General features: G+C 47.8%; 3 protein-coding genes across 5 annotated transcripts; 1 reads left to right on the forward strand and 2 right to left on the reverse strand.

The window, feature by feature from the left end:
• Positions 1–15661: 15661 nt before the first annotated feature.
• Positions 15662–41450, forward strand: LOC106596806 (GTP-binding protein Rheb). Its single transcript, XM_014188073.3, has 8 exons — positions 15662–15969; positions 16992–17063; positions 20901–20968; positions 21639–21721; positions 28135–28191; positions 37658–37705; positions 37849–37930; positions 41165–41450. The coding sequence occupies exons 1-8, from the start codon at positions 15918–15920 to the stop codon at positions 41255–41257; spliced, it is 555 nt and encodes a 184-aa protein (XP_014043548.1). The 5' UTR covers positions 15662–15917; the 3' UTR covers positions 41258–41450.
• LOC145877527 (uncharacterized) lies at positions 26183–33228 on the reverse strand. 3 transcript variants are annotated; one of them, XM_082973225.1, is made up of 2 exons: positions 33033–33228; positions 26183–32974 (listed from the first exon to the last, which is right to left on the reverse strand). In XM_082973225.1, the coding sequence occupies exon 2, from the start codon at positions 28157–28159 to the stop codon at positions 26867–26869; it is 1293 nt and encodes a 430-aa protein (XP_082829351.1). In that variant the 5' UTR covers positions 28160–32974; positions 33033–33228; the 3' UTR covers positions 26183–26866. The 3 variants fall into 3 exon arrangements, with proteins under 3 accessions (XP_082829351.1, XP_082829352.1, XP_082829353.1); XM_082973226.1 differs by having other exon boundaries at positions 26183–32107; positions 32169–33228; XM_082973227.1 differs by having other exon boundaries at positions 26183–30811; positions 30905–33228.
• Positions 41451–46298: 4848 nt separating the features above from the next.
• Positions 46299–48858, reverse strand: ly97.3 (lymphocyte antigen 97, tandem duplicate 3). The gene is made up of 4 exons (XM_014188065.3): positions 48746–48858; positions 47931–47999; positions 47409–47531; positions 46299–46605 (listed from the first exon to the last, which is right to left on the reverse strand). The coding sequence occupies exons 2-4, from the start codon at positions 47977–47979 to the stop codon at positions 46499–46501; spliced, it is 279 nt and encodes a 92-aa protein (XP_014043540.1). The 5' UTR covers positions 47980–47999; positions 48746–48858; the 3' UTR covers positions 46299–46498.
• Between the last annotated feature and the right edge of the window lie 21486 nt (positions 48859–70344).

A 70344-nucleotide genomic window follows, 5' to 3' on the forward strand; every position in this document is an offset into this window, starting at 1 on the left:
TGTGTGTGGGGGGGGGGTAGAGTCCAGTGTGGGTGGGTAGAGTCCAGTGTGTGTGGGTGGAGTCCAGTGTGTGCGTGTGGGTAGAGTCCATTGTGTGCGTGTGGGTAGAGTCCAGTGTGTGCGGGTGGTTAGAGTCCAGTGTGTGTGGTGGTTAGAGTCCAGTGTGTGTGGGTGGTTAGAGTCCAGTGTGGGTAGAGTCCAGTGTGTGGGTGGGGGGTAGAGTCCAGTGTGTGTGGGTGGGTAGAGTCCAGTGTGTGTGGGTGGGTAGAGTCCAGTGTGTGTGGGTGGGTAGAGTCCGGTGTGTGTGGGTGGGTAGAGTTCGGTGTGTGTGGGTGGGTAGAGTCCGGTGTGTGTGGGTGGGTAGAGTCCGGTGTGTGTGTGTGGGTGGGTAGAGTCCAGTGTGTGTGTGTGGGTGGGTAGAGTCCAGTGTGTGTGTGTGGGTGGGTAGAGTCCAGTGTGTGTGTGTGGGTGGGTAGAGTCCAGTGTGTGTGTGTGGGTAGTGTCCAGTGTGTGGGTGGGTAGAGTCCAGTGTGTGGGTGGGTAGAGTCCAGTGTGTGGGTGGGTAGAGTCCAGTGTGTGTGGGTGGGTAGAGTCCAGTGTGTGTGGGGGGGTAGAGTCCGGTGTGTGTGGGGGGGGGTAGAGTCCAGTGTGTGTGGGTGGGTAGAGTCCAGTGTGTGTGTGTGGGTGGGTAGAGTCCAGTGTGTGTGTGTGGGTGGGTAGAGTCCAGTGTGTGTGGGTGGGTAGAGTCCGGTGTGTGTGTGTGGGTAGAGTCCGGTGTGTGTGGTTGGGTAGAGTCCAGTGTGTTTGGGTGGGTAGAGTCCAGTGTGTGTGGGGGGGTAGAGTCCAGTGTGTGTGGGTGGGTAGAGTCCAGTGTGTGTGGGTGGGTAGAGTCCGGTGTGTGGGTGGTTACAGTCCAGTGTGTTTGGGTGGGTAGAGTCCGGTGTGTGTGGGTGGGTAGAGTTCGGTGTGTGTGGGTGGGTAGAGTTCGGTGTGTGTGGGTGGGTAGAGTCCGGTGTGTGTGGGTGGGTAGAGTCCGGTGTGTGTGGGTGGGTAGAGTCCGGTGTGTGTGGTTGGGTAGAGTCCAGTGTGTTTGGGTGGGTAGAGTCCAGTGTGTGGGTGGTTAGAGTCCAGTGTGTGTGGGTGGGTAGAGTCCAGTGTGTGTGGGTGGGTAGAGTCCAGTGTGTGTGGGTGGGTAGAGTCCAGTGCGTGGGTGGTTAGAGTCCAGTGCGTGGGTGGTTAGAGTCCAGTGCGTGGGTGGAGTCCAGTGTGTGCGTGTGGGTAGAGTCCATTGTGTGCGTGTGGGTAGAGTCCAGTGTGTGTGTGGGTGGGTAGAGTCCAGTGTGTGTGTGGGTGGGTAGAGTCCAGTGTGTGTGTGTGGGGGTAGAGTCCAGTGTGTGTGGGGGGGTAGAGTCCAGTGTGTGTGTGGGGGGGTAGAGTCCAGTGTGTGGGTGGTTAGAGTCCAGTGTGTTTGGGTGGGTAGAGTCCAGTGTGTGTGGGTGGGTAGAGTCCAGTGTGTGTGGGTGGGTAGAGTCCAGTGTGTGTGGGTGGGTAGAGTCCAGTGTGTATGGGTGGGTAGAGTCCAGTGTGTGTGGGTAGAATCCAGTGTGTGTGGGTAGAGTCCAGTGTGTGTGGCTAGAGTCCAGTGTGTGTGGGTAGAGTCGGTGTGTGTGGGTAGAGTCCAGTGTGTGTGGGTGGGTAGAGTCCAGTACAAGGGAGTTAGTGAAACGGGTCAAAGCATGTAGTCCAGGTAGCCATTTGATTAACTATTCAGCAGTCTTGTTCAGCAGAGATATAGCTTGGGGGGTAGAAGCTGTTCAGGGTCCTGTTGGTTCCAGACTTGGTGCATCAGTACCCCTTGTCGTGCGGTAGCAGAGAGAACAGTCTATGACTAGGGTGGCTGGAGTCTTTTACAATTTTTTGGGCCGTTCCTCTGACAACGCCTGGTATAGAGGTCCTGGATGGCAGGGAGGTCGGCGTCAGTGATGTACTGGGCTGTACTCACCACCCTCTGTAGCGCCTTGCGGTCGGGTGCCTTGCAGTTGCCGTACCAGGTGGTGATACAGCCAGTCAAGATGCTCTCAATGGCGCAGCTGTAGAACTTTTTGAGGATCTGAGGACCCATTTCATAACTTTTCAGCCTCCTGAGGTGGAAGTGGCGCTATCGTGCCCTCTTCACAACAGTGTGGGTTTGTGTGGACTATGTTAATTCCTTAGTGATGTGGACACCGAGGAACTTGAATCTCTCGACCCGCTCAGCCCCATACAGCCCCATTGATGTGGATGTAGTCCACGATCAGCTCCTTTGTCTTGCTTTTGTTTTCCCTGCATTAAAATCGCCGGCCACAAGAAACGCTACCTCTGGATGTGCATTTTCTTGTTTTCTTATGGCCTTATACAGCTCGTTGATTGTGGTCTTATTGACAGCATCAGTTTGTTGTGTTAAATAGACAGCTATGAAAAAAGATAGATTAAATAGTATGGTCTGCAGATTATCATGAGGTATTCTCAGGCCAGCAAAAACTCCAGACTTCCTTAACAATAGATATCGTGCACCAGCTGTTTTTACCAAAGAGACACACCCCTCCTCCCTTCGTCTTACCTGAGCGCTGCCGTCCGGTCTCGACGATGCAGAGAATACCCAGCAAGATGTATATTAACCATGTCCTCGTTCAGACACTTTGGATAAGTAGTAACCCATAGTGATAAAATACAAAAGCTTGTGAAATGTTACATAGTACAGGGAAACTACACTAGTTTTATCTTAATCAAGGACTGTATTGTATGAAAAATTAGTTATTGTAACATTTTCATCATTTAAAGTTTTCCTGGATGTTTTATATAACTTTGATACTCCTGTAGCCTTCATACCATTCCAACTGTTTCATTTTTCTCAGAGAGCAAATGAAAAAGAGATCTAACAATCTCTCTGCCAATAGTCTATAAATTCATGATGAGGTTGATGCTATGTTATTCATCCGATGCCTACAATTGCACAGTGCTTGTGGCCTGCAGTCGCCTCTCAGCCCTTGACAAACCTGGACACCACCCAGAAACTGGCTCAATGTGTGGATCTGTTTCGGAAGTTTCGAAAGTTAAATTTAGTCACACATTCTGAATGGTTTAGTTAAGGATTAAGGTTTGGGATAGGGTTAGCACTGGGATTGAACACACAACCCTTGGAGCTCGGAACATCTTCGGCCCATCCGCCGATCCCCCGTTTACAAGCCTACTGGATGGTAATGGCGCTCACCGTTGCCCCTAGTGGACGTTTTTTATGTAATCTCCTGACGTCCTGATCTTGAGCGACAAGGCTCTGTTGTTAACCAATTGGTGTGACAACGATCATAGGAGTTGGCAAGACGGCACAAACAGATCGGGGACCTGCGGAGCTCATAGAGACTGGAGACCCGGCCGTGGAGACTGGTGACCCGGGCCGTGGAGACTGGTGACCCGGGCCGTTGAGACTGGAGACCCGGCCGTGGAGACTGGAGACCCGGCCGTGGAGACTGGTGACCCGGCCGTGGAGACTGGAGACCCGGGCCGTGGAGACTGGAGACCCGGACGTGGAGACTGGAGACCCGGCCGTGGAGACTGGTGACCCGGCCGTGGAGACTGGAGACCCGGCCGTGGAGACTGGAGACCCGGCCGTGGAGACTGGAGACCCGGGCCGTGGAGAATGGAGACCCGGGCCGTGGAGACTGGAGACCCGGGCCGTGGAGACTGGTGACCCGGGCCGTTGAGACTGGAGACCCGGCCGTGGAGACTGGAGACCCGGCCGTGGAGACTGGTGACCCGGCCGTGGAGACTGGAGACCCGGGCCGTGGAGACTGGAGACCCGGACGTGGAGACTGGAGACCCGGCCGTGGAGACTGGTGACCCGGCCGTGGAGACTGGAGACCCGGCCGTGGAGACTGGAGACCCGGCCGTGGAGACTGGAGACCCGGGCCGTGGAGAATGGAGACCCGGGCCGTGGAGACTGGAGACCCGGGCCGTGGAGACTGGTGACCCGGGCCGTGGAGACTGGAGACCCGGCCGTGGAGACTGGAGACCCGGCCGTGGAGACTAGAGATCCAGGCCGTGGAGAATGGAGACCCGGGCCGTGGAGACTGGAGACCCGGCCGTGGATAAAAGGTGCTATACAAAATGCATTCCATCCAGTGAGTGAGTTAGATACATTAAGTATGCATTTCGTTTGAGGTTTGTGAGTGGGTCCAGGTGCCTGTTGGGGCACAGGACCAGCTGGACGATGTGAGTGACTTGCACAGATACACACAGAGCTAATACACACACATACACACGCATGCACGCACACAACAACACACACAGCGCTGGCACACTGGCTGGCGTGCTAACAGAACCAGAGGCGCTTGCTTTCACAGTGAGCTGAAAGAGACTGGCATCGATGCCAACAACCTCCCAGCCTTCCTCCCAGGCTCATCTCCAGCTGCAGGTCTGCTCGCTGAGCTACCATTGCGTCCCAAAAGCTGCCACACTATTCTCTATATAGTGCACTTCTTTTGACCAGTGTCAATAGGGCACTGGTCAAAGGAAGTGTACTATGTAGGGAATAGGGTGCTATTTGAGATGCATTGCTGACTTCATAGCTGAAGGAAATTAATATAATAATAATAATAATAATAATAATAATAAAAAATACTCATTGTGAATATACTTGAAATACAAGCGAAAGAAAGAAATGACACATTCTCACGTCGTTGATTACACATTGAACGTAGTCTTTCCTATCTACAGTGGATTCGGAAAGTATTCAGACCCCTTGAATTTTTTTCCACATTTTGTTACGTTACAGCCTTTTTCTAAAATGAATTAAATAGTTTTTACCCCTTCAACAATCTGCACACAATACCCCATATTGACAAAGCAAAAACAGGTTTAGACATTTTTTCTAATTTATACAAAATAAAAAATAAAAAAGGATGTATACATTTACATAAGTATTCAGACCCTTTACTCAGTACTTTGTTGAAGCATCTTTGGCAGCGATTACAGCCTCAAGTCCTCTTGGGTATGACGCTACAAGCTTGGCACACCTGTATTTGGGGAGTGTCTCCCATTCTTCTCTGCAGATCCTCTCAAGCTCTGTCAGGTTGGATGGGGAGCGTTGCTGCACAGCTATTTTCAGGTCTCTCCAGAGATGTTCGATTGGGTTCAAGTCCGGGCTCTGGCTGGGCCAATCAAGGACATTCAGAGACTTGTCCCGAAGCCACTCCTTGGTTTTCTTAGCTGTGTGCTTTGGGTCGTTGTCCTGTTGGAAGGTGAACCTTCGCCCCCAGTCTGAGATCCTGAGCACTCTGGAGCAGGTTTTCATCAAGGATCTCTCTGTACTTTGCTTCATTCATTAAGCTTGTAGTTAAGTGCTTTTGCGTGTGTGTGTGTGTGTGTCTGTGTGTCTGTGTGTGTGTCTGTGTGTGTCTGTGTGTGTGTGTGTCTCTGTGTGTGTGTGTGTCTGTGTGTGTGTGTGTGTGTGTGTGTGTGGTGTGTCTGTGTCTGTGTGTGTGTGTGTGTGTGTGTGTGTGGTGTGTCTCACCAGTTATTCCTGTGATTCTGGCATCCAACCCAACAGAGCATAACAACCAGGCTGTCTCCGTCTGAGCTGTCATGGTGACTGAAGGTTCACTCCGTGATATTTACAGCCATTTTGGTTCATTTAATTGAACGATATTGATTCTCCCATCACCAGCTAACCACCGATATACCCATTGATTCTCTGTAGTGCCCGGCTAGTGAGTTAACCCCCCCTTCTCTCACCGCTGTCAGCAGTTCCCCACCATAGCCTGTCTGTCTCTAGACTTAACCCACTAATTATGGTCTGAGTTATTCTGAAGTGTTCCTGCGCACGCGCGTGTGTGTGTGTGTATGTGTATGTGTATGTGTGTGTTATCTTCACAGATAATCCATCTTCTAGGCTGCATGGGGTTTTAGGACAGAATATTTGATTTAGATGAAAGTTAATTAGATGTTCTCGATAAGAGATACATATGGATAGTTCATACAACTATGGTGGTCATCAGATGGTAGAGCATGGCGCTAGGAATTCCAGGACAGTGGGTTAGATTCCCGGGACCGCTCATATGTGAAATATATGCACGCGTGATTGTAAGTCGCTTTGGATAAAAGCATTTGCTAAATATTATGGCGGAATGTAGCCTCGAAGGTTACAGCGTTGGGCCAGTAACCGAAAGGTCGCTGGTTCGAATACGCGAGCCGACAAGGTGAAACATCTGTCAATGTGTCCTTGAACCACGGGGGGCCAGCAAAAAAAAATGATTTATAGTGCCGTTAAAGGTTCAATGAAAAATAAAATATAAATTATACTGGAGTTTGCTGAGATGATTGTTGGTGTTAGGGCGACCTCTACTGGTCAGAAAGGATTACTGGTTATTTGTGCACATAACCTGACAGTGAAATCAGTGAATGTAGGCTAAAGTGAGACAAAGCCATCAAATATAACTGGGAGCTATTTTGAATGTCTGACATGATTTTTTATTTTTTTTTACAAAGTAAATGACCTGATTTGTAATAACATCAGTTAAGAAGGAGCATTCAATCGTTTCCAAATAGACATTGGACCATTATAGACATGTTATTCCGTTTGTCCCCATTTGAGAACCCTTTTTAGTTCCAGGTTGAACCCTTTTTAGTTCCAGGTTGAACCCTTTTTAGTTCCAGGTTGAACCCTTTTTAGTTCCAGGTTGAACCCTTTTTAGTTCCAGGTTGAACCCTTTTTAGTTCCAGGTTGAACCCTTTTTTGTTCCAGGTTGAACCCTTTTTAGTTCCAGGTTGAACCCTTTTTAGTTCCAGGTAGAACCCTTTTTAGTTCCAGGTAGAACCCTTTTTTGTTCCAGGTAGAACCCTTTTTAGTTCCAGGTAGAACCCTTTTTAGTTCCAGGTAGAACCCTTTTTAGTTCCAGGTAGAACCCTTTGGTGGTAAAAGAGATTCTACTTATAATATTTTAGTGATGAAAGGGTTAACATGTAGAACCTTTTGTTAATGAACCAAAAATAGTTATTTTTTAGAAGGTTCTCCTATGGGGACAAATGAAGAACCCTTTATGGTTCCAGATACACTCACAGTGAGGCTTGACCTGTTGGTCTTTATTATGATTGAGTGATCATGTAATCCGAGATGCCATTGCCTGCCTTTGTGACCTAGAGCAAGGCACTTATCCCTCCACAACAAGTATTCCACAGGCGCCCATTGTGGCAGCCCCCGACTCCAACCTCTATATGTATGTACCAGGCCCCTGCTTCAAGCTCTATGTAACAGGCCCCTGCTCCAACCTCTATATGTACCAGGCCCCTGCTCCAACCTCTATGTACCAGGCCCCCGACTCCAACCTCTATATGTATGTAACAGGCCCCTGCTCCAACCTCTATGTACCAGGCCCCCGACTCCAACCTCTATATGTATGTAACAGGCCCCTGCTCCAACCTCTGTATGTAACAGGCCCCTGCTCCAACCTCTGTATGTAACAGGCCCCTGCTCCAACCTCTGTATGTAACAGGCCCCTGCTTCAACCTCTATGTAACAGGCCCCTGCTCCAACCTCTGTATGTAACAGGCCCCTGCTCCAACCTCTGTATGTAACAGGCCCCCGACTCCAACCTCTATGTAACAGGCCCCTGCTCCAACCTCTATGTAACAGGCCCCTGCTCCGACCTCTATGTAACAGGCCCCCTGCTCCAACCTCTGTGTAACAGGCCCCTGCTCCAACCTCTGTGTAACAGGCCCCCGACTCCAACCTCTATGTAACAGGCCCCTGCTCCAACCTCTATGTAACAGGCCCCTGCTCCGACCTCTATGTAACAGGCCCCCTGCTCCAACCTCTGTGTAACAGGCCCCCTGCTCCAACCTCTATGTAACAGGCCCCTGCATCTCAATGCTTGAGCCGTCACTACAGACACAACCTTGATTCAAACCAGGGTATCACAACCCGGGCGTGATTGGGAGTCCCATAGGGCGGCGCACAATTGGCCCAGCGGTCGTCCGTATTTGGCCGGTGTAGACTGTCATTGTAAATAACGATTTGTTCTTAACTGACTTGTCAAGTTAAAGGTTTAAAAACAAAACAAGAAATGTAGTTCAAGAAATAGTTAAGAAAATATTTACTTAAATAAACTAAAGTAAAAAAAATAAACAAAATAACAAGAAAATGTACATAACAATAACGAGGCTATATACAGGGGGTACCAGTACCAAGTCAATGTGTGGGGGAACAGGTTAGTCGAGGTAATTTGTAAAGTGCATAGATAATAAACAATGGGTAGCAGCAGTGATAAAAACCAAAGGGGTGTGTCAATGTAAGTCAATTTGATTAGATATTCAGGAGTATTATGGCTTGGGGGGTAGAAGCTGTTCAGGTGTGTGTGTGGGTGGGTAGAGTCCAGTGTGTGGGTGGGTAGAGTCCAGTGTGTGGGTGGGTAGAGTCCAGTGTGTGGGTGGGTAGAGTCCAGTGTGTGGGGGGGTAGAGTCCAGTGTGTGTGTGTGTGTGGGTAGAGTCCAGTGTGTGTGGGTGGGTAGAGTCCAGACAGTGTGTGTGGGTGGGTAGAGTCCAGACAGTGTGTGTGGGTAGAGTCCAGTGTGTGTGGGTAGAGTCCAGTGTGTGTGGGTAGAGTCCAGTGTGTGTGTGTAGGTAGAGTCCAGTGTGTGTGGGTGGGTAGAGTCCAGTGTGTGTGGGTAGAGTCGGTGTGTGTGGGTAGAGTCCAGTGTGTGTGGGTGGGTAGAGTCCAGTACAAGGGAGTTAGTGAAATGGGTCAAAGCATGTAGTCCAGGTAGCCATTTGATTAACTATTCAGCAGTCTTGTTCAGCAGAGATATAGCTTGGGGGGTAGAAGCTGTTCAGGGTCCTGTTGGTTCCAGACTTGGTCCACTGGTACCGCTTGTCGTGTGGTAGCAGAGAGAACAGTCTATGGCTTGGGTGGCTGGAGTCTCTGGCAATTTTTAAGGCCTTCCTCTGACACCACCTGGTGTAGAGGTCCTGGATGGCAGGAAGCTTGGCTCCAGTAATGTACTGGGCCGTTCGCATTACTCTCTGTAGCGCCTTGTGGTCGGAGGCCACCACTGTTGTGTCTGGGCTTCTAAACAGCTTCTAACCCCGAAGCCATAAGACTCCTGAACAGCTAATCAAATGGCTACCCGGACTATTTGCATTGCCCCCCACCCCCATTTTTACACTGCTGCTACTCTCTGTTTATTATCTATGCATAGTCACTTTAATAACTCTACCTACATGTACATATTACCTCAATTACCTTGACTAACCGGTGCCCCTGCACATTGACTCTGTACTGGTACCCCCTGTATATAGTCTCGCTATTGTTATTTTATTGTTGCTCTATAATTATTTGTTGTTTGTCTATTTTCTTTTTTAATTGTAATTAATTTTTTTACTTCAGTTAATTTAGTAAATATTTTCTTAACCAACAATGCAGTTAAGAGAAAATAAGTGTTAAAAGCTTGTAAGTATTTTCACTGTAAGGTCTACTACACCTGTTGTATTCAGGCAAGTGACAAATTTGATTTGAATGAATGTTATTTTCATATCTGTGGGCTATTCTTCTATTCCATTCTAATGACATCAATCTTCTCTAGGGAAGTGTATGTCATTACAGTAATAGCAAAGGGGTCAGCGACCTTTTCATGTGAAGTGCCAATTTACTTTACCATTTCTATCAATCTGTTTGCCTGTTATGAACTTCATATGTGAAACTGTTTCATTTTCAACTTTAATAACGTCTTCGTAGCGTAAAATCATTGTCATGTGGTAAGTTGAAATTCTATCGAAATCAAAACGAAAATGAATATAATGCCAGAGCGCCATCATTGATACACCATGATCCACTGGAAGCTAAAGGACTTAGCGCAGAATGCAGAGATAGGACTATATACCAATGCAAGTTACTTTGCCAACTAGGTTAACATAGTGTAATGACCGACGCTGGAGATGAGAAGCAGGTACCGGGGAGTCAACATTTAATCCTTCCCTGTGGCTCAGTTGGTAGAGCATGGTGTTTGCAACGCCAGCATGGTGTGTGCAACGCCAGGGTTGTGGGTTCAATTCCCACGGGGGGCCAGTACAAAAACAAAAAAAATGCATGAAATGAAATGTATGCATTCACTACTGTAAGTTGCTCTGGATAACAGTGTCTGCTAAATGACTAAAATGTAATCAGGAACAGACAGGTAACAGAGCAGGAACAATGTTTGCACACAGGTAAACAATGACAAATGACAATGAATGCTGGGAACAGAGTGGTGTACCAGACAGATATAGGGGAGGTAATGACAGAGGTGATTGAGTCTAGGTGAGTTCAACAATTGCTGATGTGTGTGATGAGGGAAGCAGGTGTGCGTAATGCTGGGGGAGCCTGATGCCTTTGAGCGCCAGGGAGCAGGTGAGACACACAGATAGAAAATCTCCAGGAAAAAATGGAAATCCTTATAAATCACATTACAGTGTTAATGTTCTTTCAAACACGTTCATCTCTCTGCTCTGCCTGTCGGCAACAAACTTGAAACATTGTATCAAATATAAACTTTTTTATTTCACTAGGCAAGTCAGTTAAGAACAAATTCTTATTTACGATGACGGGCTAGGAACAGTGGGGTTAACTGCCTTGTTCAGCGGCAGAACGACAGATTTTCACTTTGTCAGCTCGGGGATTTGATCTAGCAACCTTTTGGTTACTGGCCCGATGCTTTAACCACTAGGCTAACTTGGTCCAGCACAAAGCTTAGGTTGCACTTGCAAAATTGTGTCAAGTTTAATGTACTTCACTAGGGTTGTGTCATCTGTAGTATTGTACAGTGATGACGTCTTTGAGGTATTAAAAGCGTCTCAGAGTCAAGGGACACTGCACCAACACTTGGAACAGCTTCCTGCTATCCTACAGCAACACGCCTTACTCAACCACCAAGGCTTCCCCCTGCATCGCTACTCATGAAAAGAAAGCTACGCACAAACTTCGATCTACTCAAACCGCCGAATGCAAAAGAGACAGTGCGACGTCAACAGTAGAGGTCAAGTCAAACGTTAACTGAGAGAGAAGGACAGAGCTTTCGATCGTGGAGAAACTGTCTTAGCAAGGAGCTACCCTTCAAAAGGAACGAAGTGTGTTCCTGCTACAGTTATTAATCAGACTGGTCCTGTGTCCTACACTGTCCGGACCGCAGAGAACGTCATCTGGAGAAGGCACACCACAGGAGGATGGTGGCACCTTCATTTGGAAGGATGGGCTCGTGGTAATAGCTGGAGCGGAACAGGGGGAAATGGTATCAAATATATCAAACATATATGGTTTCCATGTGTTTGATGCCGTTCCATTCGCTCCGTTCCAGCCGTTATTATGAGCCGTTCAGCAGCCTCCCCTCAGCAGCCTCCCCTCAGCAGCCTCCCCTCAGCAGCCTCCCCTCAGCAGCCTCCCCTCAGCAGCCTCCCCTCAGCAGCCTCCCCTCAGCAGCCTCCCCTTAGCAGCCTCCCCTCAGCAGCCTCCCCTCAGCAGCCTCCTCTCATATAGAATCCTACATTATCCTCTGTACTGTAATAACTGATATACACTGCTCAAAAAAATAAAGGGAACACTAAAATAACACATCCTAGATCTGAATGAATGAAATCATCTTATTAAATACTTTTTCCTTTACATAGTTGAATGTGCTGACAACAAAATCACACACAAATAATCAATGGAAATCCAATTTATCAACCCATGGAGGTCTGGATTTGGAGTCACACTCAAAATTAAAGTGGAAAACCACACTACAGGCTCATCCAACTTTGATGTAATGTCCTTAAAACAAGTCAAAATGAGGCTCAGTAGTGTGTGTGGCCTCCATGTGCCTGTATGACCTCTCTAAAATGCCTGGGCATGCTCCTGATGAGGTGGCAGATGGTCTCCTGAGGGATCTCCTCCCAGACCTGGACTAAAGCATCCGCCAACTCCTGGACAGTCTGTGGTGCAACGTGGCGTTGGTGGATGGAGCGAGACATGATGTCCCAGATGTGCTCAATTGGATTCAGGTCTGGGGAACGGGCGGGCCAGTCCATAGCATCAATGCCTTCCTCTTGCAGGAACTGCTGACACACTCCAGCCACATGATGTCTAGCATTGTCTTGCATTAGGAGGAACCCAGGGCCAACCACACCAGCATATGGTCTCACAAGGGGTCTGAGGATCTCATCTCGGTACCTAATGGCAGTCAGGCTACCTCTGGCGAGCACATGGAGGGCTGTGCGGCCCCCCAAAGAAATGCCACCCCACACCATGACTGACCCACCGCCAAACCGATCATGCTGGAGGATGTTGCAGGCAGCAGAACGTTCTCCACGGCGTCTCCAGACTCTGTCACGTCTGTCACATGTGCTCAGTGTGAACCTATTTCATCTGTGAAGAGCACAGGGCACCAGTGGTGAATTTGCCAATCTTGGTGTTCTCTGGCAAATGCCAAACGTCCTGCATGGTGTTGGGCTGTAAGCACAACCACCACCTGTGGACGTCGGGCCCTCATACCACCCTCATGGAGTCTGTTTCTGACCGTTTGAGCAGACACATGCACATTTGTGGCCTGCTGGAGGTCATTTTGCAGGACTCTGGCAGTGCTCCTCCTGCTCCTCCTTACACAAAGGCGGAGGTAGCGGTCCTGCTGCTGGGTTGTTGCCCTCCTACGGCCTCCTCCACGTCTCCTGATGTACTGGCCTGTCTCCTGGTAGCGCCTCCATGCTCTGGACACTACGCTGACAGACACAGCAAACCTTCTTGCCACAGCTCGCATTGATGTGCATCCTGGATGAGCTGCACTACCTGAGCCACTTGTGTGGGTTGTAGACTCCGTCTCATGCTACCACTAGAGTGAAAGCACCGCCAGCATTCAAAAGTGACCAAAACATCAGCCAGGAAGCATAAGAACAGAGAAGTGGTCTGTGGTCACCACCTGCCGAACCACTCCTTTATTGGGGGTGTCTTGCTAATTGCCTATAATTTCCACCTGTTGTCTATTCCATTTGGACAACAGCATGTGAAATGTATTGTCTATCAGTGTTGCTTCCTAAGTGGACAGTTTGATTTCACAGAAGAGTGATTGACTTGGAGTTACATTGTGTTGTTTAAGTGTTCCCTTTATTTTTTTGAGCAGTGTATATCAAACATATATGGTTTCCATGTGTTTGATGCCGTTCCATTCGCTCCGTTCCAGCCATTATTATGATCCGTTCAGCAGCCTCCCCTCAGCAGCCTCCCCTCAGCAGCCTCCCCTCAGCAGCCTCCCCTCAGCAGCCTCCCCTTAGCAGCCTCCCCTCAGCAGCCGCCACTGAGGCACACAGATCAGTTACTGTTGAATAAAGCAACACCGACAGAACCACCAATCGTTAGTGGTCCAATACTGTTACTGGGAGATATCCTGAACCACCAGTCGTTAGCGGTCCAGAACTGTTCCTGGAAGACATGCTGAACCACCAGTCGTTAGAGACATTTTGTTGTTGAGAGTCAGGTTGACCGCCGCTACCCTACGACAGATAGGCGGAAACCTAGACGTTTAGACATGCAGACAGACTCTACCGACAGTTCATGTAGAAGGGGGGGAGTCGTCACGTATGGTTAGACCATTTGCAACTATTTATGGTAGTTGTATGCACAGAGCATCATGGGTAATGTGTGCTGATGAGCACGTTCATATAAATGGTTGAACTGATTCCTGTCTCCCGTCTCATCATTATTGAATTGTTATAAAGGTGTGATTATGACATAACAAATGGAGTCCATGTTTCAGGTTAGAAAAAGCATGGTGACATTCCTGAAATTACTAGCACAAAGCATTGTGGGTATTTATGTTTACTTGACCAGATGGGGGGAGGGCGTTCTAGCAAGTTGGGGGCCATAAAGGTTCTGATTTAGAATATGTGGACAACTACAAATACCTAGGTGTCTGGTTAGACTGTAAACTCTCCTTCCAGACTCACATTAAGCATCTCCAATCCAAAGTTAAATCTAGAATTGGCTTCCTATTTCGCAACAAGGTATATCTCACTTGTCACCCCCAAAGCCAATTCCTCCTTCGGCCGCCTCTCCTTCCAGTTCTCTGCTGCCAATGACTGGAACGAACTACAAAAATCTCTGAAACTGGAAACACTTATCTCCCTCACTAGCTTTAAGCACCAGCTGTCAGAGCAGCTCACAGATCACTGCACCTGTACATAGCCCATCTATAATTTAGCCCAAACAACTACCGCTTCCCCTACTGTATTTATTTATTTATTTATTTTGCTCCTTTGCACCCCATTATTTCTATTTCCTACTCCCTGCAAATCTACCATTCCAGTGTTTTACTTGCTATATTGTATTTACTTTGCCACCATGGCCTATTTATTGCCTTTACCTCCCTTATCTCACCTCATTTGCTCACATTGTATATAGACTTATTTTTCTACTGTATCATTGACTGTATGTTTGTTTTACTCCAGTGCCTGTGTTGTTGTATGTGTCGAACTGCTTTGCTTTATCTTGGCCAGTTGTAAATGAGAACTTGTTCTCAGCTGGCCTACCTGGTTAAATAAAGGTGAAATAAATAAATACATCTAAATCTAATTGCCATATAGGTACACATCTGACAGCTTTCATAGTGTGACTGTATGTGTCTATGCATCTCCCAGAATAAAGATCTCTCATCTAAGAGAGATGAGTTGTCATGTGTTGCTGCCTTGCTGTGTTGTTGTCTTTAGGTCTCTCTTTATGTAGTGTAGTGTTGTCCCTCTTGTTGTGATGTGTGTTTTGTCCTTTTTATATTGTATTTATTTATTTATTTTAATCCCAGGCTCCCGTCCCCGCAGGAGGCCTTTTGTCTTTTGGTAGGCTGTCATTGTAAATACGAATTTGTTCTTAACTGACTTGACTAGTTAAATAAAAATAAAAATAAGGGATGCTCTCAATATAGCCCATCAGTAACAATTACAGTAATTGGTACGGTTCAGTGGTATTCCCCAAAAAATACTTTATATGAATAAACCATGATCAGTCTGTGTGTTATATACTGTATGACATCTAAATACAACTGAAATAGCAACACAGTGTAAAACCGCAATCCCCCTAAAATGCATTTAATTATTACAGTTGAAATAGTCCTGATATTTCCCAGTCTCTTGTCAAGTCACATCATGAAACCAAACAGGTGGCGTTTCCAAGCATGACTTAATCATTCTAACAGCTTTAATAATAATAATGTAAAACTACCAATTCATTCTGTACAACGAAAGTCTCATCCCCAGTATATATATATATATATATATATATATATATATATATATATATATATATATATACACAAAACACAGCAGTCCTCTCAATCAGACTACCGCAATCTGACTACTATCAATCATTCCAACGAGTCAGGGCGCTTTGATACACCTCGGGGCCCCGCACACTTTAAAGTGATGACGTCTTTGAATAACGAATTAACGCACTGTTATTAGGCACCATTATGAATGGCACGACCTCCGACCCGCCAACACGACCCGTTTGGTCTACGGCACTTACACGAGCCAATGGATGACAAGGGACAACGTCTCAGCTTAGACTGACAGCTGTCTGATCCAATCATTGGTTAGTGTGAGACATAAAGCCCGCCTTTATTCTGTACACAACCAATCAGCATCAAGCATCAGGCATAATTCATGAGATAGCGAAGGGGAGTGACGCAGTTATTATAGATGCCCAACGTCTCTATTAAATCTACAGGAATTCAAATGTCTAATCTGTAGACATATGTTTTATCCCTCTTTGAGAATAAATAGTGATTTAAAATAAAAACAGAGGATTTGTTGAACGGCTCGTGATATTCTAATGCCGTTGATGTTGGAGGTTGCTGCTATCCACCTCGAGGACTAGATGCGGTAGCCAGCACGAGATATGCCGCAGCCCAAATCACGAAAAATCGCCATCCTCGGGTACAGATCCGTAGGTGAGTCTTCATTTTTACCGTCGACCGTACAGAACGACACAATACGCGTGTTTAATAAGGTGCCCGCTGTAAGGCAGAGGCCGCGCGTGTATCGGAATAGGCTCTCCTTATAATGGAGTTAAATTATACAAGACACTGGAACAAATGAGCGCGCTCCACAAGGCGAAACAGTGGACTAAAAGTCCAATTTGATATTGACTATTTATTTGCATATTACACTATCGATTATAAACGTGTTGGTCTTCAGTAATATTGCTCAATTCAAGACAGAGAGAGAGAGCGCTCTGTCTTCTGAAAATGTGCTACCGCGTGTTCAACTGGCATAGAGGCTACTGTACAAGTGTACAGGCCAACTACTGTATAGGCTATGCTACTGATGATAAGAGATGATGATGATGATGATGAGAGGTCACATGACTGCCTGTTTATTAATTACACACCTCTGCCTGTTGGTTGCTGTACAGGACAGAATAGTAGCCTACTCATCACATTTCTCTGTGTGTGTGAGATAGAGAGGGGGAGGGGGAGAGACAGAGAGGGAGAGAGGGAGAGATAGAGAGGGAGAGAGAGAGAGAGAGATAGGAGAGAGAGGGAGAGACAGAGAGAGAGAGAGACAGAGAGAGAGAGGAGAGAGGGAGAGAGAGAGGGGGAGAGAGAGGGAGAGAGAGAGAGAGCAGAGAGGGGGAGAGAGACGAGAGAGAGAGAGGAGAGAGGGGAGAGAGAGAGGGGGAGAGAGAGAGAGACAGAGAGGGGGAGAGAGACAGAGAGAGAGAGAGAGAGAGAGAGACAGAGAGAGAGAGAGAGAGAGGGAGAGAGAGAGGGGAGAGAGAGAGAGAGACAGAGAGGGGGAGAGAGACAGAGAGGAGAGAGGGAGAGAGAGAGAGGGAGAGAGGCGAGAGAGAGAGAGAGACGGAGAGAGAGAGGAGAGAGAGAGAGAGAGAGAGGGGGAGAGACAGAGAGAGAGAGAACAGTGTTTTTCCCCTCAACTGATAAATGACATCCTTCATGTTTTTGTTCTGCAGGAAAGTCCTCACTAACAATTCAGTTTGTGGAAGGCCAGTTTGTTGACTCCTATGACCCAACAATAGAAAACAGTAAGTATCAGAAACACATGAAGTCATAACTTGGAGGTGTGAAACTGGTGTAATTTCATAGTAGTAGCACAGAGTCATTTGCATATTAATGTATTCAAATATAATGCTTTAGAGCGTGTAGGTTTTCATCTTGTTCCCAGTGTTTCAGCTCGATCTGGTACAACATGCGGCACGCTACACACACACACACACACACACACACACACACACACCACACACACACACACACACACACACACACACACCACACATAGACACAGACACAGACACAGAGTTTCCCTGTCTCTATCATAGCTTTCTTAACCAGTGGTCATCTCAGGTGTGACTGATCTAGGGACTGATCTAAGGTCTGATCTAAGGTCTGATCTAAGGACTGATCTAAGGACTGATCTAGGGACTGATCTAAGGTCTGATCTAAGGACTGATCTAAGGACTGATCTAAGGACTGATCTAAGGTCTGATCTAAGGACTGATCTAAGGACTGATCTAAGGACTGATCTAAGGACTGATCTAAGGTCTGATCTAAGGTCTGATCTAAGGACTGATCTAAGGACTGATCTAGGGACTGATCTAAGGACTGATCTAGGGACTAATCTAGGGACTGGTCTAAGGACTGATCTAAGGACTGATCTAAGGACTGATCTAAGGACTGATCTAAGGACTGATCTAGGGACTGATCTAAGGACTGATCTAAGGACTGATCTAAGGACTGATCTAGGGACTGATCTAAGGACTGATCTAAGGACTGATCTAAGGACTGATCTAAGGACTGATCTAAGGACTGATCTAGGGACTGATCTAAGGACTGATCTAAGGACTGATCTAAGGACTGATCTAAGGTTTTATCTGAGGACTGATCTAAGGACTGATCTAAGGACTGGTCTAAGGACTGATCTAGGGACTGATCTAAGGACTGATCTAGGGACTAATCTAGGGACTGGTCTAAGGACTGATCTAAGGACTGATCTAAGGTTTTATCTGAGGACTGATCTAAGGACTGATCTAAGGACTGGTCTAAGGACTGATCTAGGGACTGGTCTAAGGACTGATCTAGGGACTAATCTAGGGACTGGTCTAAGGACTGATCTAAGGACTGATCTAAGGACTGATCTAAGGTTTTATCTGAGGACTGATCTAAGGTCTGAGCTGAGTCTTTCTGGGTAAGTCTCTAAGAGCTTTTGCACACATGGATTGTACAATATTTGAACATTATTCTTTTTTAAATTCTTCAAGCTCTGTCAAGTTGGTTGTTGATCATTGCTAGACAGCTATTTTCAAGTCTTGCCATAGATTTTCAAGCCGATTTAAGTCAAAACTGTAACAAGGTCACTCAGGAACATTCAATGCCGTCTTGGTAAGCAAGTGTATATTCTGTCAGTGTATATTTGGCCTTGTATTTTAGGTTATTGTCCTGCTGAAAGGTGAGTTTGTCTCCCAGTGTCTGGTGGAAAGCTGACTGAACCAGGTCTTCCTCTAGGATTTTGCCTGTGCTTAGCTCTACTCAGTTTCTTTTAATCCTAAAAACTCCCCCAGTCCTTGCCACTGAAAAACATCCCCACAGCATGATGCTGCCTGCCACCACCACCATGCTTCACCATAGGGATGGTGCCAGGTTTCCTCCAGACATGACGCTTGGCATTCAGGCCAAAGAGTTCAATCTTAGTTTCATCAGACCTGAGAAACTTGTTTCTCATGGTCTGAGAGTCCTTTAGGTGCCTTTCGACAAACTCCAAGCGGCATGTCATGTGACTTTTACTGAGGAGGGGCTTCTGTCTGGACACTCTACCATAAAGGCCTGATTGGTGGAGTGCTGCAGGGATAGTTGTCCTTCTGGAAGGTTCTCCCATCTCCACAGAGGAACTCTGGAGCTCTGTCAGAGTGACCATCGGGTTCTTGGTCACCTCCCTGACCAAGGCCCTTCTCACCCGATTGCTCAATTTAGCCGGGCGGCCAGCTCTAGGAAGAGTCTTGGTGGTTCCAAACTTCTTCCATTTAAGAATGATGGAGGCCACTGTGTTCTTGGGGACCTTCAATGCTACATAAATGTTTGGTACCCTTCCCCAGATCTGTGCCTTGACACAATCCTGTCTCGGAGCTTTATGGTCAATTCCTTCAACCTCATGGCTTGTTTTTTTCTCTGGCATGCAGTGTCAACTGTGGGACCTTATATAGACAGGTTTGTGCCTTTCCAAATCATGTCCAATCAATTGAATTTACCACAAGTGGACCTGTAGAAACATCTCAAGGACGATCAATGGAAACAGGATGCACCTGAGCTCAATTTCGAGTCTCATCACAAAGGGTCTGAATACTTATGTAAATATATATCAATAAAAAAATATTTGTAAACATTTCTTTTAAACCTGTTTTCACTTTGTCATTATGGGGCATTGTGTGTAGATTGATACGGGAAAACATGAATTTCATCCATTTTAGAATAAGGCTGTAATGTAACAAAATGTGGAAAAAGGGAAAGGGGTCTGAATACTTTCTGAATGCTCTGTACATCTCCACATCTATACGTCTTTACGCAGCCATAGAAACATATGTGTTTCAGTGGGAACATCTGAAATGATGAGTATTCTGTAGCAGTAGCAGTAGTTGTAGTAGTAGCAGTAGTAGTAGTAGTAGTAGCAGTAGTAGTAGTAGTAGCAGTAGTTGTAGTAGTAGCAGTAGTAGTAGTAGTAGCAGTAGTTGTAGTAGTAGCAGTAGTAGTAGTAGCAGTAGTAGTAGTAGTAGTAGTAGTAGTAGTAACAGTAGTAGTAGCAGTAGTAGTAGCAGTAGTAGTAGTAGTAGTAGTAGTAGTAACAGTAGCAGTAGCAGTAGTTGTAGTAGTAGTAACAGTAGCAGTAGTTGTAGCAGTAGCAGTAGTAGTAGTAGTAGCAGTAGTAGTAGTAGTAGTAGTAGTAACAGTAGCAGTAGTTGTAGTAGTAGGGTCTCTGGGTAGGATAGCTCAGAGCGTCTGATACAGTGACACATTTCTCGACAGGATCAAGAGTTATAATCTATATAGACAATCTTTATGCTTATGGTAATCCTCTGTTAGTTATAATCTATATAGACAATCTTTATGCTAATGCTAATCCTCTGTTGGTTATCTATATAGACAACCTTTATGCTAATGCTAATCCTCTGTTAGTTATAATCTATATAGACAATCTTTAGGCTAATGCTAATCCTCTGTTAGTTATAATCTATATAGACAATCTTTATGCTAATGCTAATCCTCTGTTAGTTATAATCTATATAGACAATCTTTATGCTAATGCTAATCCTCTGTTAGTTATAATCTATATAGACAATCTTTATGCTAATCCTCTGTTGGTTATCTATATAGGCAACCTTTATGCTAATGCTAATCCTCTGTTAGTTAAAATCTATATTGACAATCTTTAGGCTAATGCTAATCCTCTGTTAGTTATAGTCTATATAGACAATCTTTATGCTAATGCTAATCCTCTGTTGGTTATCTATATAGACAACCTTTATGCTAATGCTAATCCTCTGTTAGTTATAATCTATATAGACAATCTTTATGCTAATGCTAATCCTCTGTCATTTATAATCTATATAGACAATCTTTATGCTAATGCTAATCCTCTGTTAGATATAATCTATATAGACAATCTTTATGCTAATGATACTCCTCTGTTGGTTATCTATATAGACAATCTTTATGCTAATGCTAATCCTCTGTTAGGTATAATCTATATAGACAACCTTTATGCTAATGCTAATCATCTGTTAGTTATAATCTTATAAACACTCTTTATGCTAATGTGAATCCTCTGTTAGATGTCAGTTCGGTTTACCTCATGTCTTCTCTCTTTGCTGCAGCATTCACCAAGATGATCACGATAAACGGACAAGAATACCACCTGCAGTTGGTAGACACAGCGGGACAGGTAGGAGTCTTACACCACTGAAACATCTTACAGACCTTGAATATAATATGTCCTTTAACTCATGGTTAGGGACCTGGCCCTACTCATTATGATATTAGGATTTTAGAACACAGGCTACGTTCCATATCCACACTAGAATGCTTCATACCTCTACGTAGAATGCTTGCTCAGTACATTTCTTTACTCTAAGGCTTAGAGGCTAAACGGTATACTAGTTTGGACATTTATGGTAACTGAGCCGCCATGTTACAGTATGCAGGCTAAGCACTTATTTCACCCAGTCTCTCTGTCTCCCTCTACCACCTCTCTCTCTCTCTCTCTCACGCCTCTCTCGCTCTTCCCCCCTCTCTTTCTCTCCCTTTCTTTCGCTCTCTATTTTCTCTCCCTTCCCCCCATCTGTCTCTCGCTCTTCCCCCCTCTCTTTCTCTCCCTTTCTTTCGCTCTCTATTTTCTCTCCCTTCCCCCCATCTGTCTCTCGCTCTTCCCCGTCTCTTTCTCTCCCTTTCTTTCGCTCTCTATTTTCTCTCCCTTCCCCCCCCCATCTGTCTCTCTCCCTCACCCCCTATCTCTCTCTCTTTCTCCCTCTTTACCTTTCTTTCACTCTACTCTCTCCCCATCTCTCTCTCTCTCCCCATCTCTCTCTGTCTCTCTCTGTCTCTGTCTGTTCCAGGATGAGTACTCTATCTTTCCTCAGACCTATTCCATAGACATCAATGGATACATCCTGGTCTACTCTGTCACATCTAATAAAAGGTTAGTCAGATATTGACTCAACATCTTTTAAAGGTGTAGATTGTGCAGTGTGGTTTGCTACAAGGGTACTCAACCACTGGGAGTGCAGGATTTTACTCCAAGCTGATTCAGGTGTATTATAGGGCTGGATGAGCAGCTGAATCAGGTGTATTAGAGTAGGGCTGGATGAGCAGCTGAATCAGGTGTATTATAGGACTGGATGAGCAGCTGAATCAGGTGTATTATAGGGCTGGATGAGCAGCTGAATCAGGTGTATTATAGGGCTGGATGAGCAGCTGAATCAGGTGTATTAGAGTAGGACTGAATGTATAACAGGATGTAAAACAGGATGTATAACAGGATGTATAACAGGATGTGAAACAGGATGTATATCAGGATGTATATCAGGATGTATAACAGGATGTATAACAGGATGTATAACAGGATGTATAACAGGATGTATATCAGGATGTATAACAGGATGTATAACAGGATGTATAACAGGATGTATATCAGGATGTAAAACAGGATGTAAAACAGGATGTAAAACAGGATGTATAACAGGATGTATAACAGGATGTATAACAGGATGTATATCAGGATGTATAACAGGATGTATAACAGGATGTATAACAGGATGTATAACAGGATGTAAAACAGGATGTATAACAGGATGTATAACAGGATGTAAAACAGGATGTATAGCAGGATGTGAAACAGGATGTATAACAGGATGTATAACAGGATGTAAAACAGGATGTAAAACAGGATGTATAACAGGATGTATAACAGGATGTATAACAGGATGTATATCAGGATGTATAACAGGATGTATAACAGGATGTATATCAGGATGTATAACAGGATGTATAACAGGATGTATAACAGGATGTATATCAGGATGTATAACAGGATGTATAACAGGATGTATATCAGGATGTATAACAGGATGTATATCAGGATGTATAACAGGATGTATAACAGGATGTATATCAGGATGTATAGCAGGATGTATAACAGGATGTATATCAGGATGTATATCAGGATGTATATCAGGATGTATAACAGGATGTATAACAGGATGTATATCAGGATGTATATCAGGATGTATATCAGGATGTATAACAGGATGTATAACAGGATGTATATCAGGATGTATAGCAGGATGTATAACAGGATGTATAACAGGATGTATATCAGGATGTATAACAGGATGTATAACAGGATGTATAACAGGATGTATAACAGGATGTATAACAGGATGTAAAACAGGATGTATAACAGGATGTATATCAGGATGTATAGCAGGATGTATAACAGGATGTATAACAGGATGTATAACAGGATGTATAACAGGATGTATAACAGGATGTATAACAGGATGTATAACAGGATGTATGACAGGATGTAAGACAGGATGTATGACAGGATGTATAACAGGATGTATAACAGGATGTATATCAGGATGTATAACAGGATGTATAACAGGATGTAAAACAGGATGTATAACAGGATGTATAACAGGATGTATAACAGGATGTAAAACAGGATGTATAGCAGGATGTGAAACAGGATGTATAACAGGATGTATAACAGGATGTAAAACAGGATGTATAACAGGATGTAAAACAGGATGTATAACAGGATGTATAACAGGATGTATAACAGGATGTATAACAGGATGTATAACAGGATGTATATCAGGATGTATGACAGGATGTATATCAGGATGTATGACAGGATGTATGACAGGATGTAAGACAGGATGTATATCAGGATGTATGACAGGATGTATATCAGGATGTATGACAGGATGTATGACAGGATGTATGACAGGATGTAAGACAGGATGTATGACAGGATGTATAACAGGATGTATAACAGGATGTATATCAGGATGTATAACAGGATGTATAACAGGATGTAAAACAGGATGTATAACAGGATGTATAACAGGATGTATAACAGGATGTATAACAGGATGTATATCAGGATGTATAACAGGATGTATATCAGGATGTATAACAGGATGTAAAACAGGATGTATAACAGGATGTATAACAGGATGTATAACAGGATGTATAACAGGATGTATAACAGGATGTAAAACAGGATGTATAACAGGATGTATAACAGGATGTATATCAGGATGTATAACAGGATGTATAACAGGATGTATAACAGGATGTATAACAGGATGTATAACAGGATGTATAACAGGATGTATAGCAGGATGTATAGCAGGATGTATAGCAGGATGTATAGCAGGATGTATACAGGATGTATGGCAGTATTTGTGACAGAATGTATGACAACTTCTCGGCATCTGACCGTAAGGCGCTACAGAGGGCAGTGCGTACGGCCCAGTACATCACTGGGGCCAAGCTTCCTACCATCCAGGACTGCTGAACAATGAATCAAATGGCCACCCTGCTATTTACATTGACACCCCCATTTGTTTTATACACTGCTGCTACTCTGTTTATTATCTATGAATAGTCACTTCACCCCTACCTACATGTACAAATTACCTCAACTAACCTGTACCCCGCACACTGACTCAGTACCAGTACCCCTGTATATAGCCTCCACATTGACTCTGTACTGGTACCCCCTGTATATAGCCTCCACATTGACTCTGTACCGGTACCCCCTGTATATAGCCTCCACATTGACTCTGTACTGGTACCCCCTGTATATAGCCTCCACATTGACTCTGTACCGGTACCCCCTGTATATAGTCTCCACACTGACTCGGTACAGGTACCCCCTGTATATAGCCTCCACATTGACTCGGTACCGGTACCCCCTGTATATAGCCTCCACATTGACTCTGTACCGGTACCCCCTGTATATAGCCTCCACATTGACTCGGTACCGGTACCCCCTGTATATTGCCTCCACATTGACTCGGTACCGGTACCCCCTGTATATAGCCTCCACATTGACTCTGTACCGGTACCCCCTGTATATAGCCTCCACATTGACTCTATACCGGTACCCCCTGTATATAGCCTCCACATTGACTCTGTACCGGTACCCCCTGTATATAGCCTCCACATTGACTCTGTACCGGTACCCCCTGTATATAGCCTCCACATTGACTCTGTACCGGTACCCCCTGTATATAGCCTCCACATTGACTCTGTACCGGTACCCCCTGTATATAGCCTCCACATTGACTCTGTACCGGTACCCCCTGTATATAGCCTCCACATTGACTCTGTACCGGTACCCCCTGTATATAGCCTCCACATTGACTCTGTACCGGTACCCCCTGTATATAGCCTCCACATTGACTCTGTACCGGTACCCCCTGTATATAGCCTCCACATTGACTCTGTACCGGTACCCCCTGTATATAGCCTCCACATTGACTCTGTACCGGTACCCCCTGTATATAGCCTCCACATTGACTCTGTACCGGTACCCCCTGTATATAGCCTCCACATTGACTCTGTACCGGTACCCCCTGTATATAGCCTCCACATTGACTCTGTACCGGTACCCCCTGTATATAGCCTCCACATTGACTCTGTACCGGTACCCCCTGTATATAGCCTCCACATTGACTCTGTACCGGTACCCCCTGTATATAGCCTCCACATTGACTCTGTACCGGTACCCCCTGTATATAGCCTCCACATTGACTCTGTACCGGTACCCCCTGTATATAGCCTCCACATTGACTCTGTACCGGTACCCCCTGTATATAGCCTCCACATTGACTCTGTACCGGTACCCCCTGTATATAGCCTCCACATTGACTCTGTACCGGTACCCCCTGTATATAGCCTCCACATTGACTCTGTACCGGTACCCCCTGTATATAGCCTCCACATTGACTCTGTACCGGTACCCCCTGTATATAGCCTCCACATTGACTCTGTACCGGTACCCCCTGTATATAGCCTCCACATTGACTCTGTACCGGTACCCCCTGTATATAGCCTCCACATTGACTCTGTACCGGTACCCCCTGTATATAGCCTCCACATTGACTCTGTACCGGTACCCCCTGTATATAGCCTCCACATTGACTCTGTACCGGTACCCCCTGTATATAGCCTCCACATTGACTCTGTACCGGTACCCCCTGTATATAGCCTCCACATTGACTCTGTACCGGTACCCCCTGTATATAGCCTCCACATTGACTCTGTACCGGTACCCCCTGTATATAGCCTCCACATTGACTCTGTACCGGTACCCCCTGTATATAGCCTCCACATTGACTCTGTACCGGTACCCCCTGTATATAGCCTCCACATTGACTCTGTACCGGTACCCCCTGTATATAGCCTACACATTGACTCTGTACCGGTACCCCCTGTATATAGCCTACACATTGACTCTGTACCGGTACCCACTGTATATAGCCTCCACATTGACTCTGTACCGGTACCCCCTGTATATAGCCTCCACATTGACTCTGTACCGGTACCCCCTGTATATAGCCTCCACATTGACTCTGTACCGGTACCCCCTGTATATAGCCTCCACATTGACTCTGTACCGGTACCCCCTGTATATAGCCTCCACATTGACTCTGTACCGGTACCCCCTGTATATAACCTCCACATTGACTCTGTACCGGTACCCCCTGTATATAGCCTCCACATTGACTCTGTACCGGTACCCCCTGTATATAGCCTCCACATTGACTCTGTACCGGTACCCCCTGTATATAGCCTCCACATTGACTCTGTACCGGTATCCCCTGTATATAGCCTCCACATTGACTCTGTACCGGTACCCCCTGTATATAGCCTCCACATTGACTCTGTACCGGTACCCCCTGTATATAGCCTCCACATTGACTCTATACTCCCTGTATATAGCCTCCACATTGACTCTATACTCCCTGTATATAGCCTCCACATTGACTCTGTACCGGTACCCCCTGTATATAGCCTCCACACTGACTCGGTACAGGTACCCCCTGTATATAGCCTCCACATTGACTCGGTATCGGTACCCCTGTATATAGCCTCCACATTGACTCTGTACTCCCTGTATATAGCCTCGTTATTGTTATGTTATTGTGTTACTTTTTGATTATTTTTTACTTTAGTTTATTTGGTAAATATTTTCTTAACTCTTCTTGAACTGCACTGTTGGTTAAGGGCTTGTAAGTAAGCATTATGTATGACAGTATGTAGTACATTATGTATGACAGTATATATATAGTACAGTATGTATGACAGTATGTAGTACAGTATGTAGTACAGTATATAGTACAGTATGTAAGACAGTATGTATGACAGTATGTAGTACATTATCTATGACAGTATATCGTACATTATGTATGACAGTATGTAGTACAGTATGTAGTACATTATCTATGACAGTATATAGTACATTATGTATGACAGTATGTAGTACATTATGTATGACAGTATATAGTACATTATGTATGACAGTATGTAGTACATTATGTATGACAGTATATAGTACAGTATGTAGGACATTATCTATGACAGTATATAGTACATTATGTATGACAGTATGTAGTACAGTATGTAGTACATTATCTATGACAGTATATAGTACATTATCTATGACAGTATGTAGTACATTATGTATGACAGTATATAGTACAGTATGTAGGACATTATCTATGACAATATATAGTACATTAAGTAGTACATTATCTATGACAGTATATAGTACAGTGTGTAGGACATTATCTATGACAGTATATATTACAGTGTGTAGTGCATTATCTATGACAGTATATAGTACAGTATGTAGTACATTATCTATGACAGTATATAGTACATTATGTATGACAGTATGTAGTACATTATGTATGACAGTATATAGTTCATTATGTAGGACATTATCTATGACAGTATGTAGTACATTATCTATGACAGTATGTAGTACATTATCTATGACAGTATATAGTACATTATGTATGACAGTATGTAGTACAGTATGTATGACCGTATGTAGTACATTATGTATGACAGTATATAGTACATTATGTATGACAGTATGTAGTACATTATGTATGACAGTATATAGTACATTATGTATGACAGTATGTAGTACATTATGTATGACAGTATATAGTACATTATGTAGGACATTATCTATGACAGTATGTAGTACATTATGTATGACAGTATATAGTACAGTATGTAGGACAATATGTATGACAGTATATAGTACAGTATGTAGTACATTATCTATGACAGTATATAGTACAGTATATAGTATTTTATGTATGACAGTATATAGTAAATTATGTATGACAGCATGTAGTACAGTATGTAGTACATTATCTATGACAGTATATAGTACATTATGTATGACAGCATGTAGTACATTATGTATGACAGTGTGTAGGACATTATCATGACAGTATATAGTACAGTATGTAGTACAGTATGTTAGTATGTCATCTGCTGTTTTTCTCTCTTCTCCAGTTTTGAAGTAGTTCAGGTTATCCATGAAAAACTTCTGGATATGGTGGGGAAAGCTCAGTGAGTATCTACTGTAACCTGACGTGTATATATATATATATATATATATATATATATATATATATGTTTTCAATGTAACCTGACTGTATATTAACCCTCCTCTACTGTAACCTGACTGTATATTAACCCTCCTCTACTGTAACCTGACTGTATATTAACCCTCCTCTACTGTAACCTGACTGTATATTAACCCTCCTCTACTGTAACCTGACTGTATATTAACCCTCTACTGTAACCTGACTGTATATTAACCCCTCTACTGTAACCTGACTGTATATTAACCCTCTACTGTAACCTGACTGTATATTAACCCTCCTCTACTGTAACCTGACTGTATATTAACCCTCCTCTACTGTAACCTGACTGTATATTAACCCTCTACTGTAACCTGACTGTATATTAACCCTCCTCTACTGTAACCTGACTGTATATTAACCCTCCTCTACTGTAACCTGACTGTATATTAACCCTCTACTGTAACCTGACTGTATATTAACCCTCCTCTACTGTAACCTGACTGTATATTAACCCTCTACTGTAACCTGACTGTATATTAACCCTCCTCTACTGTAACCTGACTGTATATTAACCCTCTACTGTAACCTGACTGTATATTAACCCTCCTCTACTGTAACCTGACTGTATATTAACCCTCCTCTACTGTAACCTGACTGTATATTAACCCTCTACTGTAACCTGACTGTATATTAACCCTCCTCTACTGTAACCTGACTGTATATTAACCCTCCTCTACTGTAACCTGACTGTATATTAACCCTCCTCTACTGTAACCTGACTGTATATTAACCCTCCTCTACTGTAACCTGACTGTATATTAACCCTCCTCTACTGTAACCTGACTGTATATTAACCCTCTACTGTAACCTGACTGTATATTAACCCTCTACTGTAACCTGACTGTATATTAACCCTCCTCTACTGTAACCTGACTGTATATTAACCCTCCTCTACTGTAACCTGACTGTATATTAACCCTCTACTGTAACCTGACTGTATATTAACCCTCCTCTACTGTAACCTGACTGTATATTAACCCTCCTCTACTGTAACCTGACTGTATATTAACCCTCCTCTACTGTAACCTGACTGTATATTAACCCTCTACTGTAACCTGACTGTATATTAACCCTCCTCTACTGTAACCTGACTGTATATTAACCCTCTACTGTAACCTGACTGTATATTAACCCTCCTCTACTGTAACCTGACTGTATATTAACCCTCTACTGTAACCTGACTGTATATTAACCCTCCTCTACTGTAACCTGACTGTATATTAACCCTCTACTGTAACCTGACTGTATATTAACCCTCCTCTACTGTAACCTGACTGTATATTAACCCTCCTCTACTGTAACCTGACTGTATATTAACCCTCTACTGTAACCTGACTGTATATTAACCCTCCTCTACTGTAACCTGACTGTATATTAACCCTCTACTGTAACCTGACTGTATATTAACCCTCCTCTACTGTAACCTGACTGTATATTAACCCTCTACTGTAACCTGACTGTATATTAACCCTCCTCTACTGTAACCTGACTGTATATTAACCCTCCTCTACTGTAACCTGACTGTATATTAACCCTCCTCTACTGTAACCTGACTGTATATTAACCCTCCTCTACTGTAACCTGACTGTATATTAACCCTCCTCTACTGTAACCTGACTGTATATTAACCCTCCTCTACTGTAACCTGACTGTATATTAACCCTCCTCTACTGTAACCTGACTGTATATTAACCCTCCTCTACTGTAACCTGACTGTATATTAACCCTCTACTGTAACCTGACTGTATATTAACCCTCCTCTACTGTAACCTGACTGTATATTAACCCTCCTCTACTGTAACCTGACTGTATATTAACCCTCCTCTACTGTAACCTGACTGTATATTAACCCTCCTCTACTGTAACCTGACTGTATATTAACCCTCCTCTACTGTAACCTGACTGTATATTAACCCTCTACTGTAACCTGACTGTATATTAACCCTCCTCTACTGTAACCTGACTGTATATTAACCCTCTACTGTAACCTGACTGTATATTAACCCTCTACTGTAACCTGACTGTATATTAACCCTCCTCTACTGTAACCTGACTGTATATTAACCCTCTACTGTAACCTGACTGTATATTAACCCTCCTCTACTGTAACCTGACTGTATATTAACCCTCCTCTACTGTAACCTGACTGTATATTAACCCTCCTCTACTGTAACCTGACTGTATATTAACCCTCCTCTACTGTAACCTGACTGTATATTAACCCTCCTCTACTGTAACCTGACTGTATATTAACCCTCTACTGTAACCTGACTGTATATTAACCCTCCTCTACTGTAACCTGACTGTATATTAACCCTCCTCTACTGTAACCTGACTGTATATTAACCCTCTACTGTAACCTGACTGTATATTAACCCTCCTCTACTGTAACCTGACTGTATATTAACCCTCTACTGTAACCTGACTGTATATTAACCCTCCTCTACTGTAACCTGACTGTATATTAACCCTCTACTGTAACCTGACTGTATATTAACCCTCCTCTACTGTAACCTGACTGTATATTAACCCTCTACTGTAACCTGACTGTATATTAACCCTCTACTGTAACCTGACTGTATATTAACCCTCCTCTACTGTAACCTGACTGTATATTAACCCTCCTCTACTGTAACCTGACTGTATATTAACCCTCTACTGTAACCTGACTGTATATTAACCCTCTACTGTAACCTGACTGTATATTAACCCTCCTCTACTGTAACCTGACTGTATATTAACCCTCTACTGTAACCTGACTGTATATTAACCCTCCTCTACTGTAACCTGACTGTATATTAACCCTCCTCTACTGTAACCTGACTGTATATTAACCCTCCTCTACTGTAACCTGACTGTATATTAACCCTCCTCTACTGTAACCTGACTGTATATTAACCCTCTACTGTAACCTGACTGTATATTAACCCTCCTCTACTGTAACCTGACTGTATATTAACCCTCTACTGTAACCTGACTGTATATTAACCCTCCTCTACTGTAACCTGACTGTATATTAACCCTCCTCTACTGTAACCTGACTGTATATTAACCCTCTACTGTAACCTGACTGTATATTAACCCTCCTCTACTGTAACCTGACTGTATATTAACCCTCCTCTACTGTAACCTGACTGTATATTAACCCTCCTCTACTGTAACCTGACTGTATATTAACCCTCCTCTACTGTAACCTGACTGTATATTAACCCTCCTCTACTGTAACCTGACTGTATATTAACCCTCCTCTACTGTAACCTGACTGTATATTAACCCTCTACTGTAACCTGACTGTATATTAACCCTCCTCTACTGTAACCTGACTGTATATTAACCCTCTACTGTAACCTGACTGTATATTAACCCTCCTCTACTGTAACCTGACTGTATATTAACCCTCCTCTACTGTAACCTGACTGTATATTAACCCTCCTCTACTGTAACCTGACTGTATATTAACCCTCTACTGTAACCTGACTGTATATTAACCCTCCTCTACTGTAACCTGACTGTATATTAACCCTCCTCTACTGTAACCTGACTGTATATTAACCCTCTACTGTAACCTGACTGTATATTAACCCTCCTCTACTGTAACCTGACTGTATATTAACCCTCTACTGTAACCTGACTGTATATTAACCCTCCTCTACTGTAACCTGACTGTATATTAACCCTCTACTGTAACCTGACTGTATATTAACCCTCTACTGTAACCTGACTGTATATTAACCCTCCTCTACTGTAACCTGACTGTATATTAACCCTCTACTGTAACCTGACTGTATATTAACCCTCCTCTACTGTAACCTGACTGTATATTAACCCTCTACTGTAACCTGACTGTATATTAACCCTCTACTGTAACCTGACTGTATATTAACCCTCCTCTACTGTAACCTGACTGTATATTAACCCTCTACTGTAACCTGACTGTATATTAACCCTCTACTGTAACCTGACTGTATATTAACCCTCCTCTACTGTAACCTGACTGTATATTAACCCTCTACTGTAACCTGACTGTATATTAACCCTCCTCTACTGTAACCTGACTGTATATTAACCCTCCTCTACTGTAACCTGACTGTATATTAACCCTCCTCTACTGTAACCTGACTGTATATTAACCCTCCTCTACTGTAACCTGACTGTATATTAACCCTCCTCTACTGTAACCTGACTGTATATTAACCCTCCTCTACTGTAACCTGACTGTATATTAACCCTCTACTGTAACCTGACTGTATATTAACCCTCCTCTACTGTAACCTGACTGTATATTAACCCTCCTCTACTGTAACCTGACTGTATATTAACCCCTCTACTGTAACCTGACTGTATATTAACCCTCTACTGTAACCTGACTGTATATTAACCCTCCTCTACTGTAACCTGACTGTATATTAACCCTCCTCTACTGTAACCTGACTGTATATTAACCCTCTACTGTAACCTGACTGTATATTAACCCTCCTCTACTGTAACCTGACTGTATATTAACCCTCTACTGTAACCTGACTGTATATTAACCCTCCTCTACTGTAACCTGACTGTATATTAACCCTCCTCTACTGTAACCTGACTGTATATTAACCCTCCTCTACTGTAACCTGACTGTATATTAACCCTCTACTGTAACCTGACTGTATATTAACCCTCCTCTACTGTAACCTGACTGTATATTAACCCTCCTCTACTGTAACCTGACTGTATATTAACCCTCTACTGTAACCTGACTGTATATTAACCCTCTACTGTAACCTGACTGTATATTAACCCTCTACTGTAACCTGACTGTATATTAACCCTCTACTGTAACCTGACTGTATATTAACCCTCCTCTACTGTAACCTGACTGTATATTAACCCTCCTCTACTGTAACCTGACTGTATATTAACCCTCCTCTACTGTAACCTGACTGTATATTAACCCTCCTCTACTGTAACCTGACTGTATATTAACCCTCCTCTACTGTAACCTGACTGTATATTAACCCTCCTCTACTGTAACCTGACTGTATATTAACCCTCCTCTACTGTAACCTGACTGTATATTAACCCTCTACTGTAACCTGACTGTATATTAACCCTCTACTGTAACCTGACTGTATATTAACCCTCTACTGTAACCTGACTGTATATTAACCCTCCTCTACTGTAACCTGACTGTATATTAACCCTCCTCTACTGTAACCTGACTGTATATTAACCCTCCTCTACTGTAACCTGACTGTATATTAACCCTCTACTGTAACCTGACTGTATATTAACCCTCCTCTACTGTAACCTGACTGTATATTAACCCTCCTCTACTGTAACCTGACTGTATATTAACCCTCCTCTACTGTAACCTGACTGTATATTAACCCTCCTCTACTGTAACCTGACTGTATATTAACCCTCCTCTACTGTAACCTGACTGTATATTAACCCTCCTCTACTGTAACCTGACTGTATATTAACCCTCCTCTACTGTAACCTGACTGTATATTAACCCTCTACTGTAACCTGACTGTATATTAACCCTCCTCTACTGTAACCTGACTGTATATTAACCCTCCTCTACTGTAACCTGACTGTATATTAACCCTCCTCTACTGTAACCTGACTGTATATTAACCCTCTACTGTAACCTGACTGTATATTAACCCTCTACTGTAACCTGACTGTATATTAACCCTCCTCTACTGTAACCTGACTGTATATTAACCCTCTACTGTAACCTGACTGTATATTAACCCTCCTCTACTGTAACCTGACTGTATATTAACCCTCTACTGTAACCTGACTGTATATTAACCCTCCTCTACTGTAACCTGACTGTATATTAACCCTCCTCTACTGTAACCTGACTGTATATTAACCCTCCTCTACTGTAACCTGACTGTATATTAACCCTCTACTGTAACCTGACTGTATATTAACCCTCCTCTACTGTAACCTGACTGTATATTAACCCTCTACTGTAACCTGACTGTATATTAACCCTCCTCTACTGTAACCTGACTGTATATTAACCCTCTACTGTAACCTGACTGTATATTAACCCTCCTCTACTGTAACCTGACTGTATATTAACCCTCTACTGTAACCTGACTGTATATTAACCCTCTACTGTAACCTGACTGTATATTAACCCTCCTCTACTGTAACCTGACTGTATATTAACCCTCTACTGTAACCTGACTGTATATTAACCCTCTACTGTAACCTGACTGTATATTAACCCTCTACTGTAACCTGACTGTATATTAACCCTCTACTGTAACCTGACTGTATATTAACCCTCCTCTACTGTAACCTGACTGTATATTAACCCTCCTCTACTGTAACCTGACTGTATATTAACCCTCCTCTACTGTAACCTGACTGTATATTAACCCTCCTCTACTGTAACCTGACTGTATATTAACCCTCTACTGTAACCTGACTGTATATTAACCCTCTACTGTAACCTGACTGTATATTAACCCTCCTCTACTGTAACCTGACTGTATATTAACCCTCCTCTACTGTAACCTGACTGTATATTAACCCTCCTCTACTGTAACCTGACTGTATATTAACCCTCTACTGTAACCTGACTGTATATTAACCCTCCTCTACTGTAACCTGACTGTATATTAACCCTCTACTGTAACCTGACTGTATATTAACCCTCCTCTACTGTAACCTGACTGTATATTAACCCTCCTCTACTGTAACCTGACTGTATATTAACCCTCCTCTACTGTAACCTGACTGTATATTAACCCTCCTCTACTGTAACCTGACTGTATATTAACCCTCCTCTACTGTAACCTGACTGTATATTAACCCTCCTCTACTGTAACCTGACTGTATATTAACCCTCTACTGTAACCTGACTGTATATTAACCCTCTACTGTAACCTGACTGTATATTAACCCCTCTACTGTAACCTGACTGTATATTAACCCTCTACTGTAACCTGACTGTATATTAACCCTCCTCTACTGTAACCTGACTGTATATTAACCCTCCTCTACTGTAACCTGACTGTATATTAACCCTCTACTGTAACCTGACTGTATATTAACCCTCCTCTACTGTAACCTGACTGTATATTAACCCTCCTCTACTGTAACCTGACTGTATATTAACCCTCCTCTACTGTAACCTGACTGTATATTAACCCTCCTCTACTGTAACCTGACTGTATATTAACCCTCTACTGTAACCTGACTGTATATTAACCCTCTACTGTAACCTGACTGTATATTAACCCTCCTCTACTGTAACCTGACTGTATATTAACCCTCTACTGTAACCTGACTGTATATTAACCCTCTACTGTAACCTGACTGTATATTAACCCTCCTCTACTGTAACCTGACTGTATATTAACCCTCCTCTACTGTAACCTGACTGTATATTAACCCTCTACTGTAACCTGACTGTATATTAACCCTCTACTGTAACCTGACTGTATATTAACCCTCTACTGTAACCTGACTGTATATTAACCCTCCTCTACTGTAACCTGACTGTATATTAACCCTCCTCTACTGTAACCTGACTGTATATTAACCCTCCTCTACTGTAACCTGACTGTATATTAACCCTCTACTGTAACCTGACTGTATATTAACCCTCTACTGTAACCTGACTGTATATTAACCCTCTACTGTAACCTGACTGTATATTAACCCTCCTCTACTGTAACCTGACTGTATATTAACCCTCCTCTACTGTAACCTGACTGTATATTAACCCTCTACTGTAACCTGACTGTATATTAACCCTCCTCTACTGTAACCTGACTGTATATTAACCCTCCTCTACTGTAACCTGACTGTATATTAACCCTCTACTGTAACCTGACTGTATATTAACCCTCCTCTACTGTAACCTGACTGTATATTAACCCTCCTCTACTGTAACCTGACTGTATATTAACCCTCTACTGTAACCTGACTGTATATTAACCCTCCTCTACTGTAACCTGACTGTATATTAACCCTCTACTGTAACCTGACTGTATATTAACCCTCCTCTACTGTAACCTGACTGTATATTAACCCTCCTCTACTGTAACCTGACTGTATATTAACCCTCCTCTACTGTAACCTGACTGTATATTAACCCTCCTCTACTGTAACCTGACTGTATATTAACCCTCCTCTACTGTAACCTGACTGTATATTAACCCTCCTCTACTGTAACCTGACTGTATATTAACCCTCTACTGTAACCTGACTGTATATTAACCCTCCTCTACTGTAACCTGACTGTATATTAACCCTCTACTGTAACCTGACTGTATATTAACCCTCTACTGTAACCTGACTGTATATTAACCCTCCTCTACTGTAACCTGACTGTATATTAACCCTCCTCTACTGTAACCTGACTGTATATTAACCCTCTACTGTAACCTGACTGTATATTATCCCTCCTCTACTGTAACCTGACTGTATATTAACCCTCCTCTACTGTAACCTGACTGTATATTAACCCTCCTCTACTGTAACCTGACTGTATATTAACCCTCCTCTACTGTAACCTGACTGTATATTAACCCTCTACTGTAACCTGACTGTATATTAACCCTCCTCTACTGTAACCTGACTGTATATTAACCCTCCTCTACTGTAACCTGACTGTATATTAACCCTCCTCTACTGTAACCTGACTGTATATTAACCCTCCTCTACTGTAACCTGACTGTATATTATCCCTCCTCTACTGTAACCTGACTGTATATTAACCCTCTACTGTAACCTGACTGTATATTAACCCTCTACTGTAACCTGACTGTATATTAACCCTCCTCTACTGTAACCTGACTGTATATTAACCCTCCTCTACTGTAACCTGACTGTATATTAACCCTCTACTGTAACCTGACTGTATATTAACCCTCCTCTACTGTAACCTGACTGTATATTAACCCTCTACTGTAACCTGACTGTATATTAACCCTCCTCTACTGTAACCTGACTGTATATTAACCCTCCTCTACTGTAACCTGACTGTATATTAACCCTCTACTGTAACCTGACTGTATATTAACCCTCTACTGTAACCTGACTGTATATTAACCCTCCTCTACTGTAACCTGACTGTATATTAACCCTCCTCTACTGTAACCTGACTGTATATTATCCCTCCTCTACTGTAACCTGACTGTATATTAACCCTCTACTGTAACCTGACTGTATATTAACCCTCCTCTACTGTAACCTGACTGTATATTAACCTTCTACTGTAACCTGACTGTATATTAACCCTCTACTGTAACCTGACTGTATATTAACCCTCCTCTACTGTAACCTGACTGTATATTAACCCTCTACTGTAGTAACCTGACTGTGTCATTTTTGGAATATGGGATACATTTAATACAACATATGTTTCTCTACAGAGTACCTATTATATTGGTGGGGAATAAGAATGACCTGCACATGGAACGGTATGACACACACACACACACACACACACACACACACACACACACACACACACACACACACACACACACACACACACACACACACACACACACACACACACACAGTGGTGTCAGATTGGTGTGCTATTTGTTTTGTGTCCCAGGGTGATCAGCTGTGAGGAAGGGAAGGCCCTTGCAGACTCCTGGAACGCTGCCTTCATGGAGTCCTCAGCTAAGGAGAACCAGGTGAAGGCAACTAAAGCCAGGCGGACACTACCCCATCTACAGGCCCCAGATCAGCTCTTAGACACTATCCGATCGACAGGCCCCAGATCAGCTCTTAGACACTATCCGATCTACAGGCCCCAGATCAGCTCTTAGACACTATCCGATCTACAGGCCCCAGATCAGCTCTGAGACACTACCCGATCTACAGGCCCCAGATCAGCTCTTAGACACTAACCGATCGACAGGCCCCAGATTAGCTCTTAGACACTACCCGATCTACAGGCCCCAGATCAGCTCTTACATTTACATTTACGTCATTTAGCAGACGCTCTTATCCAGAGCGACTTACAAATTGGTGCATTCACCTTATGATATCCAGTGGAACAACCACTTTACAATAGTACATCTATATCTTTTTTGGGGGGAGGGTAGAAGGATTACTTAATCCTATCCCAGGTATTCCTTGAAGAGGTGGGGTTTCAGGTGTCTCCGGAAGGTGGTGATTGACTCCGCTGTCCTGGCGTCGTGAGGGAGCTTGTTCCACCATTGGGGTGCCAGAGCAGCGAACAGTTTTGACTGGGCTGAGCGGGAACTGTGCTTCCGCAGAGGTAGGGAGGCGAGCAGGCCAGAGGTGGATGAACGCAGTGCCCTTCGTTGGGTGTAGGGACTGATCAGAGCCTGAAGGTACGGAGGTGCCGTTCCCCTCACAGCTCCGTAGGCAAGCACCATGGTCTTGTAGCGGATGCGAGCTTCGACTGGAAGCCAGTAGAGTGTGCGGAGGAGCGGGGTGACGTGAGAGAACTTGGGAAGGTTGAACACCAGACGGGCTGCGGCGTTCTGGATGAGTTGTAGGGGTTTAATGGCACAGGCAGGGAGCCCCGCCAACAGCGAGTTGCAGTAATCCAGACGGGAGATGACAAGTGCCTGTATTAGGACCTGCGCCGCTTCCTGTGTGAGGCAGGGTCGTACTCTGCGAATGTTGTAGAGCATGAACCTACAGGATCGGGTCACTGCCTTGATGTTAGCGGAGAACGACAGGGTGCTGTCCAGGGTCACGCCAAGGCTTTTAGCACTCTGGGAGAAGGACACAATGGAGTTGTCAACCGTGATGCGAGATCATGGAACGGGCAGTCCTTCCCCGGGAGGAAGAGCAGCTCCGTCTTGCCGAGGTTCAGCTTGAGGTGGTGATCCGTCATACTGGATTCTGCTGGGGCCTTAGACACTTCCCGATCTACAGGCCCCCGATCAGCTCTGAGACACTACCCCATCTACAGTCCCCAGATCAGCTCTTAGACACTACCCGATCTACGGGCCCCAGATCAGCTCTTAGACACTACCCCATCTACAGTCCCCAGATCAGCTCTTAGACACTATCCGATCTACAGGCCCCAGATCAGCTCTGAGACACTACCCCATCTACAGTCCCCAGATCAGCTCTTAGACACTACCCGATTTACAGGCCCCAGATCAGCTCTTAGACACTACCCCATCTACAGGCCCCAGATCAGCTCTGAGACACTACCCCATCTACAGTCCCCAGATCAGCTCTTAGACAGTACCCCATCTACAGGCCCCAGATCAGCTCTTAGACACTATCCGATCTACAGGCCCCAGATCAGCTCCCGTCGCATTTGACCAAATTGTAGTAAATCGGATCAAACCCAGAGTAAGACGTGAAGTGTAAGCACATACCACATTTGTGGTTGATGGCTGTTCCAGTGCACTTACGGCGTCCTGATCCTTTTCAAACATGTTGAATATATTCGCTTCAAAAACTGTAATTATCGCTAAGTGTTAGCAGTCCCACCATCAGCCAATCAGCTACTCAGAACTATAAAGGAACTCTTCAACTACTTCACAAATTCATCTCTCTCTCTCTCTCTCTCTCTCACACACACACACACACACACACGTCAAAGGAGCTGATTGTGGACTACAGGAAACGGAGGGTCGAGAACGCCCCCATTCACATAGACAGGGTTGTAGGTGGAGCGGTTCGAGAGCTTCGAATTCCTCTGTGTCCACATCACCAAGAACTTAACACGGTCCTCTCACACTCGACAGCACTCTCTTCCCCCTCAGGAGGTTGAAAAGATTTGGCATTGGTCCTCAGACCTCAGCCACTCTAGAAATAGACTGTTCTCTCTGCTACCGCCTGTTCTCACCTCCAGCTCTTTCTGCAAAATCATCAGTCCATTTAAACCTGTTCTTACCTCCAGCTCTTTCTGCAAAATCATCAGAACATTTAAACCTGTTCTCACCTCCAGCTCTTTCTGCAAAATCATCAGTCCATTTAAACCTGTTCTTACCTCCAGCTCTTTCTGCAAAATCATCAGAACATTTAAACCTGTTCTTACCTCCAGCTCTTTCTGCAAAATCATCAGAACATTTAAACCTGTTCTCACCTCCAGCTCTTTCTGCAAAATCATCAGCACATTTAAACCTGTTCTCACCTCCAGCTCTTTCTGCAAAATCATCAGAACATTTAAACCTGTTCTCACCTCCAGCTCTTTCTGCAAAATCATCAGAACATTTAAACCTGTTCTTACCTCCAGCTCTTTCTGCAAAATCATCAGAACATTTAAACCTGTTCTCACCTCCAGCTCTTTCTGCAAAATCATCAGAACATTTAAACCTGTTCTTACCTCCAGCTCTTTCTGCAAAATCATCAGAACATTTAAACCTGTTCTTACCTCCAGCTCTTTCTGCAAAATCATCAGAACATTTAAACCTGTTCTTACCTCCAGCTCTTTCTGCAAAATCATCAGAACATTTAAACCTGTTCTCACCTCCAGCTCTTTCTGCAAAATCATCAGTCCATTTGTCCTCTTTTCTGTAATGTTGCGTCCCCAAAATCATCAGTCCATTTTGGTATATATGGCCAATATACCACGGCTAAGGGCTGTTATTATGTATGATGCGACGCGGCGTGCCTGAACACAGCCCCTAGCCGTGGTATATTGGCCATATACCACAAACCCCAGAGGTGCCTTATTGCTATTATAAACTGGTTACCAACGTAATTAGAGCAGTGAAAATAAACGTTTTGTCATACCTGTGGTTATACGGTCTGATATATCATGGTTTTCAGCCAATCAGAATTCAGGGCTCAAACCTATTCTAACTTTATTGGTATTTCTCCTGTCTCAGATGGCTGTTGTTTTTTAAAAGATAACAACACTAGTCTTCTATTCCATTCTATTCTGGGTTGTAGTGGATTCTACTCTGACTATTCTATTGCCCCTGTCTCAGACAGCGGTGGAGGTGTTCAAGACCATGATCCTGGAGGCGGAGAAGCTGGAAGGCGGCGTCCAACCAGGGAAGACTTCCTGCTCCCTCATGTAGAGCTGCCAACCAATCAAACACAGAATAGGACACTGCACTGGGATATCCCGTTACTTGAAGGCTTCCTGCCAGTTCCAACTGCTACTTATCAACTGTCTTCAACTGTCATCAGTTGTCTTCAACTGTTTATTTACCTGTATTTCTGTATGTCTGTATTGTTTTCCAATTTGTTATGAAAGGTTGAGTGACTGTTTTCTGTCATACTGTACATTTCCCACAATCCACCTCTCAACTGTTCTGACCTCAGCCCTGATGCAAAACTGAGGCCCCGGCAAGAAATGACCACTAGCTCCAAGAACAGGCTCTCCAACCCTGTTCCTGGAGAGATACCCTCCTGTAGGTTTTAACTCCAACCCTGTTCCTGGAGAGCTACCCTCCTGTAGGTTTTAACTCCAACCCTGTTCCTGGAGAGCTACCATCCTGTAGGTTTGCACTCCAACCCTGTTCCTGGAGAGCTACCCTCCTGTAGGTTTGCACTCCAACCATAATCTAGCTGATTCCAATAATTAGCTGGTTGATGAGATGAATCAGGTTAGTTACAACTGGGGTTAGAGCCAACACCTACAGGAGGGTTGGCATTAAAACCTACAGGAGGGTTAGCATCAAAACCTACAGGAGGGTTAGAGCCAAAACCTACAGGAGGGTTAGAGCCAAAACCTACAGGAGGGTTAGCATTAAAACCTACAGGAGGGTTAGAGCCAAAACCTACAGGAGGGTTGGCATCAAAACCTACAGGAGGGTTAGCATTAAAACCTACAGGAGGGTTAGCATCAAAACCTACAGGAGGGTTAGCATTAAAACCTACAGGAGGGTTAGCATCAAAACCTACAGGAGGGTTAGAGCCAAAACCTACAGGAGGGTTAGAGCCAAAACCTACAGGAGGGTTAGCATTAAAACCTACAGGAGGGTTAGCATTAAAACCTACAGGAGGGTTGGCATTAAAACCTACAGGAGGGTTGGCATTAAAACCTACAGGAGGGTTGGCATTAAAACCTACAGGAGGGTTGGCATTAAAACCTACAGGAGGGTTAGCATTAAAACCTACAGGAGGGTTAGAGACAAAACCTACAGAAGGGTTAGAGCCAAAACCTACAGGAGGGTTAGCATTAAAACCTACAGGAGGGTTGGCATTAAAACCTACAGGAGGGTTGGCATTAAAACCTACAGGAGGGTTAGAGCCAAAACCTACAGGAGGGTTAGCATTAAAACCTACAGGAGGGTTAGAGCCAAAACCTACAGAAGGGTTAGCATTAAAACCTACAGGAGGGTTGGCATTAAAACCTACAGGAGGGTTAGCATTAAAACCTACAGGAGGGTTGGCATTAAAACCTACAGGAGGGTTGGCATTAAAACCTACAGGAGAGTTGGCATTAAAACCTACAGGAGGGTTAGCATTAAAACCTACAGGAGGGTTAGCATTAAAACCTACAGGAGGGTTAGAGCCAAAACCTACAGGAGGGTTAGCATTAAAACCTACAGGAGGGTTAGCATTAAAACCTACAGGAGGGTTAGAGCCAAAACCTACAGGAGGGTTAGCATTAAAACCTACAGGAGGGTTGGCATTAAAACCTACAGGAGGGTTGGCATTAAAACCTACAGGAGGGTTAGCATTAAAACCTACAGGAGGGTTAGCATTAAAACCTACAGGAGGGTTAGCATTAAAACCTACAGGAGGGTTAGAGCCAAAACCTACAGGAGGGTTAGCATTAAAACCTACAGGAGGGTTAGCATCAAAACCTACAGGAGGGTTAGAGCCAAAACCTACAGGAGGGTTGGCATTAAAACCTACAGGAGGGTTGGCATTAAAACCTACAGGAGGGTTGGCATTAAAACCTACAGGAGGGTTAGCATTAAAACCTACAGGAGGGTTAGCATTAAAACCTACAGGAGGGTTAGAGCCAAAACCTACAGGAGGGTTAGCATTAAAACCTACAGGAGGGTTGGCATTAAAACCTACAGGAGGGTTGGCATTAAAACCTACAGGAGGGTTAGCATTAAAACCTACAGGACGGTTAGCATTAAAACCTACAGGAGGGTTAGCATTAAAACCTACAGGAGGGTTAGAGCCAAAACCTACAGGAGGGTTGGCATTAAAACCTACAGGAGGGTTGGCATTAAAACCTACAGGAGGGTTGGCATTAAAACCTACAGGAGGGTTAGCATTAAAACCTACAGGAGGGTTAGCATTAAAACCTACAGGAGGGTTAGCATTAAAACCTACAGGAGGGTTAGAGCCAAAACCTACAGGAGGGTTAGAGCCAAAACCTACAGGAGGGTTAGAGCCAAAACCTACAGGAGGGTTAGCATTAAAACCTACAGGAGGGTTAGCATTAAAACCTACAGGAGGGTTAGCATTAAAACCTACAGGAGGGTTAGCATTAAAACCTACAGGAGGGTTGGCATTAAAACCTACAGGAGGGTTAGAGCCAAAACCTACAGGAGGGTTAGCATTAAAACCTACAGGAGGGTTAGCATTAAAACCTACAGGAGGTAGCTCCTGCACAGGTGTCCATTCTGGCCTCATGGTGGAAGGTACTATGTGAGTTCTGAGATATTTTAATGTGATTTGATTTCACATTGAACCTCCTCATATGAGACATGACATGAAGACAAACATGTCCTTGTATTGAAATATATTTTTAGTTTTTGTTTGTTTTTTTATTTCATCACTGATTGCTTTCTTCCATTGTCATTCTCACACCGCCGATTCTTACAGGAAATTGTTCAATTAACTTGGTGGAAAATCCCAACTTCTTTAAGTCAAACTTTCACTTAGAGCCCGATTCGATTTGATCCGCTTCAGCCGACATCCACATACCTGATGTTTTGACATTGCTGGTGAAACTGCGTTAGAGCTGTCAAATTCGCAAGCGCCTTCCGTCATTACACCTAGCAGTACGTTTTAACTAGGACGCCTCGCCAGGCTAGCTTCGTCCTCGTGTGGGTGCTAGTAAGCTAGGTAGTGCTAGGTATCAACAGCCAATCCAGTAGAGTCTGGAAGCTATAGTGACCTTCGATTGGGCAAGCGTCCAGCGATGTCGCAGGGTATTTGCATAAAGTTCAGCTTTCCACAACTTTGGTCCGGCCCTGTTCATGTCCCTCGCCCATGCTCGCATCACTCAACGGTCCCCCAGCCCACTTTGCTTCACTTCCATTGGAAATGAATGGTTTTCCGTAGTTTCATCGCCCATATCGTCTTCATTAAATGGCCTGTTTATACTAGGAAGCGGAATCGCACGGTGAAACATCAGAAGCAATTCACTTTCAAATGGAAGGAAAGCACGAGAAGCGGAGAGGGACCGAGCATGGGGAAGGGAGCTGAACAAGGTGGGGACTAAAGTTGGGGAAAGCTGAACTTTTTTTCAAATACCCCACAATATCATGACGTGCGTGACCAATCGGAGCTCACCATAGCTTCCAACCCCTAATGGGTTGGCTGACAGTGGCTGTTGGTACCAGTGGAGGCTGGTGGGAGGAGCTATAGGAGGACAGGCTCATTGTAATGGCTGGAGTGGAATCAATGGAACAGAGTCAAACAGATCAGACATATAGAAACCATGGAAATCACATGTTTGACTCCGTTCCATTGATTCCACTCCAGCCATTACAATGTGCCTGTCTTCCTGTAGCTCCTCCCACCAGCCTCCACTGGTTGATACCTAGCATTACCTAGCTTGCTTGTTAGCACCCACGTGAGCCTTGCGTTGCGGGGGCGAGTGCCACTTGTCATATAAATCCCCTGTAGAGGCTCTGTAAAGCGGACATTGCAATTGGCCGCATGTAGTCGCATTAAGAGAAATTCCAACGCAGCCTTGTTGACAAGTTGGAACACTGGAATGTGAGATGGAATTTACACCTCCAATAGGAACACTGGAATGTGTGAAGGAATTTACACCTCCAATAGGAACACTGGAATGTGAGATGGAATTTACACCTCCAATAGGAACACTGGAATGTGAGATGTAATTTACACCTCCAATAGGAACACTGGAATGTGAGATGGAATTTACACCTCCAATAGGAACACTGGAATGTGAGATGTAATTTACACCTCCAATAGGAACACTGGAATGTGAGATGTAATTTACACCTCCAATAGGAACACTGGAATGTGAGATGTAATTTACACCTCCAATAGGAACACTGGAATGTGAGATGGAATTTACACCTCCAATAGGAACACTGGAATGTGAGATGGAATGTACACCTCCAATAGGAACACTGGAATGTGAGATGTAATTTACACCTCCAATAGGAACACTGGAATGTGAGATGGAATTTACACCTCCAATAGGAACACTGGAATGTGAGATGGAATTTACACCTCCAATAGGAACACTGGAATGTGAGATGGAATTTACACCTCCAATAGGAACACTGGAATGTGAGATGGAATTTACACCTCCAATAGGAGGATAGAAATCCTCATTATTCTGTTTTTAAACAATTTTCAATTTAAGCATCATTATTTCTATTATAACCTTCACTTTCTCCTTCTGAACTTCTAACGCGCGAGGGGGGGGGGGGGGATGGGTGTAGCTTCGTGACAATGATCGCAAGAGCAGCTGCTCACCGATTGGACGGTTCAAACTCAGTTCCACCTCCGACGTCGCCAAAACATCAGCTATGCGGGTGTCGTCCGTCGCATGACTAAGTGGAAATTCAACTTAAGTGGGAAGTTAGGATTTACTCTTTAGACACGTCTTCTGATTCATTAGAGGTGTTCCTCTGTCTCCAATACACAGCTCTTTATTTTTCGACTTCATCTCCATCGTTGTCAGTCGGATGTTATTTTTTGATAGCTGTTATTGTCATCAGCCCCCTCAAAAAAAAATCTGCATCTCATTTTCTAATGTTAAAAATGTGTACAAATGTTTATTTTTTGTTGTTGATTGTAGTCATTAAAGTGTAAAGTTATGATGTATTTCAGGAGTGTACGTTGTATCGTTCCAATAATGACGATTGATAATCTTTGCTCAGATTCAATCATTTTACAAAAATAGATTTAACCTACCCAAAAAAATAAGCTCAAAACAACAAAAGCGTTTCAAAAGTTTGGTTTATTTTAAGTCAATATAATTGTTGATAAATTAGAATGTTGACGTGATGGTAGGATCCCAACTGGGCACATACGTCAATTCAATGTTTAATCCACGTTGGTTCAACGTTGATTCAACCAATGCTGACACACGGCAGAGTAGTCTCAGAGTAGCTGGCCAATGCTGACACACAGCAGAAGGTCTAGAATGTGTTGCACTTGTCAGTGTCACAACACTTCATGTTGATGTTAGCGTTGGTTTGGAACTGCTTACAGCCAGACATGTCCATGCATCTCTGGAAATGGCCAACTGAGGGAGAAATGAAATTACTATGTTATGTGACTGTGTGACAGCTGTTAACTGTTGACTTTAACCTGTTTTATAAACCTTTTTATTCTTGATTATTCTGACCAGGGCATCTCAGAGTAGTAGTTCTGATCTAGGATCAGGTCTTCATTATCCACAGCTCTGGGCTGATTCTAGGATCAGGTCTTCATTATCCACAGCTCTGGGCTGATTCTAGGATCAGGTCTTCATTATCCACAGCTCTGGGCTGATTCTAGGATCAGGTGTTCATTATCCACAGCTCTGGGCTGATTCTAGGATCAGGTCTTCATTATCCACAGCTCTGGGCTGATTCTAGGATCAGGTCTTCATTATCCACAGCTCTGGGCTGATTCTAGGATCAGGTCTTCATTATCCACAGCTCTGGGCTGATCCTAGGATCAGGTCTTCATTATCCACAGCTCTGGGCTGATCCTAGGATCAGGTCTTCATTATCCACAGCTCTGGGCTGATTCTAGGATCAGGTCTTCATTATCCACAGCTCTGGGTCTGTATTCATAAAGCATCTCAGAGTAGTGGTGCTGATCTAGGATCAGTCCATATAATTTATTATGATATAAAACTGCACCTCTACTCCGTTTTGTGAATACGAGCACAGAACTGTCTGTGACGTGACGTCCAATGCTGCTTTTCCACTAATGTAGCATCAGCACAACATTACTCTTTGTCAAGTCCGCTTTCAATATTTAGGCTTTTAACTCAGCAGGCTAACATCTAGTGACACACAGATGACCTCAGTTTCGAACACGGTCAGTCACAGTACTTACATGGTGCTCTGAAGAACTTGGCGGCCGCACAGCCGTCCTTCTCGGGTGGACATGTTTCTACTGTCACCTCACAGTCTGCTCCTGCCTTAGCTGGCACACAGCGCAGACAATCCAATGCTTCACCTAGGGCACAACCACACCATATCACTGGGTTAGGAGAACCATAGAACTATAGCAACGTTATAGGAACACTAGAAGGTGCATTGGCCATGGGTCGGCCATATTGGTCAGGGAGTCACTGGTAAAAGATTAGGAATGCCAATTTCTCAGGTTTCTAGAATCAGAAGGTTAAAAAAAAGCAAAGGGAGGGGAAACTCTGAACCTCTTGAGTTCAAATGAAGTTATTTGCGTAGAGTTATCTAGTTTTCTATTCTGATACTTTCCATAGTGGAAAACTAGTGCCGACATGTCATGAATGGAGCATACGAGACAGTTCCAGAGCCTCACCAGCACCACAGGACAGGAGGGGTTAAAACACAGTGTTTACTCAATAGTTAATTAGTGACAGACAGACGGACCCACCGCTAGCCAACACCAGGGCTAGAGCCACAGCCAATATCACCATCTTCATCTCGCTGACGATGTGTCAACCTGAGAAGAGAGAACAGTCAGTGATCTTTAAAAACATTGCGATTAACTTGAATGAACTATTTAATCTGAGATAAAACCCACGAGGTATAAAGTCATATAAAAGTTATTGTGGAGCCTGTAGTAAAGTAGGCCCAGCGTCGTCCGGGTTTGGCTGGTGTGTAGGCTGTCATTGTAAATAAAAAATTTGATCTTAACTGACTTGCCCTGTTAAATAAAGGTAAAAAAAAAAAAAAGTGGAACTCGTTTAATTTCTTTAAATTACAGTCAGTTTTTGGATTCCTTAAGAATATGGATTTGAATAGAGCTCCAACGTCGACATTTGGATCTTCAACAGACAAAGCTTTTATGATGAATTCTCATAGTGACAAACAGAACGAAGCGACAGAGTGCAGTAAAATGCCCAGTGGTTAAGAAACGTAATAGCATATGGGAAGAAAAAACCCGGAAACAATACTGATCAGAGAAGCATGACATAAAATGACGACTGGCATTAATTTTATGCTAATGTTAGACCGTGAAAAGAAATGAATACAAGATCAATATCAAATTATTGATTTTAAAAAGAGAATTATAAATAAACAAGATATGAATCTTGTGAACAAAAAAAACGCTAATAAAGCGGAATAAATAAAATAAAGAATAAAGAACAACGCTCGTCGACTCTGCGAACACTGATATCATGAAAACATATTACAGGTGGGAATGTTTTAACATAAAAGGTAAATGTAGGTTCAGGTATAACTTACCTCTCTGACGCTGTGCTGATAAATGTGTTGCTAAACATTAAGCCTTCTCCTTTTATAGCCTACCTTTGGTCTCTACTCAGGATGTGTCACGGCTCTCTACGAGAGGTGGGTGTAGGAGTCAGGCGCAGGAGAGGAGTAAATTTGTAGAAAGTGTTTTTTTAATAAAGTCCATCCAAAACATACAGGCACAGGACCATAACACAGTCCAAAAAAAACACCACTAGAACAAAATCTAGGGACAACACCTGAATGACAAAATGAACAAAAATCACATCACCCAAAAATACAAACAGGGAAAACATTTGACATTTTAGTCATTTAGCAGACACTCTTATACAGAGCGACTTACAGTAGGTGAATGCATACATTTCATCCTTTTTTTTTTGTTGTACTGGCCCCCCGTGGGAATCGAACCCACAACCCTGGCGTTGAGCCACCCACACGAAACAAAGCAGGTAGGGAGAAAACAAATACCCACACGAAACAACCTAAACAGACAAGACCAACCGAAAAAGAAAAAAGGATCGGTGGCACCTAGAAGACCGGCGACGACGACCGCCGAGCACCACCCGAACAGGGAGAGGAGCAAAGTGGAAGTCGGAGGAAGTCGTGACAGGATGTAACCTACGACTACAGGTTATAGTAAAGTTTTGTAGAATCATCTACATGTACTGTATGCTACTCCTCTACGACTAAATAAATCAAACTGTATTTGTCACATGTGCCGAATACAACATGTATAGACTTTACCGTGAAATAATTACTTACAAGCCCATAAACCAACAACGCAGTTCAAGAATTAGAGTTAAGAAAATATTTACTAAACAAAAGTACAGAAATCTAACCAAATCAAAAAGTAACACAAGAGTATGGACATAACAATAACGAGGCTATGTGGATGTGGAGGCTATATAGAGGGGATACCGGTACAGAGTCAATGTGGAGGCTATATACAGGGGGTACCGGTACAGAGTCAATGTGGAGGCTATATACAGGGGATACCGGTACAGAGTCAATGTGGAGGCTATATACAGGGGGTACCGGTACAGAGTCAATGTGGAGGCTATATACAGGGGGTACAGGTACAGAGTCAATGTGGAGGCTATATACAGGGGGTACCGGTACCGAGTCAATGTGGAGGCTACATACAGGGGGTACCGGTACAGAGTCAATGTGGAGGCTATATACAGGGGGTACCGGTACAGAGTCAATGTGGAGGCTATATACAGGGGGTACCGGTACAGAGTCAATGTGGAGGCTATATACAGGGGGTACCGGTACAGAGTCAATGTGGAGGCTATATACAGGGGGTACCGGTACAGAGTCAATGTGGAGGCTATATACAGGGGGTACCGGTACAGAGTCAATGTGGAGGCTATATACAGGGGGTACCGGTACAGAGTCAATGTGTAGGCTATATACAGGGGGTACCGGTACAGAGTCAATGTGGAGGCTATATACAGGGGGTACCGGTACAGAGTCAATGTGTAGGCTATATACAGGGGGTACCGGTACAGAGTCAATGTGGAGGCTATATACAGGGGGTACCGGTACAGAGTCAATGTGGAGGCTATATACAGGGGGTACCGGTACAGAGTCAATGTGGAGGCTATATACAGGGGGTATCGGTACAGAATCAATGTGTAGGCTATATACAGGGGGTACCGGTACAGAGTCAATGTGCGGGGGTACAGGTTTGTTGAGGTAATTTGTAAAGTGACTACTTTTTGAGGATCTGGAGATCCATGCAAAATCTTTTCAGCCTCCTGAGGGGGAAAAGCTGTTGTCGTGTCCTCGTTCAAAACTGTCTTGGTGTGTTTGGACCATGAAAGATCCTTAGTGATGTGGACACCGAGGACCTGAAGCTCTCGACCTGCGCCACTACAGCCTCCTGTAGTCCACGATCTGTTCATTTGTCTTGCTGACGTTGTCCTGGCACCACACTGCCAGGTCTCTGACCGCCACCCTGTAGGCTGTCTCGTCGTTGTCGGTGATCAGGCCTACCACTGTTGTGTTGTCAGCAAACTTAACGATGGTGTTGGAGTCGTGCTTGGCCACGCAGTCGTGGGTGAACAGGGAGTGCAGGAGGGGACTAATCACACACCCCTGAGGGGACCGCATGTTGAGGATCAGTGTTGCAGACATGTTGTTGCCTACTCTTACCACCTGGGGGCGGCCCGTCAGGAAGTCCAGGATCCAGCTGCAGACGGAGGTGTTCAGTCCCAGGGTCCTTAGCTAAGTGATGAGCTTGGAGGGCACTTTGGTGTTGAACGCTGAGCTGTGGGATTAGGAAGAGGTTAGGGAGTAGGGAGTAGGGAGGGGTTAGGGAGTAGGGAGTAGGGAGGGGTTAGGGAGGGGTTAGGGAGTAGGGAGAGGTTAGGGAGTAGGGGGAGGTTAGGGAGTAGGGAGTAGGGAGAGGTTAGGGAGTAGGGAGAGGTTAGGGAGTAGGGAGAGGTTAGGGAGTAGGGAGTAGGGAGGGGTTAGGGAGTAGGGAGTAGGGAAGGGTTAGGGAGTAGAGAGTAGGGAGGGGTTAGGGAGTAGTGAGGGGTAAAGGAGTAGGGAGAGGTTAGGGAGTAGGGAGGGGTTAGGGATTAGGGAGAGGTTAGGGAGTAGGGAGGGGTTAGGGAGTAGGGAGTAGGGGGGGGTTAGGGAGTAGTGAGGGGTAAAGGAGTAGGGAGAGGTTAGGGAGTAGGGAGGGGTTAGGGAGTAGGGAGGGGTTAGGGAGTAGGGAGGGGTTAGGGAGTAGGGAGGGGTTAGGGAGCAGGGAGAGGTTAGGGAGTAGGGAGGTGTTAGGGAGTAGGGAGGGGTTAGAGAGTAGGGAGGGGTTAGGGAGTAGGGAGTAGGGAGGGGTTAGGGAGTAGGGAGGGGTTAGGGAGTAGGGAGAGGTTAGGGGGTAGGGAGTAGGGAGGGGTTAGGGAGTAGGGAGTATGGAGGGGTTAGGGTGTAGGGAGTATGGAGGGGTTAGGGAGTAGGGAGGGGTTAGGGAGTAGGGAGAGGTTAGGGAGTAGGGAGTAGGGAGGGGTTAGGGAGTAGGGAGTATGGAGGGGTTAGGGTGTAGGGAGTATGGAGGGGTTAGGGAGTAGGGAGGGGTTAGGGAGTAGGGAGTAGGGAGTATGGAGGGGTTAGGGAGTAGGGAGAGGTTAGGGAGTAGGGAGAGGTTAGGGAGTAGGGAGAGGTTGGGGAGTAGGGAGTAGGGAGTATGGAGGGGATAGGGAGTAGGGAGTGGTTAGGGAGTAGGGAGGGGTTAGGGAGTAGGGAGGGGTTAGGGAGTAGGGAGTAGGGAGGGGTTAGGGAGTAGGGAGTAGGGAGGGGATAGGGAGTAGGGAGTGGTTAGGGAGTAGGGAGGGGTTAGGGAGTAGGGAGGGGTTAGGGAGTAGGGAGTAGGGAGGGGTTAGGGAGTAGGGAGGGGTTAGGGAGTAGGGAGAGGTTAGGGAGTAGGGAGGGGTTAGGGAGTAGGGAGGGGTTAGGGAGAAGGGAGGGGTTAGGGAGTAGGGAGTAGGGAGGGGTTAGGGAGTAGGGAGGGGTTAGGGAGTAGGGAAAGGTTAGGGAGCAGGGAGGGGTTAGGGAGTAGGGAGGGGTTAGGGAGTAGGGAGGGGTTAGGGAGTAGGGAGGGGTTAGGGGTTAGGGAGTAAGGAGGGGTTAGGGGTTAGGGAGTAGGGAGAGGTTAGGGAGTATGGAGGGGTTAGGGAGTAGGGAGGGGTTAGGGAGTAGGGAGGGGTTAGGGAGTAGGGAGGGGTTAGGGGTTAGGGAGTAGGGAGAGGTTAGGGAGTAGGGAGGGGTTAGGGAGTAGGGAGGGGTTAGGGAGTAGGGAGGGTTTAGGGAGTAGGGAGGGGTTAGGGAGTAGGGAGTAGGGAGGGGTTAGGGAGTAGGGAAGGGTTAGGTAGTAGGGAGGGGTTAGGGAGTAGGGAGGGGTTAGGGGTTTGGGAGTAGGGAGAGGTTAGGGAGTAGGGAGGGGTTAGGGAGTAGGGAGGGGTTAGGGAGTAGGGAGGGGTTAGGGAGTAGGGAGGGGTTAGGGAGTAGGGAGGGGTTAGGGAGTAGGGAGGGGTTAGGGAGTAGGGAGTAGGTAGTAGGGAGTAGGGAGTAGGGAGGGGTTAGGGAGTAGGGAGGGGTTAGGGAGTAGGGAGGGGTTAGGGAGTAGGGAGTAGGTAGTAGGGAGTAGGGAGTAGGGAGGGGTTAGGGAGTAGGGAGGGGTTAGGGAGGGGTTAGGGAGTAGGGAGGGGTTAGGGAGTAGGGAGGGGTTAGGGAGTAGGGAGGGGTTAGGGAGTAGGGAGGGGTTAGGGAGTAGGGAGTAGGGAGGGGTTAGGGAGTAGGGAGGGGTTAGGGAGTAGGGAAAGGTTAGGGAGTAGGGAGGGGTTAGGGAGTAGGGAGGGGTTAGGGAGTAGGGAGAGGTTAGGGAGTAGGGAGGGGTTAGGGAGTAGGGAGGGGTTAGGGAGTAGGGAGGGGTTAGGGAGTAGGGAAAGGTTAGGGAGTAGGGAGGGGTTAGGGAGTAGGGAGGGGTTAGGGAGTAGGGAGGGGTTAGAGAGTAGGGAGGGGTTAGGGAGTAGGGAGGGGTTAGGGAGTAGGGAGAGGTTAGGGAGTAGGGAGGGGTTAGGGAGTAGGGAGGGGTTAGGGAGTAGGGAGGGGTTAGGGAGTAGGGAGTAGGGAGGGGTTAGGGAGTAGGGAGGGGTTAGGGAGTAGGGAGGGGTTAGGGAGTAGGGAGGGGTTAGGGGTTAGGGAGTAGGGAGGGGTTAGGGATTAGGGAGAGGTTAGGGAGTAGGGAGGGGTTAGGGAGTAGGGAGTAGGGGGGGGTTAGGGAGTAGTGAGGGGTAAAGGAGTAGGGAGAGGTTAGGGAGTAGGGAGGGGTTAGGGAGTAGGGAGGGGTTAGGGAGTAGGGAGGGGTTAGGGAGTAGGGAGGGGTTAGGGAGCAGGGAGAGGTTAGGGAGTAGGGAGGTGTTAGGGAGTAGGGAGGGGTTAGAGAGTAGGGAGGGGTTAGGGAGTAGGGAGTAGGGAGGGGTTAGGGAGTAGGGAGGGGTTAGGGAGTAGGGAGAGGTTAGGGGGTAGGGAGTAGGGAGGGGTTAGGGAGTAGGGAGTATGGAGGGGTTAGGGTGTAGGGAGTATGGAGGGGTTAGGGAGTAGGGAGGGGTTAGGGAGTAGGGAGAGGTTAGGGAGTAGGGAGTAGGGAGGGGTTAGGGAGTAGGGAGTATGGAGGGGTTAGGGTGTAGGGAGTATGGAGGGGTTAGGGAGTAGGGAGGGGTTAGGGAGTAGGGAGTAGGGAGTATGGAGGGGTTAGGGAGTAGGGAGAGGTTAGGGAGTAGGGAGAGGTTAGGGAGTAGGGCTTGGTTGGGGAGTAGGGAGTAGGGAGTATGGAGGGGATAGGGAGTAGGGAGTGGTTAGGGAGTAGGGAGGGGTTAGGGAGTAGGGAGGGGTTAGGGAGTAGGGAGTAGGGAGGGGTTAGGGAGTAGGGAGTAGGGAGGGGATAGGGAGTAGGGAGTGGTTAGGGAGTAGGGAGGGGTTAGGGAGTAGGGAGGGGTTAGGGAGTAGGGAGTAGGGAGGGGTTAGGGAGTAGGGAGGGGTTAGGGAGTAGGGAGAGGTTAGGGAGTAGGGAGGGGTTAGGGAGTAGGGAGGGGTTAGGGAGAAGGGAGGGGTTAGGGAGTAGGGAGTAGGGAGGGGTTAGGGAGTAGGGAGGGGTTAGGGAGTAGGGAAAGGTTAGGGAGCAGGGAGGGGTTAGGGAGTAGGGAGGGGTTAGGGAGTAGGGAGGGGTTAGGGAGTAGGGAGGGGTTAGGGGTTAGGGAGTAAGGAGGGGTTAGGGGTTAGGGAGTAGGGAGAGGTTAGGGAGTATGGAGGGGTTAGGGAGTAGGGAGGGGTTAGGGAGTAGGGAGGGGTTAGGGAGTAGGGAGGGGTTAGGGGTTAGGGAGTAGGGAGAGGTTAGGGAGTAGGGAGGGGTTAGGGAGTAGGGAGGGGTTAGGGAGTAGGGAGGGTTTAGGGAGTAGGGAGGGATAAGGGAGTAGGGAGTAGGGAGGGGTTAGGGAGTAGGGAAGGGTTAGGTAGTAGGGAGGGGTTAGGGAGTAGGGAGGTGTTAGGGGTTTGGGAGTAGGGAGAGGTTAGGGAGTAGGGAGGGGTTAGGGAGTAGGGAGGGGTTAGGGAGTAGGGAGGGGTTAGGGAGTAGGGAGGGGTTAGGGAGTAGGGAGGGGTTAGGGAGTAGGGAGTAGGTAGTAGGGAGTAGGGAGTAGGGAGGGGTTAGGGAGTAGGGAGGGGTTAGGGAGTAGGGAGGGGTTAGGGAGTAGGGAGTAGGTAGTAGGGAGTAGGGAGTAGGGAGGGGTTAGGGAGTAGGGAGGGGTTAGGGAGGGGTTAGGGAGTAGGGAGGGGTTAGGGAGTAGGGAGGGGTTAGGGAGTAGGGAGGGGTTAGGGAGTAGGGAGGGGTTAGGGAGTAGGGAGTAGGGAGGGGTTAGGGAGTAGGGAGGGGTTAGGGAGTAGGGAAAGGTTAGGGAGTAGGGAGGGGTTAGGGAGTAGGGAGGGGTTAGGGAGTAGGGAGAGGTTAGGGAGTAGGGAGGGGTTAGGGAGTAGGGAGGGGTTAGGGAGTAGGGAGGGGTTAGGGAGTAGGGAAAGGTTAGGGAGTAGGGAGGGGTTAGGGAGTAGGGAGGGGTTAGGGAGTAGGGAGGGGTTAGGGAGTAGGGAGGGGTTAGGGAGTAGGGAGGGGTTAGGGAGTAGGGAGAGGTTAGGGAGTAGGGAGGGGTTAGGGAGTAGGGAGGGGTTAGGGAGTAGGGAGTAGGGAGGGGTTAGGGAGTAGGGAGGGGTTAGGGAGTAGGGAGGGGTTAGGGAGTAGGGAGGGGTTAGGGGTTAGGGAGTAGGGAGAGGTTAGGGAGTAGGGAGGGGTTAGGGAGTAGGGAGGGGTTAGGGAGTAGGGAGTGGTTAGGGAGTAGGGAGGGGTTAGGGGTTAGGGAGTAGGGAGAGGTTAGGGAGTAGGGAGGGGTTAGGGAGTAGGGAGGGGTTAGGGAGTAGGGAGGGGTTAGGGAGTAGGGAGAGGTTAGGGAGTAGTGAGGGCTTAGGGAGTAGGGAGGGGTTAGGGAGTAGGGAGGGGTTAGGGAGTAGGGAGGGGTTAGGGAGTAGGGAGGGGTTAGGGAGTAGGGAGTAGGGGGGGGTTAGGGAGTAGGGAGAGGTTAGGGAGTAGGGAGGGGTTAGGGGTTTGGTGAGGGCTTAGGGAGTAGGGAGGGGTTAGGGAGTAGGGAGGGGTTAGGGAGTAGGGAGGGGTTAGGGAGTAGGGAGGGGTTAGGGGTTAGGGAGTAGGGAGGGGTTAGGGAGTAGGGAGGGGTTAGGGAGTAGGGAGGGGTTAGGGAGTAGGGAGGGGTTAGGGAGTAGGGAGGGGTTAGGGAGTAGGGAGGGGTTAGGGGTTAGGGAGTAGGGAGGGCTTAGGGAGTAGGGAGGGCTTAGGGAGTAGGGAGGGGTTAGGGAGTAGGGAGGGGTTAGGGAGTAGGGAGGGCTTAGGGAGTAGGGAGGGGTTAGGGAGTAGGGAGGGGTTAGGGAGTAGGGAGGGGTTAGGGAGTAGGGAGTAAAACTGTAATTCTGTTTCTCTATCTCAAGGCCATCAGATTGTTATACAGCCGTCTTTAGCGTAGAGAGGCTGCTGCCATCATTCAGACTCAATTCACTAGCCACTTTTATAAATGGATTTAATAGAGGTATGACTAGTCTTTTTAAAGAACGCCACTTTAATAATGTTTACATGTCCTACATTACTCATCTCCTTTGTATATACTGTATTCTGTACCATCTACTGCATCTTGGGAGTAGGGAGTAGGTAGTAGGGAGTAGGGAGTAGGGAGGGCTTATGGAGTAGGGAGGGGTTAGGGAGTAGGGAGGGGTTAGGGAGTAGGGAGGGGTTAGAGAGTAGGGAGTAGGGAGGGGTTAGGGAGTAGGGAGGGGTTAGGGAGTAGGGAGGGGTTAGGGGTTATGGAGTAGGTAGGGGTTAGGGAGTAGGGAGAGGTTAGGGAGTAGGGAGGGGTTAGGGAGTAGGGAGGGGTTAGGGAGTAGGGAGGGGTTAGGGAGTAGGGAGTAGGGAGGGGTTAGGGAGTAGGGAGGGGTTAGGGAGTAGGGAGGGGTTAGGGAGTAGGGAGGGGTTAGGGAGTAGGGAGTAGGTAGTAGGGAGTAGGGAGTAGGGAGGAGTTAGGGAGTAGGAAGGGGTTAGGAAGTAGGGAGGGGTTAGGGAGTAGGGAGGGGTTAGGGAGTAGGGAGAGGTTAGAGAGTAGGGAGGGGTTAGGGAGTAGGGAGGGGTTAGGGAGTAGGGAGAGGTTAGGGAGTAGGGAGGGGTTAGGGAGTAGGGAGTAGGTAGTAGGGAGTAGGGAGTAGGGAGGGGTTAGGGAGTAGGGAGGGGTTAGGAAGTAGGGAGGGGTTAGGGAGTAGGGAGGGGTTAGGGAGTAGGGAGGGGTTAGGGAGTAGGGAGGGGTTAGGGAGTAGGGAGTAGGGAGGGGTTAGGGAGTAGGGAGGGGTTAGGGAGTAGGGAGGGGTTAGGGAGTAGGGAGAGGTTAGGGAGTAGGGAGGGGTTAGGGAGTAGGGAGGGGTTAGGGAGTAGGGAGGGGTTAGGGAGTAGGGAGGGGTTAGGGAGTAGGGAGGGGTTAGGGGTTTGGTGAGGGCTTAGGGAGTAGGGAGGGGTTAGGGAGTAGGGAGGGCTTAGGGAGTAGGGAGGGGTTAGGGAGTAGGGAGGGGTTAGGGGTTAGGGAGTAGGGAGGGGTTAGGGAGTAGGGAGGGGTTAGGGAGTAGGGAGGGGTTAGGGAGTAGGGAGGGGTTAGGGAGTAGGGAGGGGTTAGGGAGTAGGGAGTAAAACTGTAATTCTGTTTCTCTATCTCAAGGCCATCAGATTGTTAAACAGCCGTCTTTAGCGTAGAGAGGCTGCTGCCATCATTCAGACTCATTTCACTAGCCACTTTTATAAATGGATTTAATAGAGGTATGACTAGTCTTTTTAAAGAACGCCACTTTAATAATGTTTACATGTCCTACATTACTCATCTCATTTGTATATACTGTATTCTGTACCATCTACTGCATCTTGGGAGTAGGGAGTAGGTAGTAGGGAGTAGGGAGTAGGGAGGGCTTATGGAGTAGGGAGGGGTTAGGGAGTAGGGAGGGGTTAGGGAGTAGGGAGGGGTTAGAGAGTAGGGAGTAGGGAGGTGTTAGGGAGTAGGGAGGGGTTAGGGAGTAGGGAGGGGTTAGGGAGTAGGGAGGGGTTAGGGAGTAGGGAGTAGGGAGGGGTTAGGGAGTAGGGAAGGGTTAGGTAGTAGGGAGGGCTTATGGAGTAGGGAGGGGTTAGGGAGTAGGGAGTAGGGAGTGGTTAGGGAGTAGGGAGGGGTTAGGGAGTAGGGAGGGGTTAGGGAGTAGGGAGTAGGGAGGGGTTAGGGAGTAGGGAAGGGTTAGGTAGTAGGGAGGGCTTATGGAGTAGGGAGGGGTTAGGGAGTAGGGAGGGGTTAGGGAGTAGGGAGGGGTTAGAGAGTAGGGAGTAGGGAGGGGTTAGGGAGTAGGGAGGGGTTAGGGAGTAGGGAGGGGTTAGGGGTTATGGAGTAGGTAGGGGTTAGGGAGTAGGGAGAGGTTAGGGAGTAGGGAGGGGTTAGGGAGTAGGGAGGGGTTAGGGAGTAGGGAGGGTTTAGGGAGTAGGGAGGGGTTAGGGAGTAGGGAGTAGGGAGGGGTTAGGGAGTAGGGAGGGGTTAGGGAGTAGGGAGGGGTTAGGGAGTAGGGAGTAGGTAGTAGGGAGTAGGGAGTAGGGAGGAGTTAGGGAGTAGGGAGGGGTTAGGAAGTAGGGAGGGGTTAGGGAGTAGGGAGGGGTTAGGGAGTAGGGAGGGGTTAGGGAGTAGGGAGAGGTTAGGGAGTAGGGAGGGGTTATGGAGTAGGGAGGGGTTAGGGAGTAGGGAGGGGTTAGGGAGTAGGGAGGGGTTAGGGAGTAGGGAGGGGTTAGGGAGTAGGGAGTAGGTAGTAGGGAGTAGGGAGTAGGGAGGGGTTAGGGAGTAGGGAGGGGTTAGGAAGTAGGGAGGGGTTAGGGAGTAGGGAGGGGTTAGGGAGTAGGGAGGGGTTAGGGAGTAGGGAGGGGTTAGGGAGTAGGGAGTAGGGAGGGGTTAGGGAGTAGGGAGGGGTTAGGGAGTAGGGAGGGGTTATGGAGTAGGGAGAGGTTAGGGAGTAGGGAGGGGTTAGGGAGTAGGGAGGGGTTAGGGAGTAGGGAGGGGTTAGGGAGTAGGGAGGGGTTAGGGAGTAGGGAGGGGTTAGGGAGTAGGGAGGGGTTAGGGGTTTGGTGAGGGCTTAGGGAGTAGGGAGGGGTTAGGGACTAGGGAGGGCTTAGGGAGTAGGGAGGGGTTAGGGAGTAGGGAGGGGTTAGGGGTTAGGGAGTAGGGAGGGGTTAGGGAGTAGGGAGGGGTTACGGAGTAGGGAGGGGTTAGGGAGTAGGGAGAGGTTAGGGAGTAGGGAGGGGTTACGGAGTAGGGAGGGGTTAGGGAGTAGGGAGAGGGTTAGGGAGTAGGGAGGGGTTAGGGAGTAGGGAGGGGTTAGGGAGTAGGGAGGGGTTACGGAGTAGGGAGGAGTTTTGGAGTAGGGAGGGCTTAGGGAGTAGGGAGGGGTTAGGGAGTAGGGAGGGGTTAGGGAGTAGGGAGGGCTTAGGGAGTAGGGAGGGGTTAGGGCGTAGGGAGGGGTTAGGGAGTAGGGAGGGGTTAGGGAGTAGGGAGTAAAACTGTAATTCTGTTTCTCTATCTCAAGGCCATCAGATTGTTAAACAGCCGTCTTTAGCGTAGAGAGGCTGCTGCCATCATTCAGACTCATTTCACTAGCCACTTTTATAAATGGATTTAATAGAGGTATCACTAGTCTTTTTAAAGAACGCCACTTTAATAATGTTTACATGTCCTACATTACTCATCTCCTTTGTATATACTGTATTCTGTACCATCTACTGCATCTTGGGAGTAGGGAGTAGGTAGTAGGGAGTAGGGAGTAGGGAGGGCTTAGGGAGTAGGGAGGGGTTAGGGAGTAGGGAGGGGTTAGGGAGTAGGGAGAGGTTAGGGAGTAGGGAGGGGTTAGGGAGTAGGGAGAGGTTAGGGAGTAGGGAGGGGTTAGGGAGTAGGGAGGGGTTAGGGAGTAGGGAGGGTTTAGGGAGTAGGGAGGGGTTAGGGAGTAGGGAGTAGGGAGGGGTTAGGGACTAGGGAAGGGTTAGGTAGTAGGGAGGGGTTAGGGAGTAGGGAGGGGTTAGGGAGTAGGGAGTAGGTAGTAGGGAGTAGGGAGTAGGGAGGGGTTAGGGAGTAGGGAGGGGTTAGGAAGTAGGGAGGGGTTAGGGAGTAGGGAGGGGTTAGGGAGTAGGGAGGGGTTAGGGAGTAGGGAGGGGTTAGGGAGTAGGGAGTAGGGAGGGGTTAGGGAGTAGGGAGGGGTTAGGGAGTAGGGAGGGGTTATGGAGTAGGGAGAGGTTAGGGAGTAGGGAGGGGTTAGGGAGTAGGGAGGGGTTAGGGAGTAGGGAGGGGTTAGGGAGTAGGGAGGGGTTAGGGAGTAGGGAGGGGTTAGGGAGTAGGGAGGGGTTAGGGGTTTGGTGAGGGCTTAGGGAGTAGGGAGGGGTTAGGGACTAGGGAGGGCTTAGGGAGTAGGGAGGGGTTAGGGAGTAGGGAGGGGTTAGGGGTTAGGGAGTAGGGAGGGGTTAGGGAGTAGGGAGGGGTTACGGAGTAGGGAGGGGTTAGGGAGTAGGGAGAGGTTAGGGAGTAGGGAGGGGTTACGGAGTAGGGAGGGGTTAGGGAGTAGGGAGAGGGTTAGGGAGTAGGGAGGGGTTAGGGAGTAGGGAGGGGTTAGGGAGTAGGGAGGGGTTACGGAGTAGGGAGGAGTTTTGGAGTAGGGAGGGCTTAGGGAGTAGGGAGGGGTTAGGGAGTAGGGAGGGGTTAGGGAGTAGGGAGGGCTTAGGGAGTAGGGAGGGGTTAGGGCGTAGGGAGGGGTTAGGGAGTAGGGAGGGGTTAGGGAGTAGGGAGTAAAACTGTAATTCTGTTTCTCTATCTCAAGGCCATCAGATTGTTAAACAGCCGTCTTTAGCGTAGAGAGGCTGCTGCCATCATTCAGACTCATTTCACTAGCCACTTTTATAAATGGATTTAATAGAGGTATCACTAGTCTTTTTAAAGAACGCCACTTTAATAATGTTTACATGTCCTACATTACTCATCTCCTTTGTATATACTGTATTCTGTACCATCTACTGCATCTTGGGAGTAGGGAGTAGGTAGTAGGGAGTAGGGAGTAGGGAGGGCTTAGGGAGTAGGGAGGGGTTAGGGAGTAGGGAGGGGTTAGGGAGTAGGGAGAGGTTAGGGAGTAGGGAGGGGTTAGGGAGTAGGGAGAGGTTAGGGAGTAGGGAGGGGTTAGGGAGTAGGGAGGGGTTAGGGAGTAGGGAGGGTTTAGGGAGTAGGGAGGGGTTAGGGAGTAGGGAGTAGGGAGGGGTTAGGGACTAGGGAAGGGTTAGGTAGTAGGGAGGGGTTAGGGAGTAGGGAGGGGTTAGGGAGCATGGAGGGGTTAGGGAGTAGGGAGGGGTTAGGGAGTAGGGAGAGGTTAGGGAGTAGGGAGGGGTTAGGGAGTAGGGAGGGGTTAGGGAGTAGGGAGACGTTAGGGAGTAGGGAGGGGTTAGGGAGTAGGGAGGGGTTAGGGAGTAGGAAGGGGTTAGGGAGTAGGGAGGGGTTAGGGAGTAGGGAGGGGTTAGGTAGTAGGGAGGGGTTAGGGAGTAGGGAGGGGTTAGGGAGTAGGGAGGGGTTAGGTAGTAGGGAGGGGTTAGGGAGTAGGGAGTAGGTAGTAGGGAGTAGGGAGTAGGGAGGGGTTAGGGAGTAGGGAGGGGTTAGGGAGTAGGGAGGGGTTAGGGAGTAGGGAGGGGTTAGGGAGTAGGGAGTAGGTAGTAGGGAGTATGGAGTAGGGAGGGGTTAGGGAGTAGGGAGGGGTTAGGAAGTAGGGAGGGGTTAGGGAGTAGGGAGGGGTTAGGGAGTAGGGAGGGGTTAGGGAGTAGGGAGGGGTTAGGGAGTAGGGAGAGGTTAGGGAGTAGGGAGGGGTTAGGGAGTAGGGAGGGGTTAGGGAGTAGGGAGGGGTTATGGAGTAGGGAGTAGGGAGGGGTTAGGGAGTAGGGAGGGCTTAGGGAGTAGGGAGGGGTTAGGGAGTAGGGAGAGGTTAGGGAGTAGGGAGGGGTTAGGGAGTAGGGAGGGGTTAGGGAGTAGGAAGGGGTTAGGGAGTAGGGAGGGGTTAGGGAGTAGGGAGGGGTTAGGTAGTAGGGAGGGGTTAGGGAGTAGGGAGTAGGTAGTAGGGAGTAGGGAGTAGGGAGGGGTTAGGGAGTAGGGAGGGGTTAGGGAGTAGGGAGGGGTTAGGGAGTAGGGAGGGGTTAGGAAGTAGGGAGGGGTTAGGGAGTAGGGAGGGGTTAGGGAGTAGGGAGGGGTTAGGGAGTAGGGAGGGGTTAGGGAGAAGGGAGGGGTTAGGGAGTAGGGAGAGGTTAGGGAGTAGGGAGGGGTTAGGGAGTAGGGAGGGGTTAGGGAGTAGGGAGGGGTTATGGAGTAGGGAGTAGGGAGGGGTTAGGGAGTAGGGAGGGCTTAGGGAGTAGGGAGTAGGGAGGGGTTAGGGAGTAAGGAGGTGTTAGGGAGTAGGGAGAGGTTAGGGAGTAGGGAGTAGGGAGGGGTTAGGGAGTAGGGAGGGGTTAGGGAGTAGGGAGGGGTTAGGGAGTAGGGAGTAGGGAGGGGTTAGGGAGTAGGGAGAGGTTAGGGAGTAGGGAGGGGTTAGGGAGTAGGGAGGGGTTAGGGAGTAGGGAGGGGTTATGGAGTAGGGAGTAGGGAGGGGTTAGGGAGTAGGGAGGGCTTAGGGAGTAGGGAGTAGGGAGGGGTTAGGGAGTAAGGAGGGGTTAGGGAGTAGGGAGAGGTTAGGGAGTAGGGAGTAGGGAGGGGTTAGGGAGTAGGGAGGGGTTAGGGAGTAGGGAGTAGGGAGGGGTTAGGGAGTAGGGAGAGGTTAGGGAGTAGGGAGGGGTTAGGGAGTAGGGAGGGGTTAGGGAGTAGGGAGTAGGGAGGGGTTAGGGAGTAGGGAGGGGTTAGGGAGTAGGGAGGGGTTAGGGAGTAGGGAGAGGTTAGGGAGTAGGGAGGGGTTAGGGAGTAGGGAGTAGGGAGGGGTTAGGGAGTAGGGAGGGGTTAGGGAGTAGGGAGTAGGGAGGGGTTAGGGAGTAGGGAGGGGTTAGGGAGTAGGGAGGGGTTAGGGGTTAGGGAGTAGGGAGAGGTTAGGGAGTAGGGAGGGGTTAGGGAGTAGGGAGGGGTTAGGGAGTAGGGAGGGGTTAGGGGTTAGGGAGTAGGGAGTAGGGAGAGGTTAGGGAGTAGGGAGGGGTTAGGGAGTAGGGAGGGGTTAGGGAGTAGGGAGGGGTTAGGGAGTAGGGAGGGGTTAGGGAGTAGGGAGGGGTTAGGGAGTAGGGAGTAGGTAGTAGGGAGTAGGGAGGGGTTAGGGAGTAGGGAGTAGGTAGTAGGGAGTAGGGAGTAGGGAGGGGATAGGGAGTAGGGAGGGGTTAGGGGTTAGGGAGTAGGGAGGGTTTAGGGAGTAGGGAGGGGTTAGGGAGTAGGGAGTAGGTAGTAGGGAGTAGGGAGGGGTTAGGGAGTAGGGAGTAGGTAGTAGGGAGTAGGGAGTAGGGAGGGGTTAGGAAGTAGGGAGGGGTTAGGGAGTAGGGAGGGGTTAGGGAGTAGGGAGGGGTTAGGGAGTAGGGAGGGGTTAGGGAGAAGGGAGGGGTTAGGGAGTAGGGAGAGGTTAGGGAGTAGGGAGGGGTTAGGGAGTAGGGAGGGGTTAGGGAGTAGGGAGGGGTTATGGAGTAGGGAGTAGGGAGGGGTTAGGGAGTAGGGAGGGCTTAGGAAGTAGGGAGTAGGGAGGGGTTAGGGAGTAAGGAGGTGTTAGGGAGTAGGGAGAGGTTAGGGAGTAGGGAGTAGGGAGGGGTTAGGGAGTAGGGAGGGGTTAGGGAGTAGGGAGGGGTTAGGGAGTAGGGAGTAGGGAGGGGTTAGGGAGTAGGGAGAGGTTAGGGAGTAGGGAGGGGTTAGGGAGTAGGGAGGGGTTAGGGAGTAGGGAGGGGTTATGGAGTAGGGAGTAGGGAGGGGTTAGGGAGTAGGGAGGGCTTAGGGAGTAGGGAGTAGGGAGGGGTTAGGGAGTAAGGAGGGGTTAGGGAGTAGGGAGAGGTTAGGGAGTAGGGAGTAGGGAGGGGTTAGGGAGTAGGGAGGGGTTAGGGAGTAGGGAGTAGGGAGGGGTTAGGGAGTAGGGAGAGGTTAGGGAGTAGGGAGGGGTTAGGGAGTAGGGAGTAGGTAGTAGGGAGTAGGGAGGGGTTAGGGAGTAGGGAGTAGGTAGTAGGGAGTAGGGAGGGGTTAGGGAGTAGGGAGTAGGTAGTAGGGAGTAGGGAGTAGGGAGGGGATAGGGAGTAGGGAGGGGTTAGGGGTTAGGGAGTAGGGAGGGTTTAGGGAGTAGGGAGGGGTTAGGGAGTAGGGAGTAGGTAGTAGGGAGTAGGGAGGGGTTAGGGAGTAGGGAGTAGGTAGTAGGGAGTAGGGAGTAGGGAGGGGTTAGGAAGTAGGGAGGGGTTAGGGAGTAGGGAGGGGTTAGGGAGTAGGGAGGGGTTAGGGAGTAGGGAGGGGTTAGGGAGAAGGGAGGGGTTAGGGAGTAGGGAGAGGTTAGGGAGTAGGGAGGGGTTAGGGAGTAGGGAGGGGTTAGGGAGTAGGGAGGGGTTATGGAGTAGGGAGTAGGGAGGGGTTAGGGAGTAGGGAGGGCTTAGGAAGTAGGGAGTAGGGAGGGGTTAGGGAGTAAGGAGGTGTTAGGGAGTAGGGAGAGGTTAGGGAGTAGGGAGTAGGGAGGGGTTAGGGAGTAGGGAGGGGTTAGGGAGTAGGGAGGGGTTAGGGAGTAGGGAGTAGGGAGGGGTTAGGGAGTAGGGAGAGGTTAGGGAGTAGGGAGGGGTTAGGGAGTAGGGAGGGGTTAGGGAGTAGGGAGGGGTTATGGAGTAGGGAGTAGGGAGGGGTTAGGGAGTAGGGAGGGCTTAGGGAGTAGGGAGTAGGGAGGGGTTAGGGAGTAAGGAGGGGTTAGGGAGTAGGGAGAGGTTAGGGAGTAGGGAGTAGGGAGGGGTTAGGGAGTAGGGAGGGGTTAGGGAGTAGGGAGTAGGGAGGGGTTAGGGAGTAGGGAGAGGTTAGGGAGTAGGGAGGGGTTAGGGAGTAGGGAGGGGTTAGGGAGTAGGGAGTAGGGAGGGGTTAGGGAGTAGGGAGGGGTTAGGGAGTAGGGAGGGGTTAGGGAGTAGGGAGAGGTTAGGGAGTAGGGAGGGGTTAGAAAGTAGGGAGTAGGGAGGGGTTAGGGAGTAGGGAGGGGTTAGGGAGTAGGGAGTAGGGAGGGGTTAGGGAGTAGGGAGGGGTTAGGGAGTAGGGAGGGGTTAGGGGTTAGGGAGTAGGGAGAGGTTAGGGAGTAGGGAGGGGTTAGGGAGTAGGGAGGGGTTAGGGAGTAGGGAGGGGTTAGGGAGTAGGGAGGGGTTAGGGAGTAGGGAGGGGTTAGGGAGTAGGGAGGGGTTAGGGGTTAGGGAGTAGGGAGTAGGGAGAGGTTAGGGAGTAGGGAGGGGTTAGGGAGTAGGGAGGGGTTAGGGAGTAGGGAGGGGTTAGGGAGTAGGGAGGGGTTAGGGAGTAGGGAGGGGTTAGGGAGTAGGGAGTAGGTAGTAGGGAGTAGGGAGGGGTTAGGGAGTAGGGAGGGGTTAGGGAGTAGGGAGGGGTTAGGGAGTAGGGAGGGGTTAGGGAGTAGGGAGGGGTTAGGGGTTAGGGAGTAGGGAGTAGGGAGAGGTTAGGGAGTAGGGAGGGGTTAGGGAGTAGGGAGGGGTTAGGGAGTAGGGAGGGGTTAGGGAGTAGGGAGGGGTTAGGGAGTAGGGAGGGGTTAGGGAGTAGGGAGTAGGTAGTAGGGAGTAGGGAGGGGTTAGGGAGTAGGGAGTAGGTAGTAGGGAGTAGGGAGTAGGGAGGGGATAGGGAGTAGGGAGGGGTTAGGGGTTAGGGAGTAGGGAGGGTTTAGGGAGTAGGGAGGGGTTAGGGAGTAGGGAGTAGGTAGTAGGGAGGGGTTAGGGAGTAGGGAGTAGGTAGTAGGGAGTAGGGAGTAGGGAGGGGTTAGGAAGTAGGGAGGGGTTAGGGAGTAGGGAGGGGTTAGGGAGTAGGGAGGGGTTAGGGAGTAGGGAGGGGTTAGGGAGAAGGGAGGGGTTAGGGAGTAGGGAGAGGTTAGGGAGTAGGGAGGGGTTAGGGAGTAGGGAGGGGTTAGGGAGTAGGGAGGGGTTATGGAGTAGGGAGTAGGGAGGGGTTAGGGAGTAGGGAGGGCTTAGGAAGTAGGGAGTAGGGAGGGGTTAGGGAGTAAGGAGGTGTTAGGGAGTAGGGAGAGGTTAGGGAGTAGGGAGTAGGGAGGGGTTAGGGAGTAGGGAGGGGTTAGGGAGTAGGGAGGGGTTAGGGAGTAGGGAGTAGGGAGGGGTTAGGGAGTAGGGAGAGGTTAGGGAGTAGGGAGGGGTTAGGGAGTAGGGAGGGGTTAGGGAGTAGGGAGGGGTTATGGAGTAGGGAGTAGGGAGGGGTTAGGGAGTAGGGAGGGCTTAGGGAGTAGGGAGTAGGGAGGGGTTAGGGAGTAAGGAGGGGTTAGGGAGTAGGGAGAGGTTAGGGAGTAGGGAGTAGGGAGGGGTTAGGGAGTAGGGAGGGGTTAGGGAGTAGGGAGTAGGGAGGGGTTAGGGAGTAGGGAGAGGTTAGGGAGTAGGGAGGGGTTAGGGAGTAGGGAGTAGGTAGTAGGGAGTAGGGAGGGGTTAGGGAGTAGGGAGTAGGTAGTAGGGAGTAGGGAGGGGTTAGGGAGTAGGGAGTAGGTAGTAGGGAGTAGGGAGTAGGGAGGGGATAGGGAGTAGGGAGGGGTTAGGGGTTAGGGAGTAGGGAGGGTTTAGGGAGTAGGGAGGGGTTAGGGAGTAGGGAGTAGGTAGTAGGGAGTAGGGAGGGGTTAGGGAGTAGGGAGTAGGTAGTAGGGAGTAGGGAGTAGGGAGGGGTTAGGAAGTAGGGAGGGGTTAGGGAGTAGGGAGGGGTTAGGTAGTAGGGAGGGGTTAGGGAGTAGGGAGGGGTTAGGGAGAAGGGAGGGGTTAGGGAGTAGGGAGAGGTTAGGGAGTAGGGAGGGGTTAGGGAGTAGGGAGGGGTTAGGGAGTAGGGAGGGGTTATGGAGTAGGGAGTAGGGAGGGGTTATGGAGTAGGGAGGGCTTAGGAAGTAGGGAGTAGGGAGGGGTTAGGGAGTAAGGAGGTGTTAGGGAGTAGGGAGAGGTTAGGGAGTAGGGAGTAGGGAGGGGTTAGGGAGTAGGGAGGGGTTAGGGAGTAGGGAGGGGTTAGGGAGTAGGGAGTAGGGAGGGGTTAGGGAGTAGGGAGAGGTTAGGGAGTAGGGAGGGGTTAGGGAGTAGGGAGGGGTTAGGGAGTAGGGAGGGGTTATGGAGTAGGGAGTAGGGAGGGGTTAGGGAGTAGGGAGGGCTTAGGGAGTAGGGAGTAGGGAGGGGTTAGGGAGTAAGGAGGGGTTAGGGAGTAGGGAGAGGTTAGGGAGTAGGGAGTAGGGAGGGGTTAGGGAGTAGGGAGGGGTTAGGGAGTAGGGAGTAGGGAGGGGTTAGGGAGTAGGGAGAGGTTAGGGAGTAGGGAGGGGTTAGGGAGTAGGGAGGGGTTAGGGAGTAGGGAGTAGGGAGGGGTTAGGGAGTAGGGAGGGGTTAGGGAGTAGGGAGGGGTTAGGGAGTAGGGAGAGGTTAGGGAGTAGGGAGGGGTTAGAAAGTAGGGAGTAGGGAGGGGTTAGGGAGTAGGGAGGGGTTAGGGAGTAGGGAGTAGGGAGGGGTTAGGGAGTAGGGAGGGGTTAGGGAGTAGGGAGGGGTTAGGGGTTAGGGAGTAGGGAGAGGTTAGGGAGTAGGGAGGGGTTAGGGAGTAGGGAGGGGTTAGGGAGTAGGGAGGGGTTAGGGAGTAGGGAGGGGTTAGGGAGTAGGGAGGGGTTAGGGAGTAGGGAGGGGTTAGGGGTTAGGGAGTAGGGAGTAGGGAGAGGTTAGGGAGTAGGGAGGGGTTAGGGAGTAGGGAGGGGTTAGGGAGTAGGGAGGGGTTAGGGAGTAGGGAGGGGTTAGGGAGTAGGGAGGGGTTAGGGAGTAGGGAGTAGGTAGTAGGGAGTAGGGAGGGGTTAGGGAGTAGGGAGGGGTTAGGGAGTAGGGAGGGGTTAGGGAGTAGGGAGGGGTTAGGGAGTAGGGAGGGGTTAGGGGTTAGGGAGTAGGGAGTAGGGAGAGGTTAGGGAGTAGGGAGGGGTTAGGGAGTAGGGAGGGGTTAGGGAGTAGGGAGGGGTTAGGGAGTAGGGAGTAGGTAGTAGGGAGTAGGGAGGGGTTAGGGAGTAGGGAGTAGGTAGTAGGGAGTAGGGAGTAGGGAGGGGTTAGGGAGTAGGGAGGGGTTAGGGAGTAGGGAGAGGTTAGGGAGTAGGGAGGGGTTAGGGAGTAGGGAGGGGTTAGGGAGTAGGGAGGGGTTAGGGAGTAGGGAGTAGGGAGGGGTTAGGAAGTAGGGAAAGGTTAGGGAGTAGGGAGGGGTTAGGGAGTAGGGAGAGGTTAGGGAGTAGGGAGGGGTTAGGGAGTAGGGAGAGGTTAGGGAGTAGGGAGGGGTTAAGGTTAGGGAGAGGTTAGGGAGTAGGGAGGGGTTAGGGAGTAGGGAGGGGTTAGGGAGTAGGGAGGGGTTAGGGAGTAGGGAGGGGTTAATGGTTAGGGAGTAGGGAGAGGTTAGGGAGTAGGGAGGGGTTAGGGAGTAGGGAGAGGTTAGGGAGTAGGGAGTAGGGAGGGGTTAGGGAGTAGGGAGGGGTTAGGGAGTAAGGAGTAGGGAGGGGTTAGGGAGTAGGGAGGGGTTAGGGAGCATGGAGGGGTTAGGGAGTAGGGAGGGGTTAGGGGTTAGGGAGTAGGGAGAGGTTAGGGAGTAGGGAGGGGTTAGGGAGTAGGGAGGGGTTAGGGAGTAGGGAGGGGTTATGGAGTAGGGAGTAGGGAGGGGTTAGGGAGTAGGGAGGGCTTAGGGAGTAGGGAGTAGTGAGGGGTTAGGGAGTAAGGAGGTGTTAGGGAGTAGGGAGAGGTTAGGGAGTAGGGAGTAGGGAGGGGTTAGGGAGTAGGGAGGGGTTAGGGAGTAGGGAGGGGTTAGGGAGTAGGGAGTAGGGAGGGGTTAGGGAGTAGGGAGAGGTTAGGGAGTAGGGAGGGGTTAGGGAGTAGGGAGGGGTTAGGGAGTAGGGAGGGGTTATGGAGTAGGGAGTAGGGAGGGGTTAGGGAGTAGGGAGGGCTTAGGGAGTAGGGAGTAGGGAGGGGTTAGGGAGTAAGGAGGGGTTAGGGAGTAGGGAGAGGTTAGGGAGTAGGGAGTAGGGAGGGGTTAGGGAGTAGGGAGGGGTTAGGGAGTAGGGAGTAGGGAGGGGTTAGGGAGTAGGGAGAGGTTAGGGAGTAGGGAGGGGTTAGGGAGTAGGGAGGGGTTAGGGAGTAGGGAGTAGGGAGGGGTTAGGGAGTAGGGAGGGGTTAGGGAGTAGGGAGGGGTTAGGGAGTAGGGAGAGGTTAGGGAGTAGGGAGGGGTTAGAAAGTAGGGAGTAGGGAGGGGTTAGGGAGTAGGGAGGGGTTAGGGAGTAGGGAGTAGGGAGGGGTTAGGGAGTAGGGAGGGGTTAGGGAGTAGGGAGGGGTTAGGGGTTAGGGAGTAGGGAGAGGTTAGAGAGTAGGGAGGGGTTAGGGAGTAGGGAGGGGTTAGGGAGTAGGGAGGGGTTAGGGAGTAGGGAGGGGTTAGGGGTTAGGGAGTAGGGAGTAGGGAGAGGTTAGGGAGTAGGGAGGGGTTAGGGAGTAGGGAGGGGTTAGGGAGTAGGGAGGGGTTAGGGAGTAGGGAGGGGTTAGGGAGTAGGGAGGGGTTAGGGAGTAGGGAGTAGGTAGTAGGGAGTAGGGAGGGGTTAGGGAGTAGGGAGTAGGTAGTAGGGAGTAGGGAGTAGGGAGGGGATAGGGAGTAGGGAGGGGTTAGGGGTTAGGGAGGGGTTAGGGAGTAGGGAGGGGTTAGGGAGTAGGGAGGGGTTAGGGAGTAGGGAGAGGTTAGGGAGTAGGGAGGGGTTAGGGAGTAGGGAGGGGTTAGGGAGTAGGGAGGGGTTAGGGAGTAGGGAGTAGGGAGGGGTTAGGGAGTAGGGAGGGGTTAGGAAGTAGGGAAAGGTTAGGGAGTAGGGAGGGGTTAGGGAGTAGGGAGAGGTTAGGGAGTAGGGAGGGGTTAGGGAGTAGGGAGAGGTTAGGGAGTAGGGAGGGGTTAAGGTTAGGGAGAGGTTAGGGAGTAGGGAGGGGTTAGGGAGTAGGGAGGGGTTAGGGAGTAGGGAGGGGTTAGGGAGTAGGGAGGGGTTAATGGTTAGGGAGTAGGGAGAGGTTAGGGAGTAGGGAGGGGTTAGGGAGTAGGGAGAGGTTAGGGAGTAGGGAGTAGGGAGGGGTTAGGGAGTAGGGAGGGGTTAGGGAGTAAGGAGTAGGGAGGGGTTAGGGAGTAGGGAGGGGTTAGGGAGCATGGAGGGGTTAGGGAGTAGGGAGGGGTTAGGGGTTAGGGAGTAGGGAGGGGTTAGGGAGTAGGGAGGGGTTAGGGAGTAGGGAGGGGTTAGGGAGTAGGGAGGGGTTAGGGAGT

The sequence above is a fragment of the Salmo salar genome, chromosome 03 (genome assembly GCF_965601325.2).
Source record: "Salmo salar chromosome 03, fSalSal1, whole genome shotgun sequence".
Taxonomy (NCBI): domain Eukaryota; kingdom Metazoa; phylum Chordata; class Actinopteri; order Salmoniformes; family Salmonidae; genus Salmo; species Salmo salar.

Bases quoted from the DNA above. Each gene is read 5' to 3' on its own strand.
- LOC106596806 (XM_014188073.3), top strand. From the start codon at position 15,918: ATGCCGCAGCCCAAATCACGAAAAATCGCCATCCTCGGGTACAGATCC. The intron at 17,064-20,900 runs GTAAGTATCAGA...TCTTTGCTGCAG, and splicing joins TGACCCAACAATAGAAAACA to CATTCACCAAGATGATCACG. The intron at 37,931-41,164 runs GTGAAGGCAACT...CCCCTGTCTCAG, and splicing joins CCTCAGCTAAGGAGAACCAG to ACAGCGGTGGAGGTGTTCAA.
- ly97.3 (XM_014188065.3), bottom strand. From the start codon at position 47,979: ATGAAGATGGTGATATTGGCTGTGGCTCTAGCCCTGGTGTTGGCTAGC. The intron at 47,532-47,930 runs GTGGGTCCGTCT...GTTGTGCCCTAG, and splicing joins AGCCCTGGTGTTGGCTAGCG to GTGAAGCATTGGATTGTCTG. The intron at 46,606-47,408 runs GTAAGTACTGTG...TTTCTCCCTCAG, and splicing joins CAAGTTCTTCAGAGCACCAT to TTGGCCATTTCCAGAGATGC.
- LOC145877527 (XM_082973225.1), bottom strand. From the start codon at position 28,159: ATGGATAACCTGAACTACTTCAAAACTGGAGAAGAGAGAAAAACAGCA.